Source organism: Lathyrus oleraceus, chromosome 1, assembly GCF_024323335.1.
Source record: "Lathyrus oleraceus cultivar Zhongwan6 chromosome 1, CAAS_Psat_ZW6_1.0, whole genome shotgun sequence".
Taxonomy (NCBI): Eukaryota; Viridiplantae; Streptophyta; class Magnoliopsida; order Fabales; family Fabaceae; genus Lathyrus; species Lathyrus oleraceus.
This window is the reverse complement of record NC_066579.1, coordinates 31547505-31619593: the sequence shown is the minus strand read 5'-3', so window position 1 is coordinate 31619593 and position 72089 is coordinate 31547505. Positions and strand designations below refer to the sequence as shown.

The 72089-nt window shown below is 37.8% G+C and overlaps 2 protein-coding genes across 4 annotated transcripts; both read left to right on the top strand.

Moving 5' to 3' along the window:
- Positions 1-4788: 4788 nt before the first annotated feature.
- On the top strand, positions 4789-6198 carry LOC127088869 (uncharacterized mitochondrial protein AtMg00810-like). The gene is made up of 2 exons (XM_051029335.1): positions 4789-5304; positions 5908-6198. Exons 1-2 carry the CDS (start codon positions 4789-4791, stop codon positions 6196-6198), a joined length of 807 nt encoding a protein of 268 aa, XP_050885292.1.
- Positions 6199-13135: 6937 nt separating this feature from the next.
- Positions 13136-69020, top strand: LOC127081423 (36.4 kDa proline-rich protein). Of its 3 annotated transcripts, none has more exons than XM_051021805.1 (2): positions 13136-13469; positions 68242-68815. In XM_051021805.1, the coding sequence occupies exons 1-2, from the start codon at positions 13137-13139 to the stop codon at positions 68308-68310; spliced, it is 402 nt and encodes a 133-aa protein (XP_050877762.1). In that variant the 5' UTR covers position 13136; the 3' UTR covers positions 68311-68815. The 3 variants fall into 3 exon arrangements, with proteins under 3 accessions (XP_050877762.1, XP_050877664.1, XP_050877713.1); XM_051021707.1 differs by lacking the exons at positions 13136-13469; positions 68242-68815 and adding exons at positions 50494-50836; positions 68829-69020; XM_051021756.1 differs by lacking the exon at positions 13136-13469 and adding an exon at positions 50496-50836 and having other exon boundaries at positions 68242-68813.
- Positions 69021-72089: the final 3069 nt, after the last annotated feature.

The window sequence follows — 72089 nt, the reverse complement described above, 5'->3', positions numbered from 1 at the left end:
ATGCTAAATAATTTTGGGGTAGAAAAAGGGGTGTTACATTAGTGGTATCAGAGCATGGTCGACCAGTTGGTCAATAGTAGTAGGTTTTCCGTGGTATTTGATTTGTGTATCTGACACGATCGATACTGTTTGTTTGACATTTCAGGTTGTTCATGCCGGTAACCAAAAGGGAGATGATGATGAGTTCCGTGCTTTGGGGAGATTCCAGCGGAACAATCCTCCTATCTTTGAGGTTGAGCATGTACCTGAGAAAGCTCAAGCTTGGCTGAAAGCAATTGAGAAGATCTTCAGAGTCATGAACTGTACTGATGCTCAGAAAGTGCAGTTTGGTACCCATATGCTTGAGAAGGAAGATGAAGATTGGTGGAATAACACTCTTCAGAGGTTCGAAGAAGACAACATTGAAGTTACTTGGACTCTTTTCCGTGATACCTTCTTGGAGAACTATTTCCCAGAAGATTGTCGTGGGAAGAAAGAGGTGGAGTTCCTTGAATTGAAGCAAGGAAATGGTACCGTTGCTGATTATGCTGCGAGATTTCAGGAGCTTATCAAGTATTGTCCTCATTACAATACTGCTAATGCTGAGAGATCTAAATGTTTGAAGTTTGTGAATGGCTTGAGACATAATATCAAGAAGGCCATTGGTTACCAACAGATTACTCGTTTTACAGAGTTGGTTAACAAGAGTCGGATTTATGACGAGGATAGTAGGGATAGTGCTTCTGTCTACAAGAGGTTGAAGGAGAAAGACCAGGATCATGGGAAACCGTATGATGACAAGAGGAAACAATCCGGTTTTGGCAAGAAGCCAAGTGGGGGAGAATCTTCTACTCCACTTACGTGTTTCAACTGTGGCGTTGAAGGTCATCGTGCTGTTGATTGTAGTAGAGATCCTGTGAAGTGTTTCAATTGTGGCAGGATTGGTCACAGAGCAAACCAGTGTAGAGTTGGTTCGAGCGTGACTTGTTTCAACTGTGGTGAGAAAGGTCACATTAGTTCGCAACGTGATAAGCTGAAGAAGGAGCAAGTGAAGGGAAAGGCGTTTGCATTGTCTGGTGCGGAGACCCCTACCGATGATGGACTAATCTAAGGTATGTGATTTATTAAGAGTACACCTTGATTGCCATTGGTGATACCGGTGCATGGAAATATTACTTGGGAACTCGAGAATAAGATGAGGGAATCGTATCAAAAGTTGTTCGTTTGAGGAATTTTCGAGGACGAAAATCTTTTAAGTGGGGGAGAGTTGTAACAACCCATTTTTTTAGTATTTAATTATTATACTATTATTATTATAAGTTTAATTTAATTATGTGGAGTGTTAATTAATTAATTGGTGTATTAATTCATTATCTAGTGGATATGAGAAATAATTAAATAATAGAATTAATTAATTAACTTGGTTGCATAGTGAGTGGTTAATTATTTGAATTTAAATAAAGGTATTTAAATATTAGGTATTATTGGGCCTAGTGATTAAATTAGATGATTTAAGCCCAACTAGAATACTATTATAAATAGTAAGAGTGAAGGAAGTGAGAATTAGAATGCACTTGAGCACTGAAGGCAATAGAGAAAGAGGAGAGGAAAAGCGAGAGGAGTCAAGGTTTCCATCAAATTGACAAGGTAAGGGGGGAATCCTTATTATTATGGGTTAGTATGATTGGATCAATGGGTAGGAACATGTTTTAGGTTGAAATCCTTAATTGGCATGGTTTTGGAATTATTAGGTCTTGATAAATACTCTGGATTATGATGATTAAATGATGTTAAAACTGTGAATTAATATATATTTGGATGAGTCATAATTTTATGAACGTGTAGCTTTTTACGGAATCGAAATCGGAGGTCCGGAAGTCCTCCAACGATGAAAAATGCGGAGAATTCTGCATTCTGTTTCGTTGTTAGCGCAGGAACATCATTCTGTTTTGCGTTAACCGGTTAACCCAGGGCGTTAACCGGTTAACACTGTTATAATATTGAGAAAATTGCATTCTGTCTTGCGTTAACCGGTTAACCCAGGGCGTTAACCCGGTTAACACTGTTAAAAATTGCCAAGAAGCGCATTCTGTTTTGCGTTAACCGATTAACCCAGGGCGTTAACCGGTTAACACTGTTTGAAAAGTGAAAAATTGATATTTAAATGTTATGTGCGTTTTGGAATGAAATCTATGTGTACATCTTTGATAATTGGCCTATATTGGTGAATAATATATTGTATGAATGTGTATGTATACCATTATTAAATTGTGAATGATTTATGATTATGGATGTGTATATGTAATCATAGATGATGTGTTGGTATGTGTGCATTCATTCGTGGCATGGTTGACTTCATTGTGGAAGTGGTGAAACTGTGGGTTCACATGAGCAGAAATCCTTAATTGGGATTAGGCGTAGTATTAAGCGGTGATCCTTCATTGGAAACAAACGCAGCAGACGTTAATCCTTAATTGGGATTAGGCGTAGTATTAAGCGGTGATCCTTCATTGGAAACAGACGTAGCAGACGTTAATCCTTAATTGGGATTAGGCGTAGTATTAAGCGGTGATCCTTCATTGGAAACAGACGTAGCAGACGTTAATCCTTAATTGGGATTAGGCGTAGTATTAAGCGGTGATCCTTTATTGGAAACAGACGTAGGGCTTTGGTCTTGTCCGGATCGGAAGCGTGGCTTGGATTCTAGATATTGAATCGGAAAGCGGTGAAACTTTGAGTTCACATTGAGGTACCACATGCATAGAGTCACATTGTCTTGCATTGAGTCGTCTATAGTTATGTGATCATTGAATGCATGTATTGATGTGGATGCGATGTACGCGTGAAATATGTGAGATGGTTGTTGGTTAATACTATTGACGTGATTATACCAAGTGTGAGGAATTCTTAAATTGTGTTTTAATTCATTGTGCCTTATTATGCTATTTCATAATGATTTGAATTCTCACCCTTTCTGTTTGAATGTTACCTTTACATGGGTATCGTGCAGATACTACAGAGTACTATTGCTGGAGTAGGTGGACGGTAGCTTGCTCAAAGTTAGCTGGAGAGTTTCTGTATTTAGTTTGAAATTAGGTGATGAGTCAATGCTCTGGTCATGTAACACTGGGTAGATTAGTGGTATTGAACTCGTGACTTATTTGGATATGTTTTATGTCATTACTTGTTTATCTGAATTTGAAGTGATTATTGAGAGATGATCATGGTATGGGACATGGATCATTTTATGAAATACATGAGTATTCTTTATTTTTCGCTGCGAACGCATATTGCTTGAATATTCATGATGAGTAAAATGTGTTATTTTGAATGACCAGGTGTATTGTTGGTTTTTGAAAGTTTTAAATTTTAAAAACGTCGATGTGACGCCCTTTTCTTTATCTGCGTGCTGATTTACTCTGATTATATGCTAAATAATTTTGGGGTAGAAAAAGGGGTGTTACAGTAAGGAATTTGAAAATAGAAAATTTGCTGAATTTTTGTCCTCTGAAGGTATTGGCCATGAGTTCTCCTCTCCCATCACCCCTAAGAAAAACGGCGTTGTTGAACGCAAGAACAGGACTATACAAGAATAAGTTAGAGTCATGTTTCATGCCAAGCAACTACCCTACCATGTTTGGGCTAAAGCAGTGAATACTGCTTGCTATATTCATAATAGAGTCACTCTAAGAACTGGTACCTCAGCTGCACTATGAACTATGGAAAGGAAGGAATCCCATTGTCAAATACTTTCATGTATTTGGAAGCAAATGCTACATTCTAGTTGACCGTGAACAAAGAAGAAAGATGGTTCCCAAGAGTCATAAAGGAATATTTCTGGGACACTCTACAAACAGTAGAGCCTATAGAGTTTTTAATTCTAGAACTAAAGTCATGATGGAATCCATCAACGTTGTAGTGGATGATAATATCGCAGAAAAATGGACTGATGTTAATGAAGATGTTGGCACATCATCTCAGCAGATTGACACATCTGAAAATGAGGAAGTTATTGAGTCAAATAATGAACTAGGAGGCATTGAACCAGGCAACCATCAAGTCAACAAAGTTTGCTCCATCAAAGTTCAGAAAGATCATCCAACATATCTCATTATTGGAAACCTTAATGAAGGGGTCACCACTAGAGCTAGATATGTGATTTCAAATGCTTGTTTTGTCTCTTAGTTTGAACCTAAAAATGTGAAGGAAGCCTTGATTGATGAATTTTGGATCAATGCTATGCAAGAAGAATTAGGCCAGTTTATAAGATATGAAGTATGTGACTTAGTTCCTAGGCCTAAAAGAATGAATGTTATTGGCACAAAATGGATCTACAAGAACAAATCTGATGAAAAAGGAATTGTTACCAGAAACAAGGCTTGACTTGTTGCTCAAGGATACACTCAAATTGAAGGGGTTTATTTTGATGAGACTTTTTCCCATGTTTCTCGACTTGAGTCAATAAGACTACTGTTAGGAGTGGCTTGCTTGCTTAAATTTAATCTATTTCAAATGGATGTGAAAAGTGCCTTATTAAACGGGTACTTGAACGAAGAAGTTTATGTTGAACAACCCAAGGGGTTCATAAATCGCACCTTTCCAGATCATGTTTACAAACTAAGGAAAACTCTCTATGAATTAAAGAAAATACCTAGGGCCTGGTACGAAAGGCTCACTGAGTACCTTGTTAATAATGGATACAAGAAATGAGGAACAAACAAGACACTATTTGTTAAAGAAGAGCATGGTAAACTCATGATAACTCAAATATATGTTGATGACATTGTGTTTGGAGGGATGTCGAACTAAATGGTGCAACATTTTTTCAGGCAAATGCAATCTAAATTTGAAATGAGTCTTGTTGGTGAATTGACGTACTTTCTTGGGCTCCAAGTCAAACAAATGGATGACACTATCTCCACCTCTCAAAGCAAGTATGCCAAGAGTATAGTAAAGAAGTTTGGAATGGAAATGGCTAGTCATAAAAGGACACCTATACCAACTCACTTAAACTTGACTAAAGATGAAAAAGGTGTAAATATGGATCAAAGTCTATACAAGAGTATGCTTGGTAGTTTGTTGTATCTTACAGCTAGCCGACCTGACATTACATTTGCTGTAGGAGTATGTGTTAGATATCAGTATGAATCCAAAATGAGTCATATTACTCAAGTGAAAAGGATCCTGAAGTATATCAATGGAACTAGTGACTATGGAATGTTGTATTCTCATAATGCAAACTCCTTGCTTACAAGATACTATGATACATATTGGCCAAGCAGTGATGATGACAGAAAGATCACTTCTGAAGGATGTTTCTTCTTGGTAAATAATCTTATATCTTGGTTCGGCAAGAAGCAAAAATAGTGTGTCCTTATCTACGCCTGAGGTTGAATATATTGCAGTAGGAAGTAGTTGCTCTCAACTAATTTGGATGAAACAAATGTTAGAAGAATACAATGTCCAACAGGATGTCATGACATTGTACTATAATAACCTAGGTGCTATTAACATTTCCAAGAACCCTATTCAACATAGTAGAACTAAGCATATAAATATCCAGAATCACTTTATTAGGGATCTTGTTGAAGACAAAATTGTTACTCTTAAGCATGTAACCACGGAGAAGCAACTCACAGATATTTTTACTAAAGCTTAGATGTAAATCAGTTTGAAAAATTAAGGGGCAAATTGGGCATTTGCATTCTCGAAGAATTATAGCAATTACTAAAATGGAGATATGGAAATCAAATTTTCTCTTCCCTCCACTTAATGGTGCACAAAACTCAAGGACTATCATTATAACTTTTCCTTATTTTTCCAACGTTGCACCCTAGCCATTCTACCAACATCATTCACGCTACCTCTTTTATTCTCTTTCTCAACCTTACTCTCAGTCACTCTCATCTCTTTATCTTCTCTTTGCAGTCCATACCTAAAACCTCCAAAATGTCTCAACCTTCTGTCTCTACTCCGAGCAAGCACTCCAAAGAGAACTCAAACCCTAAAAATATTGGTGCTGAGATAGATCTCTCTGATGTCATTACTGATGTCATTCCCCTCTCGATAGTTCTTGTCCATGCAACTCCTATGAGAAAGGCTAGAACTTCTGCTTATAGGAAAGGAAAGCCCTCTAAAGTAAGTACCTCTTCCTTTCCTTCCATGACTGCTAGAAATGTAAAAACTCTTAGACCCTCTACTGCAGTAAAGAAACCCTAGTCTATGACTAGTCTGTATCTTGATCCCATTAGTGTTGAACCTAATGTTGGTATTTCTAATGATTGCCATGTTATGACAAATGTTATGCAAGATGTTAAAGCCTCTAAAACCAGTAATAGACCTAGATCTGTAACTACTTTGAGTAAATTCAGCATGATCATTGTAGACAGAGACGATGTAGACAAGAATATCCGTGTGTTGATCTCTCAAGTGTTGGGTATTGACCCAAGACTAATGTCGTGCCGAATGTCTCCACATCCTTGACCCAACCTAATAACACTACTGAGACCTCCATGGATAACTCTGATATGAGTGTATCTACTTTGTCTCCTGAAAAATCGAAAGACAAAGAAAGGTCTGAGGGGATGACGGGTGATTTGGCTGACAAAGATGAAAAATCTGTTGAGAAAAAGGATCAACCCACAGACATAGTATATATTGAGGATCTGGACTCTGATGATGTTCCCATCAGTCAAAGACTGGATCCAGGTGTTGGTGTAAGCCCTAGAGGCCAATACTTTTGGTACTTGTATAGAATTATTTATTAATAATAAAAGGCATTTTCTTTATTATGGTTGATTAATAAAGTCCCTAGAATAGATAGTCCGTTTAATGTATTAAGTGTGACTTAATCATGAGAACACATTAAACATAAGGGCATTGTTCTTAAAGTATCCGTAGTCGAGCTTTAATGTGAAGTGGGATAACATTAAAGCATTAAGACTATTATGTTTGTAGACTGATGATCACATCTCATGGATCATGGATAAAGAGTTATCAAGTCTTAAACATAGGTATGAATATTAGGAGTAATATTTATACCGGATTGACCCGCTATGAGAATACTATATAGAAAGTTATGCAAAGTGTCATAAGTTATTCTCATGGTGATAATAGTGTATACCACTCTTCGACCTGAAACCACTGTGGATCCTAGATGTAGAGTCGAGTGCTTTGTTGTTGATCCAACGTTGTCCGTAACTGGATAATCATAAAGACAGTTGATGGGTACTCCACAAAGCATGCTGAGGGACATGAGTGTCCTAGATGGAATTTGCCCATCCTGCGTAACAGGATAAATGTCTATGGGCCCAATATTGAACTGGACAAGGATGACAGGTCTATACCTTGTGTTCAATATAGACATAAGGGCAAAGGGGTAATTATACACATAATTATTATCACAGGAGGTTTTGTCAGATCACATGACATTTTCGTGACTTGGGTAGCAGTGATGTGTTGCTAGATACCGCTCACTGTTTATTATGTTAAATGCGTGATTTAATATAATTGCCAACGCCGCAAAAACCTATAGGGTCACACACAAAGGACGGATTGATGAGAGATAGAGTAACTAAGGAACACCGTAAGGTACGGTGCACTTAAGTGGGAGACGAAATATGGTAAGATACCAAATACTTAAGTGATTTTGGGCATATTATAAGATATGGGCCAAAATACACTTAAGTGGGCTTTTTAGCTTGAAGCCCACACAAGTGGTTCTATAAATAGAACCCCTTGGGTAGAAGCATTGTCACTCCAATCCACTCAGACAGAAATTCAAGTAGAGACTTAGAATTTTGTTTCCCTCTTTCTCTCACTCAAGGCCTTCATTCATAACAGCTAGCACTGCGATTGAAGGAATCCGTTCGTGTGGACTGAGTAGAGACGTTGTCATCGTTCAACGTTCGTGATCGCCCCGTGGATCTGTATCAAAGGTTTTGATCATTATCAGAGATCTGCACCAAAGGTTTGAATCGCCACAAGAGGTAACGATTCTATCACTGATCATGCCCATTCGTAAGGATCACTAAATGGAGAAATTTTTAAATTCCACTGCTCCTTGGATGGCAATTCTCCTACACCAGGTATATCTAAAATATTGAAGAACAGAAAAGGTTAAGCTATTGAATCCTCCAGCACACCCTCCAAATCTATCAGGAAAAGAGCTAGTGTTTGCCCTACAAAAAGATAGAGCAAGGTTGTTACTCCTGTGTCTAAGAAGAAATCCCTGAAGAGGAAGGAATTTCCTTCTGAGTCTAGTGAGTTTGACCATGATGTCGAACACAATGTTCAGGACATCATTTCTACTGCCAGAAAGCAAGCATCTGAGAAGAAGATTCCAGCAAATATCCCTAAAGTTCCAATTGACAAGATTTCCTTTCACTCTATGGAGAATGTTGAAAAATGGAAATTTGTTTATCAAAGAAGATTAACTATGGAAAGGGAACTGGGTAAAGATGCTTTTGAATGCAAAAAGGTGATGAGTCTGACTTAAGAGGCTAGATTAATGAAAACTGTAACTGGTTTTGGCAAGTGCTATGAAATGCTTGTTAAAGAATTTATTATGAACATCTCTAAGGAATGTGACAACAAGAGGAGCAAGGAGTTTAGAAAAATGTATGTCAGAGGAGGATGTGTGGATTTTTCTCCTGAAATAATCAATAGGTTCTTGGGCAGAAATGAAGAAGAACAAGCTAAAATAGAAGTCTCTGACAATGTCATATGCAGAGAGATTACTGCTAAACAAGTGAACGAATGACCAAGGAAAGGGAAACTGTCTACATGTGCCTTAAATGTGAAGTATGTTATACTCCACAAAATTTGAGTTGCTGATTGGGTACCAACCAATCACACTTCCAACATTTCTACAGGACTAGGTAAGTTTATTTATATTGTTGGGACCAAGTCAAGTTTTGACTTTGGGTCCTATGTCTTTGATCAAGCTATGGAGCATAGCTTTTCCCTCATTGATCTGTGGTGTTATTCTGAGTCAACACCAAAGTATCTTAATCAGTTCTGACAGTACCTACAAAAGGGAACCTGCTCTCTTATTACATTATAGGATGTTCACTAGGAAACATGTTCCTGAAACTGTCATGATATCTAGACAAACACCTTCCAGACCTACTAGTAGAACATGCATCCTTGCTGAGCTAAAAGATACCTACAAAACTTTGGATGAAACTATCAAAAGTTGTACTGAGAGGAAAAGCAAGATTAAAAAGTTGATGAAGGCCTTGTCTGAAGAAGAAGGAAGTTTGAAAGGTGATGGAACATACGAAGAAGAAGAAAATGAAGAAGGTTATAATGCAAGTGATGATGAAGATGCTACTAGCAGTAATGAGGACTGAAGCACTCTCGTTCTTTTGTGTGTTGGTTACTCTTCTCTTTTTTTATGGGTTGTGCCCTGAATATTTTTGCACTTAAAAGTTATCTTGGTTGTGTTTGGATTTTAAACTCTCTTTTGTCTGTTATGTTAACTCTGTTGTTTAGGTTAGTTTTGTCAACTTTCTGTCTAAAAAGGGGGAGTAGATATGTGATGATGATGTTTGTTGTTTGTTCTGATTGTTAGTCTGATTAGTTACGTGTAGTCGTTAGCCCTCTTGTCCTCTGAGGGGGAGCATGTATAGAGGGGGAGTAAGGGCAGCTTTGCCCCCTGGATCTGCTACTCAGGGAGGAGTGTTTTTTCTTTCGCTGTTACGAAGGGGTTGCTAATGTTAATAATGTCAGGAACAATGTCCTGACATCCTGACTAAAGAGAATTTATTTTTTTTCTCTTAGGAAGGGTCTTCGTGTGAGATAATGTGAGGCAATTTTTTTCACTGCGCCGGCCTCTGGTGTTTTTTTTTGGGGGGGGGGGATTTTGGTTGTTTGCATGATGGTTTGTTACTATGATCCTTACCCTCATTCCTGTTGGTCTATGCAAAGATTGTTTTAGTCAAAATTTGCCAAAGGGGGAGATTGTTAGGTCTGATATGTAGTGATTGGCTGCATTTTGAGAAAACAAGTATTATTAACAGATGTTGAACAAGATCCTGACATGTTGGTTCAACATTGGAGTGTGGCCTATTTCTAGTATCTTGTGTGATTTATTTTCTTTAAATGATATATCTGAAGATTCTTTGAAGATTTAGTTCACGAATTATGTAGAGCATTTTCTAAAAAGTAAAAGACTATTTTGTCTTGATTTATTTACAAAGTAACAATGTCAAAATATTTTAGGAAACCTCTTATTTAATTGAGATCAAATCTACAGAAGATTGTGCAGAGATCTTGGATCTGCTATAAATCAAGCTCGGAGCCCATGTCTTTCCACTGCTATTCATATATCGTTTCCAAACCTAAGAAGGAACGAAGCAATATAGAATATTATCTAAATTAGGGTTTCGTGTCTGTGCAATGTGTGAGCCATTCGAGTATCTCCTTGATACTTGAATTGGACATGGTTTATTGAGTTGTAACTAACAATCCCTCAGAAGCTTTTAAGCAAAAGTGGATTGTGTTTTTCTGTTATAAGTTGTTGTATGGTTGAATGGGAGCGAGAGAGGTCTCATATATATGAGAGTCTTAGATAGAAACATTCATGGGTAGAGATTAGGTGAGAAGTCTATAAAACCTGAGGTTGTTCAAGACTTCAAACTAATTATGTGATAGTGGATTTCCTTCCTGGCTTGGTGGCCCCCAGATGTAGGTGACGTTGCACCCAACTAGGTTAATAACTGATTGTGTTATTACTTGTCATACTGTTATTTAAATCCTAATATTGTTTGTGGTGTGATAATATGCTGACCCTGGTTTTGTGACATCGTGTACGACATCCAGGATCTACTTACCAGAATTTCATAAACATTGAACCTTAATGTGTAATTGAATTAAGAATCCAGTTTTAACCACTTTGAATTATTCTTTCTCTTCTCTTCTATATTCTCTTTTACTTTTTGGTTTTCTTGTTAATCAAGAAACCGACCATACTTTATTTTCTGGGCATCATTTTCACAACAAAGTCGTGCGGGCTGCATGCAAAGCCTTCACGTGGCAAACACTAAAGATAAGAATGTTAGAAGTAGTTATTTTTGTACTAGTATATATAAGAATTCATTTGTAGAACTCATTTTTCATTTTACTACAGAAATCTCACTTAAAACTCGAAATACCAGCGTCTAGAGAAAATAGTCATGGCTAAGAGAATGTATGCACAATGAAACACCATCTTTTACATTCAATACAAAGTCTTTAAAATTAATTTTACGTTGTCTTACTAGTTTACTTTAGTTTCATTCAATTGCACTACTTTTATTCTTGTAATTCTTGTAACTTTCTTTACATTTTTTACACTGTCGAAGTCTTTATGTTTTACACTCTTTAAATCACTATTTCGACCAAGTCGAAAATAGGTTGTTTATCAAAAGAAAACTATAAAACAAGGTTTTTTAGCACTATGTGCTAGGATTCACAGGTCGATCCTGCAAGTAACCTTTAATTAAGAGACTATCGCTTGTTTACCAATTTTCCGCGTAAACAACCTACTGAGATATACTTAAAATCAGTAAGAATCCAGAGGCAAGGTGAAATTCCATCTGACTATTCATGGAACATGATGATGGACGAGTTGGTCGACTTAGATAAAGAAAGGTTAGTTGTCTTATACTTTTTCATTAGGAAAAAGGAGTGAATAGCTAAAGCCTACAACAAAAGGTTGAGTATGGTTTTCAGAAAAGAAAATGGTGAAAAAAAAGAGATGATGAAGAAGAAGCCTATAAATAGCCACCAAGAGAAAAAGAAACTTTTGAGTTTCCCTCCAAAAGAATGGGGACAAGTGGGATGTCCAAATCGATAGAAGGCATTTAAATTTGTTGGAAAAAATAAAAAATGAATTATTTTAATTTCATTTATTTTAGTGGCTATTTAATATCGTTGAAAATCAGAGCAATGATGATCAACTGCAAACACGTCTATGACATGACAATTTGGTGGAAAGAGGTCATGATGATCGTGACGTGTACAGGCTATTATAAACAATATCAAATAGTTATAAAGAAATATCATCTTTCTTCCATCTGACACATATGATCGAAATTGGTATTTTTGGTGGCATCTGTTAGCCTAGAAATTCTAGCTGGAGAATAGTCAATGAAGAATGCTAATAGCTATGCTAAAAATGTTAAGTGTCAAGAAGCCTCAAACTTCGACATATTAACCACATCGACTGAGTTGTTCGACTAGCAAGGTAAGCACAATTTGGAAGAATCTCAAAAACGAATCCATAAGATTAGGATGACTCTCTCTTCAAAATATATTCAAAATCTCGAAAAGGGTCTTCGACAAAAAGGGTTGGGTTTCGACAGGTTCACCAGTTATTTAAGACTTAGTATATTTATAAGTCTAAGAATCAGTTAAGCAAAGAGATGTTCGACAAACTCTATAAAGGAAAACTAGAGATTCTGAAAGGCAGTTGAGAAGTTCGAAGTAGTTTTCAAGACAACTATCAACATGATGTTTGGTTTTTCAGCAGTTTTATTTGTGAGGACGTGTCAGATTCATAGGATTTAACCGTTGTCAACAATTATCGTTGTAATCGTATATAATATGGACTTATACATTGTAGTCGAGGTTGCACGTTCTCACATATTTGCTATAGAATTGAAGTACCTAAATTACATAGCAAAACGATATATGAGAAATGTGAGTCTCATCCACCTTTTAAACTTTATGTAAATCTTTTGTATTGCAAAGCATTTACATTAAATCAAATGTCATTTACTTCATTAACTCTTTTTTTTATAGTTTATTGTCTTTATCCAAAGTTTTTTTATTGTATTCAATTTACATATGAGATTAAAACTTTAAATTTTTTAGAGTTTATCAATTAAATTATAAAATAATTTGCATTATTATATTTGTGAAAATATCTCAATTGAATTTGACAAGTGAAATGAGTATTTTTAACATAAAATAAAATATAATTAAATAAATTTTTAAGATGTGTGAGATAAATTGGATCAAAATAAATAAATAAACATTAGTTCAAAAAGTAAACAAATAAACATTAAAAGTCGTACAAAGTTTATGTTAGTCAAAAACGTTGAAGTGTCAAACACGGCAGTCGACATGCTTTACTACAACCTCAACTATAAACACAGCAGTCAAACTGCTGAATGATCAGAAATAAGAAGGGTGAGAAGATGTCTTATTTGTTCTTGCTAGTTTTGTTTCTTGCAGTTATCTCTCTCAATGATATTGCAGGAAATCCCAAGCATCAAATACATGCGCAACACAATGGACTCATCAATTACCATCCACCACAAACCATTGATCCACAAACACCTTCATCGCCTATCCAAGTTCCTATTCTTACCCCACCACCACCACATATACATCCTCCATCGCTTATTCTTATTCCTCTTCCACCACCACGTATACCGCAACTGCAACCGCCTCGGCAACAACCTATTCCTATCCCACCACTACATATACCGCGACCGCCTCAGGTAACACCTATTCCTATCCCACTACCACCACATATACATCATCGATCTCCAATTCGACCGCCTCTCTAAGATGCAAGTAGTAATGAAAAACGCACAGCAACAAAGAACCATATTATTAACTATGATTTTCTCAGTTGCAACCATTTCCTTTGTTGTATGCTTAATTAGTGTTATGTTTTTAATTTTTGGATGCCTTTTTCTTTTGAAGCATTCTATGTTTGCTTGCGGATGCTTATAGTAACCATGTTTTACTCTCTTTTTAATAAATTCATTGTGCTTATAAAATAAAGCTTTAATATCATTTTTTTTAAAAAAAAATTTGTGTGCTTATAAAATAAACTTCATAAGTCTCTTATAGGGAGAAAAAAAAGGAAAATATAAAAAAATTGATAAATACTAAGAAAGATGATCGGAAAAATAGCAAGTGTACTATTTTTACCAATGTAGTACTAAGGAGTTTTATTTCCAAGTATCGATCTCAGGGATTGCGTAGGAAATACTTATTTTACTTTGATTCTATCAGAACAAAAAAATAATGGTTTGGTTGTTTTGCAATTTTAACAATAAACACAACAGACAGTAAAATATAATTGGTTAATAAAAAATATGCTAGGGGAAGTGGTTGATTTAACCAATTATGAATTCAGTCAACATTTCCTTAATACATATGAAACATTCAATTACCTAACCTCAAAATGTTCTTCCTTAAGTCCTTAAGGAAGAAACTATTAAACTACCAATTCTTACTCAAATGTCCATTCAATTAATCATTGGTTTTAATCATAAACAATATCAAGGTTTACGGTGGTTTAAAAAAGTTACTAGTCCTAGATGATGCAATCATAAACCCAATTGTGTGAAAACCCTAACAATCACAATCCTGTTATTGATAGTCATAGATCAATTTGTATTTGTCCGATACAAAAGCATAATAACATCACACAATTGAATTGAAATAAGTAACATAGTAATAAGGAAATCATTTGTTCAAATTCATAACATACGATCAAATCAGGACCACCCCCCTAACATAGGGGGTTTAGCCTCTCATAGTATTAAACGAAATTATAGTATGAAAATTAAACATTACAAAGAACTAGGAGATTTTGATCTTCAATGGTTGAAACACTTGAATCTCGCCGTCTTCGAGTTCTCCGTAGTAGCTATCTTCTCAATGCAGTGTTTTCTTTCGTACGTCAAAAAGTGTCTTCTCCTTTCTCTCCCAAGCCTTCTAATAGTTTCAGATGGATTTTCCTAAAGCAAAAAGTCCAAAACCATTAATGAGCAGAATAGATTCACATGGAAAAAATTGAAGTTTCTAAGCCGCGCCCAACAACAAGGCCCGTGTGTGTACACACGGGTGCCCGTGTGTGCTTTCCAACATGATTATTTTCAGATTAAGTTACAGGGGCATCAACACGGGCCGTGTTCCCACACACGGGCGCCCGTGTTAATGCACTGTTTTAATCAACACGGCTGTGTGTCTACACACGGGTGCCCGTGTTACTCTCTGTTTTTCCTCTCCAAGCTTGCTTTGCCTGACCAACAACACGGGCAGTGTTGTGGCACACGGGTGCCCGTGTTGAACTGTTGTATTTTCATGTTTTTGCCTTTCTGAGTATCCCCAACTCCACTATTAGTGTTTTTAAACCTGTGCAACAGCCTGTAACAATAACACTACCAAAACGAAGCGTAAAAGATACCTTTTTGACATAAACATGTAATAAACTGAAATGTGATACCAAACTAACAAAACATGATAAATGACTATGAAACAACTATAAACAAACACAAATTTTACCAAAGTGATGAAAAACACGTCGGATTAATGGTGGGAATCAATGGAAATGGTGACCGATCACAACCAAACTTGTCTCATTGCTTGTCCTCAAGTGATGTATTGAGTCTAAACAAAGGTCACCCACGAATTCATTTCTCACAATGCAACCTTGTCCTTCACAATTTGTGTTCTTCCTTTCCAATCAAGTTTCCGGTATCTCCGACTCAGACAATTTGCCACATTTCCACATAAGAAGCCTTGTTACCTGTAAGCTTTTTCACACACTCACAACATCTCTCATGGTTAGGGTGTGTACACTCTCAGCACAGTATGCAATACCAAACTCTTAAATTTGATTACATTCTAATTTCACGACAACAGCAGATTTCACACACTCTACGAGGTCTTTTAGGTTGTAACGGGGCTTGGGTACAGTGGGATAAACACATAAATGGATAACAAATGGTTTTGAACTCGGCATTCATGTTGTGTGATTTTTCTTTCTCTTTTTTCGTGCATCACTTATACTCTGGGGGTTAATTTCACTCTTTTGACTCTTTTCCACTCAATTCTTTGTGAGCATTTTATAGTTGTTAGAGTCTTAAGTCTCGGCAAGTGCATTTTTTCTCTTTTGTTTTTTTTTCTTTTTGGACATACACAAATCTCTTCTTTTTGTATGATCTATTATTATGCACTTGCCCTATCTTTCAAGATTACCACCCCAAACTTAGCTTTATGCACATCTTATAACTCACAACAATCATGCCGAGTGATGGAAGAAATGAATGATTAGTGGTTAACATGGGGTTTATTATGAATAAAATGGCTAAGGCTCAACGGGGTTCACGAAGGGAAAACATACAGATGGGGATGGCTAGAAAGGCTCTGGCTAAACAAACAACTTGCCTCAGTGTGTGTTGTCATGTTGTGAAGTGTCAAAAGGACATACGCAAAATCAGAGTGGTAGAGTCATACCTGGCTGAACTCTCATACTGATGTTTAGTGTTTGGATTTTGTATTCTCACCATTTTGGTTAGCCTTACAAGCTCTGAAGCCTCCTCGTGTCATGTGGTTTCTTTTCTGATTCGGTTCTACCATACCGCTCTCTTGGTCCAGTGTCACCAAATTGTGTCCGACTTTTACTTTTCATGGTTGCATCAACTTCCGGGGTACCTTAACAGAACAAGTATTAGGGGTGTCTTTCATCCACTACAATCGATCCCGGATTCGTCCAACAATTTCTCATCACTCTGTACACATAGGTAAAAAAAACAAAATACTACGACAACAGAAGCAAAAACGAAAGTCAAAACCGATGAAGGAAAACATGAACAAAATGAAAACGAAATAAAACATGAAAGGAAAAAAACCCCCACACCTAAACTAAACATTGACCTCAATGTTTAAATCCAGATACAAAGGGGACTCACAACGACTACTATTGTTTTATTGCACTTGTGTGGTTTCCTTCCAGTTTGAGGTGTTTGTGACTTTTCCCTTCTAATTCTCCTCCTCCCCTACAACAAAATTTTAGCACACACAAAGAAAAAGAAAAATGACATAAATTAGAAATCAAACGCGTGGGTTGCCTCCCACGAAGCGCTTCGTTTAACATCGCATGGCTCGACGATTCATTTCCCTTATCATGGGGGGTGTTTCAGGTTCAAAACCTTGTTGCACCTCTTGTCTATAACTAGGACGTTGTCTCTTGTATTAGTGTGGACTCCTTTGTGCCACGATTCCTTTTTAACCTTCCTTTCGGTGTTAGGAATCTTTCCGTTTAGGGTGGCTACTGGCAGTGGTGAGACTTTGATAGTATTCAATGTCCTGATTAAGCCTACTTGATACTGAGATTCTGTATCTTCCTCCATCTCCTGGTCTTCAATAACATTCAATGTTATTTCCTTGTTGTGAACTTTCAAGGTTAACGTGCACTCATCCATGTCGAGCTTGCATCGACTCGTCTTCATGAAAGGTCGACCCAGAATGATGGGTGCCTCCTTGTCTTCAGGTATGTCTAGGATTACAAAATCGACTGGGAAAGTCAAGTCCGCTATCGTTACCAGCACATCTTCAGCCATACCATAAACATCTTTTCTTGAGTGATCCGCAAACTTCAGATTGGTCTTTATATCACTGATATTTTTAATACCCAACCTATGATAGATCGATAATGGCATCAGATTCACACTAGCTTCCGAATCTATTAGTACCTTTTTTAAGGTTCTTTCTTTGATTGTGCATGGTACTGTGACGGTTCCTGGATCCTTTTGTTTGTTAGGAATGTTCTACTCCAGGGAGTTTGCATTATATTGTTCCTTACCGGATACCTGTTCTTCAGTGGTTGGTTTCTTTTCAGCCATTACCTTTTCCACGAATTTCTTGTACATGGGCATCCTTTCAAGTGCTTCAAACAAAGCCATATGACCCTCAATCCTTTTAAACATTGTCATGAATTTCTCCAAGTCTGACTCACTAGGTTCCTTCTTTGTCATTCTCTGAGGGTAGGGCAACTTAATCACCGGTTTAGTTCCTTTGATAGTTTCTTCTTTAGTCGGCTCGCTCGGCGATGTAATTTTTTTCTTTTTAGCCTCCTTTTTCTCTGTCGTCGTGACAATATTAACATTCTCCTGACCTCTCGGATTTTGAACTATTTCACTTGGTAGGGAGCCTGGTGTTCGAGAACTTGCCAGTTGCTGGGTTATGTGCCCCATCTGAACTTCGAGATTCTTTAGGGATACGGCGGTGTGTTTCTGATTGTTTCTAGTCTCTTCTTCAAATTGCCCATTTTGAGCTGCCATCTTTTCAATTGCGATCTCCCAATCTACCTTCTTAGGGACCTGTTGTTGCTGCTGCTGATATTGATTTTGATATTGACCCTGTGCCTGTTGTTGCACGTTCCCTTTTTGATCTTTCAATGCAAAGTTGGGATGATTCTTCCACCCCAGATTGTATGTGTTGGAGTAGGGATTGTTTTGTTTTAAAAACTTTATATCTTCTATCTGTTGCGGTGTGGTAAAGTAATGAACAGTATTGTGTGGTCCATTACAAATGCCACACACATCATTCGGTGTCTGTTGCACTTGAGCCACTTTCTGAGCACCTATGTTCAGTGCTTTCAACCTTTTCTCTACCTCCGCAGCAACAACTTCTTCAATATTCACCTGTTTGTTTGTTTCAAGCTTCAAGTCAATAACCATAGATTTGCTGGACACCCTATCATATAACTCCAAATGCTCATTCGAGGCAATTGCTTCAGTTATCTTCTTCATACCGGTGGCTGTTGCAAAATTAGCTGAGCCACCAGCTGCTGAATCAAGGATTTGTCTCGTTTGAATTCGAAGACCATGAACAAACATTTGCATCTGCTCAGTTTCACCCATGTTGTGAGTAGGACAAGCGACTAGGATTCTCTTGAAGCTTTTATAGGCATCTCATAGTGACTCACCCTCCTTCTGCTTGAAGTTTAGGATCTCATATCTTTTTCGCAATGACACCGATGCGGGAAAATATTCCTGCAAGAATGTTGTTTCCATTTGCTCCCATGTAGTGATACTACCAGCAGGTAAGGAATAGAACCACTCTTCGGCTTCATCTGCTAAAGTGAATGGGAACATACGAAGTCTGATTGCTTCTTCGTTATGTCCAGGCATTTTCAGCGTTGTGCTCATAGTTAAAAACCTTTGCAGATGCTTGTTGGCATCTTCATTCACTCTTCCAAAAAAGGACCGCCTTTTGAGTTGATTAATGGTGCTGGGATGCAACTGAAATTGTTCAACATTAACCGGTTGATTCACAATTATCATACGACCACCCGGAGTGTTGGTTCCGCCATAGTCACCGAGAAGTCTCTCTGGTGGTGGTGGATTTGCAGCCATGAAATCAGGAAATTTTCTGCGTCTGAATCTGAATTCTCTGAGTGTACTGAAAAAACTTCCTCCTCTGCTTTCTCTGCTAATTCCAGTTTTTCTCGCTTAGCTTGTCTCAGTCTAGCGCGAAGAGTTCTTTCTGGATCTGCGTCAAAAGAAAAATCTACTGAGGCCTTACCTCGCATAAACAAGTTAGACAAATATTAGAGTTGAATAACAAGATTGTCACAGATAAAATTTTGGTTGACGAGCAACAAAATTTCTATAGAATAAAAATTAAAATAGGTATTTTGGAAATCCCCGGCAACAGCGCCAAAAACATGATCGGAATGTTGGTGTAAGCCCTAGAGGCCAATACATTTTGGTACTTGTATCGAATAATAAAAGGCATTCTCTTTATTATGGTTGATTAATAAAGTCCCTGAAATAGATAGTCCGTTTAATGTATTAAGTGTGACATAATCATGAGAACACATTAAACATAAGGACACTATTCCTAAAGTATCCGTTGTCGAGCTTTAATGTGAAGTGGGATAACATTAAAGCATTAAGACTATTATGTTTGTAGACTGATGATCACATCTCATGGATCATGGATAAAGAGTTATCAAGTCTTAAACATAGGTATGAATATTAGGAGTAATATTTATACCGGATTGACCCGCTATGAGAATACTATATAGAAAGTTATGCAAAGTGTCATAAGTTATTCTCATGGTGATAATAGTATATTCCATTCTTCGACCTGAAACCACTATGGATCCTAGATGTAGAGTCGAGTGCTTTATTGCTGATCCAACGTTGTCCGTAACTGGATAACCATAAAGACAGTTGATGGGTACTCCACGAAGCATGCTGAGGGACATGAGTGACCTAGATGGAATTTGCCCATCCTGCATAACAGGATAAATGTCTATGGGCCCAATATTGAACTGGACAAGGATGACACGGTCTATGCCTTGTGTTCAATATAGACATAAGGGCAAAAGGGTAATTATACACATAAGTATTATCACAGAAGGTTTTGTCAGATCACATGACATTTTCGTGTCTTGGGTAGCAGTGATGTGATGCTAGATACCGCTCACTGTTTATTATGTTAAATACATGATTTAATATAATTGCCAATGCCGCGAAAACCTACAGGGTCACACACAAAGGACGGATTGATGAGAGATAGAGTAACTAAGGAATACCGTAAGGTACGGTGCCCTTAAGTGAATTATAGAACATCGTAAGGTACGGTGTACTTGAGTAGAATACGAAATATGGTAAGGTACCATGGGCTTAAGTGATTTTGGGCATATTATAAGATATGGGCCAAAATACACTTAAGTGGGCTTTTAGCTTGAAGCCCACACAAGTGGTTCTATAAATAGAACCCTTGTGCAGAAGCATTGGTTGCGGTTGCATTCTTTTCGTTTTCACTCTCTCTCTCTCTCTCACTCAAAGCCTTCATTCGTACCAGCTAGCACTGAGATTGAAGGAACCCGTTCGTGTGGACTGAGTAGAGACATTGTCATCGTTCAACGTTTGTGATCGTTTCGTGGATCTGCATCAAAGGTTTTGATCGCCACAAGAGATCTGCACCAAAGGTTTCGATCATCACAAGAGGTAAATATTCTATCACTGATCATGACCATTCGTAAGGATCTCTAAAGGAGAAATTTTAATTTCCGCTGCGTTTTGGACCGCAATTCTCCTTCAGTGGTATCAGAGCCACTTACGAAACCATGACTCGGATAGCTGTTTATTTTCTGTATTAATATGATTAAAAGACAGAATGAATCAACTAATTAAACGAGTAATTAAATTTGGCATCATGAGTGTACGAGTTGGATGATTGATGTTGACTATGCTTCGGAATCCGACATTAGTATGGTGAAGCAGCGATACATCGATCGTCCATAGGTTACGCAATTGAGACCGATCAACTTATATATGATATAAGTAATTGATCGGTCACCATTTCCATTGAATTCCCGCCGTTAATCCGACGTATTTTCATCACTCTGGTAAGATTTATGTTTGTTTTTAGTTGCATTTGAGTCAAGTATCAAGTTTTGTTGGTTTGGTATTACATTACATTCGATTACGAGTTTAAGTCAAAAAGACCTCGTTTATGCTTCGTTTGGGTAGTGTCATTGTTCCAGGTTCAAAAGCAAGAATGGTGAAGTTCGGGACACTCTGAAGGACGAAAATATGACAGAACAGCAGGTCAACACGGCCACCCGTGTGCCACCACACGGCCGTGTTGTTGGTCAAGCAGAGAAAAAGACGAAGCAGAAAACAGGGATCAACACGGGCACCCGTGTGTACACACACGGCCGTGTTGATTAAAACAGTGCATCTACACGGGCACCCGTGTGTAGGGACACGGCCCGTGTTGTTGCTACTGTAACAAATGCTGAAATTAATTAATGCAGGAGAAAAAACACGGGCGCCCGTGTGTACACACACGGCCGTGTTGATTGCACGCAGCCTGGAAAACCTAATTTTGCATTGTGAACCGATTCTTCTCATTAAGGGCAGTATGGACCTTTTGCTTGGAGAGGAGGCATCTGAAACTATAAGAAGGCTTGGAAGAGAAAGAAAAAAGGACTTTTGGATAGACGAACGAAAGCATTACAGTGGAGAAGATAGCGAATACAACGGATTCGAAGACGGCGAGATTCAACGGTAGCCACCATTGAAGATCAAATTCTCCTAATTCTTTGTAATATCTAATCTTTACTTTATGAATTCTTTAAGTACTATGAGAGGCTAAACCCCCTGATGCTAGGGGGTGGTCCTGATGTTATCGTATGTGATGAATGTGAACCAATGATTCCTTGATTACTATGTTATGTCTTTCAATTTAATTGTGTGATGTTATTATGCTTTTGTATCGGACAAATACAAATTAATCTATGACTTCCAATAACAGGACTGTGATTGGTAGGGTTTTCACACAATTGGGTTTATGAATGCATCATCTAGGACTAGTAACTTTCATAAATTACCGTAAACCTTGATATATTGTATGATTAAAACCAATGATTAATTGAATGGACATTTGAGTAAGAATTGGTAGTTTAATAGTTTCTCACTTAAGGACTTAAGTAAGAACATTCTGAGGTTAGGTGATTGAATGTATCATAGGCATTAAGGAAATCGGGATAAATTCATAACGGGCTAACTCAACCACTTACCCTAGCATCTTTTATCTTAATCAGTTATTTTTACTATCTTCGTGTCACTATTCGCAATTCCAAAACAAACCAACCATTATCTTTTTGTTTGAATAGAATCGAATTGAAATAAGTAATTCCTACGCAATCCTCGAGATCGATACTGGGAAATAAACTCCCTATTACTACATCGGTGAAAATAGTACACTTGCTATTTTTCCGATCAAGTTTTTGGCGCCGTTGCCGGGGATTGCCAAACTACATATTTTAATTTTCATTCTATCGAAATTTTGTTGCTCGCCAACCAAAATTTTATCTGTGACAATTTTGTTATTCAATTTTAATCTTTGTCTAACTTGTTTATGCGAGGTAAGTCCTCAGCTGATTTTCATTTTGACGCAGAACCAGAGAGAACATTGCGGGCAAAGCTCAGAGAAGCTAGAAGAAAGAAACTGGCAAACTCTGACAGCGAAGAACCGGACACACCGAGAACACCAGCTTCTGTTCACTCCGAAAAATCTGAGTCAAACACAGATTCCCATCCAGACACTGTTAATATGGCTGCAGACCCACCTCCACCAGAAAGACTTTTAGGTGACTATGGCAGACAGAATAATCCAGCAGTGCGGTTGACCATTGTGAATCAACCTGTTAATGTTGCTCACTTCCAGTTGCACCCGTCTACTATCCGCCAGTTAGAAAGCAAACCTTTTGCAGGAAAGATCAATGAGGATGCAAACAAGCATCTGCAGAGGTTTCTGACTATGACTACATCATTGAAAATTGATGGGCATTCTGAGGAAGCAAAGAGATTGGTCATGTTTCCATTCACGTTATCTGAGGACGCTGAGGAATGGTTTTATTCCCTACCTGCAGGAAGCATTACTACATGGCAACAAATGGAAACAGCATTCTTGAATGAGTATTTTCCTGCTTCTGTGTATATCCGTAAGAGGTATGACATTGTGAATTTTAAACAGAAAGAAGGAGAGACACTTGGAGATGCCTACAAAAGATTCAAAAGATGTTTAGTTGCATGTCCTACACATAATCTGGATGAAACTGAACAAATGCAGAATTTTGTGAATGGGCTGAAGATGAGAACTAAGCAACTCATTGATACAGCTGTTGGTGGCTCGTCTAATTTTTCTACAGCAACCGGTATCAAAAAAATCATCGAAGCTATTGCAGCAAATGAGCATTTGGAATTGTATGACCGTACTGTAAATCAGCCGGAGGGAAAAATTGACTTGAAATTAGCAAATCAGGTAGTGAAAATGGAAGACCAGATTGCTGCTGAGGTTGAAAGGAGATTGAAAGCTATGAATTTAGGTACCCAGACTGTTGCTCAAGTTCAGCCGGTTCCGACCATGATTTGTGAAATTTGTAGTGGACCACACTTTGCCATGCATTGTGTTGCAACCGCAGAACAAGTGCAAGCTATAAATTACCTGAGGCAGAATAATCCCTATTCAAATACATATAATCCGGGGTGGAAAAATCATCCTAATTTCTCTTGGAAAGATCAGCAACAGGTACCTCAGAAGGCAGATTGGGAGATTGCAATTGAAAAGATGGCAGCTCAAAATATGCAATTTGAAGAAGAGACTAGAAACAATCAGAAAAACACCACAGCCTCCCTAAGGAATCTCGAAGTTCAGCTGGGGCAGATAGCACAACAACTGTCAAGTTCTAGAACACCAGGTTCCCTACCAAGTGAAACAGTGCAAAATCCGAGAGGTCAGGAGAATGTTAACATTGTCACGACGACAGAGAAAGAGGTTGCTAAGAAGAAAAAAATTATATCACCGAGCGAGCCGACTAAAGAAGAAACTACAAAAGGAACTAAACCGGTGATTAAGTTGCCCTACCCTTAGAGAGTGACAAAGAAGGAACCTAGTGAGTCAGACTTCGAGAAATTCATAAAAATGTTTAAAAGGATTGAGGGTCATATGACTTTGTTTGAAGCACTTGAAAGGATGCCCATGTACAAGAAATTCGTGGAAGAGGTAATGGCTGAAAAGAAACCAACCACTGAAGAACAGGTATCTGGTAAGGAACAATATAATGCAAACTCCCTGGAGCATAACATTCCTAACAAACAAAAGGATCCAGGAACCGTCACAGTACCGTGCACAATCAAAGAAAGAACCTTCAAAAAGGTACTAATAGATTCGGGAGCCAGTGTGAACCTGATGCCATTATCGGTCTATCACAGGTTGGGTATTAAAAATATTAGTGATATAAAGACCAATCTGAAGTTTGCGGATCACTCAAGGAAAGATGCATATGGTATAGCTGCAGATGTGCTGGTAACAATAGCGGACTTGACTTTCCCAGTTGATTTTGTAATCCTAGACATACCTGAAGACAATGAGGCAACCATTATTCTGGGTCGACCTTTCATGAAGACGAGTCGATGCAAGCTCGACATGGATGAGTGCACGCTAACCTTGAAAGTTCACAACAAGGAAATAACATTGAATGCTATTGAAAATCAGGAGATGGAAGAAAATACAAAATCTCAGTATCAAGTAGGCTTAATCAAGACATTGAATACTATCAAAGGCTCACCACTGCCAGTAGCCACCCGAAATGGAAAGATTCCTAACACTGAAAGGATAGTTAAAAAGGAATCGTGGTACAAAGGAGTCCACACTGATAAAAGAGACAATTTCCGTGTTGTAGACAAGAGGTGCAACAAGGTTTTGAACCTGAAATACCCCCCATGATCAGGGAAATGAACCGTCGAGCCATGCGACGTTAAACGAAGCGCTTCGTGGGAGGCAACCCACGCGTTTGATTTCTAATTTATTTCGTTTTTATTTTTTTGGTGTGTGCTAAAATTTTGTGTAGGGGAGGAGGAGAATTAAAAGGGCAAAGTCACAAACACCTCCAAGTGGAAGGAAATTACACAAGTGCATTAAACCAACAGTAGTCGCTGTGAGTCCCCTTAGTATCTGGATTTAAACATTGAGGTCAATGTTTAGTTCAGGTGTGGGGGGGTTTTCCTTTCATGTTTTATTTCCATCGCTTTTGTTTTTGTTTGTTTTCGTTGTTTACTTGTGTGTACAGAGTGATGAGAAATGGTTGGACGAATCCGGGATCAATGGTAGTGGATGAATGACACCCCTCATACTTATTCTGATATGGCACCCCGGAAGTTGATGCAACCATGAGAAGGTAAAGTCGGACACAATTTGGTGACACTAGACCAAGAGAGCGGTATGGAAAGACCAAGTCAGGAAAGAACCACATAATACGAAGAGACTTCAGAGCTTGCAAGCTAACCAACATGGTGAGATCACAAAAAGCCAAACACGAAATATCAACATGAGAGTTCAGCCAGGTATGACTTTATCACTCTGATTTTGCGTATGTTCTGTTGACACGTCACAGCATGACAACACACACTGAGGCAAGTTGTTTGTTTAGCCAGGGCCTTTCTAGCCATCCCTATATGTATGTTTCCCTTCGTAAACCCCGTTGAGCCTTAGCCATTTGATTCGTTGTAAACCCCATGTTAACGTTTAACCATTATTCATCGTAAACCCCCTGTTAACTTTTAATTATCCATTCCCTTTTGTGTCATAACTCGGTATGATTGTGTGAATTGCAAGATGTGCAATGAAAATAAGTTTGGGGTGAAAATTTTGAAAGGGAAGGCAAGTGCATAAGATGAGATCATACAAAAAGAAAAACAGTATGTATGTCCTTTATAAGAAAAAAAAAGAAAATAAGAAAAGAAAAAAAAATGCACTTGCCGAGACCTTAGAGATATGAAAGGCTCGGAAAGAAAAAAAAAAAGAAAATAAGAAAAGAAAAAAAATTGCACTTGCTGAGACCTTAGAGTCCAACAGATATGAAATGCTCGGAAAGTTGAGTAGAAAAAGAGTCAAAAGAGTTTTTACCCCAAAAATATATGTGATGCACAGGAAAAGAAGAAAAAGTGCACAATATGATTACCGAGTTCAAAACCCTTTGTTACCCAATTTTTTTGTTTATCCCACCGTACCCAAGCCCCGTTACAACCTAAAAAGACCTCAAAAAGTGTGTGAAATCTGCTGTGGTAATGACATTAGAATGTGTTCAAAGTTAAGAGTCTGATACTGTATACTGTGCTGTGAGTGTACACACCTAACCCCGAGAGATATTGTGAGTGAGTGAAAAGCTTGCAGGTGAAGAGGTTTCTGATGTGGAAATATGGTAAACTGCCTGAATTGGAGAGACCTGAAACTCGATTGGAAAGGAAGAACACAAATGGTGAAAGACTAGGTTGCATTGTGGAAAACGAATTCGGAGGTGACCTTTGTTTGGACTCAATACATCACTTGAGGACAAGCAATGAGACAAGTTTGGGGTTGTGATCGGTCACCATTTCCATTGAATTCCCGCCGTTAATCCGACGTATTTTCATCACTCTGGTAAGATTTATGTTTGTTTTTAGTTGCATTTGAGTCAAGTATCAAGTTTTGTTGGTTTGGTATTACATTACATTCGATTACGAGTTTAAGTCAAAAAGACCTCGTTTATGCTTCGTTTGGGTAGTGTCATTGTTCCAGGTTCAAAAGCAAGAATGGTGAAGTTCGGGACACTCTGAAGGACGAAAATATGACAGAACAGCAGGTCAACACGGCCACCCGTGTGCCACCACACGGCCGTGTTGTTGGTCAAGCAGAGAAAAAGACGAAGCAGAAAACAGGGATCAACACGGGCACCCGTGTGTACACACACGGCCGTGTTGATTAAAACAGTGCATCTACACGGGCACCCGTGTGTAGGGACACGGCCCGTGTTGTTGCTACTGTAACAAATGCTGAAATTAATTAATGCAGGAGAAAAAACACGGGCGCCCGTGTGTACACACACGGCCGTGTTGATTGCACGCAGCCTGGAAAACCTAATTTTGCATTGTGAACCGATTCTTCTCATTAAGGGCAGTATGGACCTTTTGCTTGGAGAGGAGGCATCTGAAACTATAAGAAGGCTTGGAAGAGAAAGAAAAAAGGACTTTTGGATAGACGAACGAAAGCATTACAGTGGAGAAGATAGCGAATACAACGGATTCGAAGACGGCGAGATTCAACGGTAGCCACCATTGAAGATCAAATTCTCCTAATTCTTTGTAATGTCTAATCTTTACTTTATGAATTCTTTAAGTACTATGAGAGGCTAAACCCCCTGATGCTAGGGGGTGGTCCTGATGTTATCGTATGTGATGAATGTGAACCAATGATTCCTTGATTACTATGTTATGTCTTTCAATTTAATTGTGTGATGTTATTATGCTTTTGTATCGGACAAATACAAATTAATCTATGACTTCCAATAACAGGACTGTGATTGGTAGGGTTTTCACACAATTGGGTTTATGAATGCATCATCTAGGACTAGTAACTTTCATAAATTACCGTAAACCTTGATATATTGTATGATTAAAACCAATGATTAATTGAATGGACATTTGAGTAAGAATTGGTAGTTTAATAGTTTCTCACTTAAGGACTTAAGTAAGAACATTCTGAGGTTAGGTGATTGAATGTATCATAGGCATTAAGGAAATCGGGATAAATTCATAACGGGCTAACTCAACCACTTACCCTAGCATCTTTTATCTTAATCAGTTATTTTTACTATCTTCGTGTCACTATTCGCAATTCCAAAACAAACCAACCATTATCTTTTTGTTTGAATAGAATCGAATTGAAATAAGTAATTCCTACGCAATCCTCGAGATCGATACTGGGAAATAAACTCCCTATTACTACATCGGTGAAAATAGTACACTTGCTATTTTTCCGATCAAGTTTTTGGCGCCGTTGCCGGGGATTGCCAAACTACATATTTTAATTTTCATTCTATCGAAATTTTGTTGCTCGCCAACCAAAATTTTATCTGTGACAATTTTGTTATTCAATTTTAATCTTTGTCTAACTTGTTTATGCGAGGTAAGTCCTCAGCTGATTTTCATTTTGACGCAGAACCAGAGAGAACATTGCGGGCAAAGCTCAGAGAAGCTAGAAGAAAGAAACTGGCAAACTCTGACAGCGAAGAACCGGACACACCGAGAACACCAGCTTCTGTTCACTCCGAAAAATCTGAGTCAAACACAGATTCCCATCCAGACACTGTTAATATGGCTGCAGACCCACCTCCACCAGAAAGACTTTTAGGTGACTATGGCAGACAGAATAATCCAGCAGTGCGGTTGACCATTGTGAATCAACCTGTTAATGTTGCTCACTTCCAGTTGCACCCGTCTACTATCCGCCAGTTAGAAAGCAAACCTTTTGCAGGAAAGATCAATGAGGATGCAAACAAGCATCTGCAGAGGTTTCTGACTATGACTACATCATTGAAAATTGATGGGCATTCTGAGGAAGCAAAGAGATTGGTCATGTTTCCATTCACGTTATCTGAGGACGCTGAGGAATGGTTTTATTCCCTACCTGCAGGAAGCATTACTACATGGCAACAAATGGAAACAGCATTCTTGAATGAGTATTTTCCTGCTTCTGTGTATATCCGTAAGAGGTATGACATTGTGAATTTTAAACAGAAAGAAGGAGAGACACTTGGAGATGCCTACAAAAGATTCAAAAGATGTTTAGTTGCATGTCCTACACATAATCTGGATGAAACTGAACAAATGCAGAATTTTGTGAATGGGCTGAAGATGAGAACTAAGCAACTCATTGATACAGCTGTTGGTGGCTCGTCTAATTTTTCTACAGCAACCGGTATCAAAAAAATCATCGAAGCTATTGCAGCAAATGAGCATTTGGAATTGTATGACCGTACTGTAAATCAGCCGGAGGGAAAAATTGACTTGAAATTAGCAAATCAGGTAGTGAAAATGGAAGACCAGATTGCTGCTGAGGTTGAAAGGAGATTGAAAGCTATGAATTTAGGTACCCAGACTGTTGCTCAAGTTCAGCCGGTTCCGACCATGATTTGTGAAATTTGTAGTGGACCACACTTTGCCATGCATTGTGTTGCAACCGCAGAACAAGTGCAAGCTATAAATTACCTGAGGCAGAATAATCCCTATTCAAATACATATAATCCGGGGTGGAAAAATCATCCTAATTTCTCTTGGAAAGATCAGCAACAGGTACCTCAGAAGGCAGATTGGGAGATTGCAATTGAAAAGATGGCAGCTCAAAATATGCAATTTGAAGAAGAGACTAGAAACAATCAGAAAAACACCACAGCCTCCCTAAGGAATCTCGAAGTTCAGCTGGGGCAGATAGCACAACAACTGTCAAGTTCTAGAACACCAGGTTCCCTACCAAGTGAAACAGTGCAAAATCCGAGAGGTCAGGAGAATGTTAACATTGTCACGACGACAGAGAAAGAGGTTGCTAAGAAGAAAAAAATTATATCACCGAGCGAGCCGACTAAAGAAGAAACTACAAAAGGAACTAAACCGGTGATTAAGTTGCCCTACCCTTAGAGAGTGACAAAGAAGGAACCTAGTGAGTCAGACTTCGAGAAATTCATAAAAATGTTTAAAAGGATTGAGGGTCATATGACTTTGTTTGAAGCACTTGAAAGGATGCCCATGTACAAGAAATTCGTGGAAGAGGTAATGGCTGAAAAGAAACCAACCACTGAAGAACAGGTATCTGGTAAGGAACAATATAATGCAAACTCCCTGGAGCATAACATTCCTAACAAACAAAAGGATCCAGGAACCGTCACAGTACCGTGCACAATCAAAGAAAGAACCTTCAAAAAGGTACTAATAGATTCGGGAGCCAGTGTGAACCTGATGCCATTATCGGTCTATCACAGGTTGGGTATTAAAATATTAGTGATATAAAGACCAATCTGAAGTTTGCGGATCACTCAAGGAAAGATGCATATGGTATAGCTGCAGATGTGCTGGTAACAATAGCGGACTTGACTTTCCCAGTTGATTTTGTAATCCTAGACATACCTGAAGACAATGAGGCAACCATTATTCTGGGTCGACCTTTCATGAAGACGAGTCGATGCAAGCTCGACATGGATGAGTGCACGCTAACCTTGAAAGTTCACAACAAGGAAATAACATTGAATGCTATTGAAAATCAGGAGATGGAAGAAAATACAAAATCTCAGTATCAAGTAGGCTTAATCAAGACATTGAATACTATCAAAGGCTCACCACTGCCAGTAGCCACCCGAAATGGAAAGATTCCTAACACTGAAAGGATAGTTAAAAAGGAATCGTGGTACAAAGGAGTCCACACTGATAAAAGAGACAATTTCCGTGTTGTAGACAAGAGGTGCAACAAGGTTTTGAACCTGAAATACCCCCCATGATCAGGGAAATGAACCGTCGAGCCATGCGACGTTAAACGAAGCGCTTCGTGGGAGGCAACCCACGCGTTTGATTTCTAATTTATTTCGTTTTTATTTTTTTGGTGTGTGCTAAAATTTTGTGTAGGGGAGGAGGAGAATTAAAAGGGCAAAGTCACAAACACCTCCAAGTGGAAGGAAATTACACAAGTGCATTAAACCAACAGTAGTCGCTGTGAGTCCCCTTAGTATCTGGATTTAAACATTGAGGTCAATGTTTAGTTCAGGTGTGGGGGGGTTTTCCTTTCATGTTTTATTTCCATCGCTTTTGTTTTTGTTTGTTTTCGTTGTTTACTTGTGTGTACAGAGTGATGAGAAATGGTTGGACGAATCCGGGATCAATGGTAGTGGATGAATGACACCCCTCATACTTATTCTGATATGGCACCCCGGAAGTTGATGCAACCATGAGAAGGTAAAGTCGGACACAATTTGGTGACACTAGACCAAGAGAGCGGTATGGAAAGACCAAGTCAGGAAAGAACCACATAATACGAAGAGACTTCAGAGCTTGCAAGCTAACCAACATGGTGAGATCACAAAAAGCCAAACACGAAATATCAACATGAGAGTTCAGCCAGGTATGACTTTATCACTCTGATTTTGCGTATGTTCTGTTGACACGTCACAGCATGACAACACACACTGAGGCAAGTTGTTTGTTTAGCCAGGGCCTTTCTAGCCATCCCTATATGTATGTTTCCCTTCGTAAACCCCGTTGAGCCTTAGCCATTTGATTCGTTGTAAACCCCATGTTAACGTTTAACCATTATTCATCGTAAACCCCCTGTTAACTTTTAATTATCCATTCCCTTTTGTGTCATAACTCGGTATGATTGTGTGAATTGCAAGATGTGCAATGAAAATAAGTTTGGGGTGAAAATTTTGAAAGGGAAGGCAAGTGCATAAGATGAGATCATACAAAAAGAAAAACAGTATGTATGTCCTTTATAAGAAAAAAAAAAAAAAATAAGAAAAGAAAAAAAAAATGCACTTGCCGAGACCTTAGAGATATGAAAGGCTCGGAAAGAAAAAAAAAAAGAAAATAAGAAAAGAAAAAAAATTGCACTTGCTGAGACCTTAGAGTCCAACAGATATGAAATGCTCGGAAAGTTGAGTAGAAAAAGAGTCAAAAGAGTTTTTACCCCAAAAATATATGTGATGCACAGGAAAAGAAGAAAAAGTGCACAATATGATTACCGAGTTCAAAACCCTTTGTTACCCAATTTTTTTGTTTATCCCACCGTACCCAAGCCCCGTTACAACCTAAAAAGACCTCAAAAAGTGTGTGAAATCTGCTGTGGTAATGACATTAGAATGTGTTCAAAGTTAAGAGTCTGATACTGTATACTGTGCTGTGAGTGTACACACCTAACCCCGAGAGATATTGTGAGTGAGTGAAAAGCTTGCAGGTGAAGAGGTTTCTGATGTGGAAATATGGTAAACTGCCTGAATTGGAGAGACCTGAAACTCGATTGGAAAGGAAGAACACAAATGGTGAAAGACTAGGTTGCATTGTGGAAAACGAATTCGGAGGTGACCTTTGTTTGGACTCAATACATCACTTGAGGACAAGCAATGAGACAAGTTTGGGGTTGTGATCGGTCACCATTTCCATTGAATTCCCGCCGTTAATCCGACGTATTTTCATCACTCTGGTAAGATTTATGTTTGTTTTTAGTTGCATTTGAGTCAAGTATCAAGTTTTGTTGGTTTGGTATTACATTACATTCGATTACGAGTTTAAGTCAAAAAGACCTCGTTTATGCTTCGTTTGGGTAGTGTCATTGTTCCAGGTTCAAAAGCAAGAATGGTGAAGTTCGGGACACTCTGAAGGACGAAAATATGACAGAACAGCAGGTCAACACGGCCACCCGTGTGCCACCACACGGCCGTGTTGTTGGTCAAGCAGAGAAAAAGACGAAGCAGAAAACAGGGATCAACACGGGCACCCGTGTGTACACACACGGCCGTGTTGATTAAAACAGTGCATCTACACGGGCACCCGTGTGTAGGGACACGGCCCGTGTTGTTGCTACTGTAACAAATGCTGAAATTAATTAATGCAGGAGAAAAAACACGGGCGCCCGTGTGTACACACACGGCCGTGTTGATTGCACGCAGCCTGGAAAACCTAATTTTGCATTGTGAACCGATTCTTCTCATTAAGGGCAGTATGGACCTTTTGCTTGGAGAGGAGGCATCTGAAACTATAAGAAGGCTTGGAAGAGAAAGAAAAAAGGACTTTTGGATAGACGAACGAAAGCATTACAGTGGAGAAGATAGCGAATACAACGGATTCGAAGACGGCGAGATTCAACGGTAGCCACCATTGAAGATCAAATTCTCCTAATTCTTTGTAATGTCTAATCTTTACTTTATGAATTCTTTAAGTACTATGAGAGGCTAAACCCCCTGATGCTAGGGGGTGGTCCTGATGTTATCGTATGTGATGAATGTGAACCAATGATTCCTTGATTACTATGTTATGTCTTTCAATTTAATTGTGTGATGTTATTATGCTTTTGTATCGGACAAATACAAATTAATCTATGACTTCCAATAACAGGACTGTGATTGGTAGGGTTTTCACACAATTGGGTTTATGAATGCATCATCTAGGACTAGTAACTTTCATAAATTACCGTAAACCTTGATATATTGTATGATTAAAACCAATGATTAATTGAATGGACATTTGAGTAAGAATTGGTAGTTTAATAGTTTCTCACTTAAGGACTTAAGTAAGAACATTCTGAGGTTAGGTGATTGAATGTATCATAGGCATTAAGGAAATCGGGATAAATTCATAACGGGCTAACTCAACCACTTACCCTAGCATCTTTTATCTTAATCAGTTATTTTTACTATCTTCGTGTCACTATTCGCAATTCCAAAACAAACCAACCATTATCTTTTTGTTTGAATAGAATCGAATTGAAATAAGTAATTCCTACGCAATCCTCGAGATCGATACTGGGAAATAAACTCCCTATTACTACATCGGTGAAAATAGTACACTTGCTATTTTTCCGATCAGTAATCCTAATGCAAAATACGGTATATGTGATATACTGTTTCTGTTTCGTTCATTCGAACACTAAATGATTGTTTTCCTTTGAGCGATAAATGGTCATTTGCTTCGGAATCCGACATTAGTATGGTGAAGCAATGACCTGTTGATCAATCATACTGAATCAACAATCGAGGTGTGTTTGACGGTCTGAAATTGGCGCATTAGGGTTGGTGACGGCGCAAGGGTTGTGCCGTCAAGGAGTTGTGAATTTAGGGCTTTTTGGAAGAGGTCCGTAGACTGTTTCAAAGTTCTATTAGTTTGGCCGCGTGAAGCTCGTGTGACGAGCGTAACAGGCGTAACAAACTGGATGCGTGACGGTCGTAACACACCCATGACGGTCGTCACACTCACATTGCCTGTGACGGTCGTCACACGCCTGTGACGGTCGTCACACTCCCAGAGTCAAAATTTTGGGGTTCCTGTTTTGTGACTACGCAAGGGTTGTGTTCATGCAAAACAATGTCCATTTCAAATGAATTGTTCATTAAAATTTTGGTAGTGTGATCGGTCGCCGAAATTTAATTTGGTTTTAATTAATTAAAGGAATTAAAATTTAATAATAACAATGTGTTTATTATTATTGCCTTGTGGTGATCAGTTATGGCCTTAGTTGTCCTTTATTTTGTTTTGGGTTTTTTAATACGACCTGCGTGTCGTGCCTCTCCTTTTTGATCTCTTAATGTAAATTCTTTTCTCATCTCAAACCCTCGTATGTAAAACGAGTTTCTTCTGGAATGTAATGTTATGAATAAAGAGAAGAAGACAATGTTATGAAGAAAGAGAAGATTTAAATATCAAAAGAGGACAATCTTGAAGATCTTGCTTGGAGAAGCTTAGAGAAGAATTCAATATTAAAGGAGGACAACCTTGAAGATCTTGCTTGGAGAAGCTTAGATCGTTGTAGGTTAGCTTAGGTTCTCTCATTGGCTTGGGAGAACAATTGCGCTAGGGGCCATAACTGTTTCATTTCATTGTGTATGTATGTTGATGCATGTGTATGTATGTTGATGCATGTGAGAGACGATTTATATGATAAATAAGACGGTGAGATCATAAAATTGCAATTCCCTCAAATTAAATATTAAGTTTATGCTTTCCAAGTTTTAACACTCATCAAGACTAGTAATGGATAATGTAGGTTTCGCCTACACGAGGTGCATGATCTATATATTAGTAAGGTGCGATGGGATAATTGTAATATCCAACTGTTAAAACAATGGGTCAAACTTAACTAAACAAATTATAATAAGATTATATATATGTTTAGAAGCAAGAGTTGGGAATGATCCATATGATGGATTGGAATAAGGAGTTATTCACCCAACTGAAATTTTCGAGAGTTGTATGAGATACAATTGGAAGGAGTTCCTACCTAAATAACCTAGTTTTGTGTAATCCGCCTACGCGGACTTAGAACGAAGTGAAATATGGATCTCGACCCACTAGAAAATCTTCCAACGGGATTTTTCGAATCAAATGATGAGGGTCATTTGTTTTGAGTAAAATAGTGGGAGCATATTTAATTAAAGGCCTGATTAAATATGTCAATGATACTTATATTTTCATTAATCCTTATGTAGATTACCATGACAGCAAACACCTCTAACAACATCTTGAGATCAATCCTTGATAAGGAAAAATTGTCTGGGACAAATTTTCTGGATTGGCACCGAAACCTGAGGATTGTCCTCAAACATGATAAAAAGCTGTATGTCTTGGAGACACCTGTTCCTGAAGAGGAACCTCCTAGTTCTGCACCTAAGGCAGAAAGAGATGCTTATAAGAAGCATGTCGATGATGCCAATGAAACTGCTTGTCTCATGCTGGCTACCATGAACTCAGAATTGCAAAAGCAACATGAGAACATGTCAGCGTTCGATATGATCGAACACCTGAAGCTGCTCTATCAAGAGCAAGCAAGGCATGAGAGGTTTGAAGTTTCAAAAGCCCTTTTCCAAAGCAAGTTAGCTGAGGGAGCCCCCGTAGGTCCCCATGTACTCAAGATGATTGGGTATGTGGAAAACCTTGAGAGATTGGGTTTTCCCCTCGAAAAGGAACTTGCGACTGATTTGATCTTGCAATCGTTGCCAGATAGTTTCAGTCAATTTGTCCTAAATTTCAATATGATTGATATGGACAAATCTCTTCCTGAACTGCTCGCCATGTTAAGAACTGCCGAGCAGAATATGAAGTCAAAAGGGAAGTCCGTTCTGATGATCGGAAATGGAAAAAGACAGAACAAAAGGCCCACCAAGCAGGGTGATAAAGGGAAAGGCAAGGAAGTTGCCAAACCCAAACCCACCGTTGTTGCTTTAAAGCCTAGTGGAGGCATAGCAAAAGAAGGCACCTGCTTCCATTGCGGTAAGACCGGACACTGGAAGAGGAACTGCCCAAAGCACCTGGAAGATAAGAAGAATGGAGTAGAGACTTCAACTTCAGGTATTTTTGTTATTAACTTATCTACTTCTGCATCATGGGTATTAGATACTTGATGCGGTTCTCACATTTGTACAAATGTGCAGGGGCTGAAAAGGAGTAGAGATTTGGCAAAAGGTGAAGTTGACCTACGAGTTGGCAGTGGAGCAAAGGTTGCTACTTTAGCCGTAGGATCTTATGTATTGACTTTACCTAGTGGTTTTATAATTCAGTTAGAGAACTGTTATTATGCACCTGCAATTAGCAGGAATATTATTTCCATTTCTTGTCTGGACAAGTTTGGTTTTTCATTTATAATAAAGAACAATTGTTGCTCAATTTATTTGAATGATATATTCTATGCTACTGCACAAATGAGCAATGGGCTATATGTCCTTGATCTCAAAATGCCTATTAATAACATTAATACTAAAAGGGTGAAACCTAACGAGTTAAAACCAACTAGGTAAGAATATTAAAACTCTTCGATCAGATCGAGGTGGTGAGTATTTAAGCCTAGAGTTTGATCCATCTGAAAGAGTGTGGGATCCTATCCCAACTTACTCCTCCTGGAACACCCCAATGGAATGGTGCATCTGAGAGAAGAAATCGAACCCTGTTAGACATGGTCCGATCCATGATGAGTCACGCCGATCTTCCAAACTCCTTTTGGGGACATTGACAGCAGCTTACACACTTTAACCGTGTTCCATCCAAAAAGGTTGAGAAGACACCATATGAGATATGGAGTGGTAAGAAACCACATATGTCTTACATAAAGATTTGGGGTTGCGAGGTTTATGTGAAACGATAAATTTCAACTAAGCTTGAGCCCAAATCTGACAAATGCTTATTTGTGGGGTATCCTAAAGAAACAAGAGGGTATTACTTCTACAATCCTTCTGAGGGCAAAGTGTTTGTCGCTCGAACTGGAGTTTTCCTAGAAAATAATTTTATTTCCAAAGGAACCAGTGGGAGGAAAGTAGAGCTTGAAGAAATTCAAGAATCACAAAGCATCGACACACCTATGGAGGAATTGGAGCAGGAAACACAAGTAGTTGTGTAAGAGCAACCTGCTCAAGTAGAACAAGACCAGCGTAGGTCAGGCAGGATACGTCACCTACCTGAGATATATGGATATCTGATCAAGGTGATGTATTACTCATGGATCAAGATGAGCTTGTGACCTACTCATGGAATCTTCGTTTTGATGAAACAGTAAAACAATATGGATTCATCAAGAACGAAGATGAGCCTTGTGTCTACAAGAAGGTTAGTGGGAGCATGATCGTATTCCTGGTATTATATGTAGATGACATATTACTTATTGGAAACGATATCCCTACCCTGCAACAAGCAAAGTCTTGGGGTGGGGAAATGCTTATCTATGAAGGGCCTAGGTGAAGCAGCCTATATATTAGGAATCAGAATCTATAGAGATAGATCATAAAATGCTTGGCCTAAGTCAGAGTACATAGACAAGGTGCTGAGACGCTTTAATATGAATGATTCCAATGGTTATGTGTTTTGCTGAAATGGTGGCGCTGTGAGCTTGAAAAGTTCAAAGCAAGATACAGTTGCTGATTCTACAACCGAGGCCGAGTATATTGCTGCCTCAAATGCAGAAAAGGGAGTTGTTTGGATCAAAAAGTTCATTAGTGAACTTGGCATAGTCCCTAGCATTGTGGATCCCATTGGTCTCTATTATGATAACAATGGTGCTATCGCACAAGCCAAGGAGCCTAGATCTCACCAACGATCCAAACACATACTTAGGCGTTATCATCTCATTCGAGAGATAATAGATAGAGGAGATGTGAAAATATGTAAAGTACCTACACTTGACAATATAGTTGACCCACTGACAAAGCCTCTTGCGCAGCAGAAGCATGATGGCCATACTAGATCAATGGGCATACGGGGTATGCCTGATTGGCTCTAGTGCTAGTGGGAGATTGTTGGTGTAAGCCCTAGAGGCCAATACATTTTGGTACTTGTATCGAATAATAAAAGGCATTCTCTTTATTATGGTTGATTAATAAAGTCCCTGGAATAGATAGTCCGTTTAATGTATTAAGTATGACTTAATCATGAGAACACATTAAACATAAGGACAATATTCCTAAAGTATCCGTAGTCGAGCTTTAGTGTGAAGTGGGATAACATTAAAGCATTAAGACTATTATGTTTGTAGACTGATGATCACATCTCATGGATCATGGATAAAGAGTTATCAAGTCTTAAACATAGGTATGAATATTAGGAGTAATATTTATACCGGATTGACCCGCTATGAGAATACTATATAGAAAGTTATGCAAAGTGTCATAAGTTATTCTCATGGTGATAATAGTGTATTCCACTCTTCGACCTGAAACCACTATGGATCCTAGATGTAGAGTCGAGTGCTTTATTGCTGATCCAACGTTGTCCGTAACTGGATAACCATAAAGACAGTTGATGGGTACTCCACGAAGCATACTGAGGGACATGAGTGACCTAGATGGAATTTGCCCATCCTGCATAACAGGATAAATGTCTATGGGCCCAATATTGAACTGGACAAGGATGACACGGTCTATGCCTTGTGTTCAATATAGACATAAGGGCAAAAGGGTAATTATACACATAAGTATTATCACAGAAGGTTTTGTCAGATCACATGATATTTTCGTGTCTTGGGTAGCAGTGATGTGTTGCTAGATACCGCTCACTGTTTATTATGTTAAATACATGATTTAATATAATTGCCAATGCCGCGAAAACCTACAGGGTCACACACAAAGGACGGATTGATGAGAGATAGAGTAACTAAGGAATACCGTAAGGTACGGTGCCCTTAAGTGAATTATAGAACATCGTAAGGTACGGTGTACTTGAGTAGAATACGAAATATGGTAAGGTACCATGGGCTTAAGTGATTTTGGGCATATTATAAGATATGGGCCAAAATACACTTAAGTGGGCTTTTAGCTTGAAGCCCACACAAGTGGTTCTATAAATAGAACCCCTGTGCAGAAGCATTGGTTGCGGTTGCATTCTTTTCGTTTTCACTCTCTCTCTCTCTCTCACTCAAAGCCTTCATTCGTACCAGCTAGCACTGAGATTGAAGGAACCCGTTCGTGTGGACTGAGTAGAGACGTTGTCATCGTTCAACGTTCGTGATCGTTTCGTGGATCTGCATCAAAGGTTTTGATCGTCACAAGAGATCTGCACCAAAGGTTTCGATCATCACAAGAGGTAAATATTCTATCACTGATCATGACCATTCGTAAGGATCTCTAAAGGAGAAATTTTAATTTCCGCTGCGTTTTGGACCGCAATTCTCCTTCACGGAAAAATAGCAAGTGTACTATTTTTACCGATGTAGTACTAAGGAGTTTTATTTCCAAGTATCGATCTCAGGGATTGCGTAGGAAATACTTATTTTACTTTGATTCTATCAGAACAAAAAGATCATGGTTTGGTTATTTTGCAATTTTAACAATAAACACAACAGACAGTAAAATATAATTGGTTAATAAAAAATATGCTAGGGGAAGTGGTTGATTTAACCAGTTATGAATTCAGTCAAGATTTTCTTAATACATATCAAACATTCAATTACCTAACCTCAAAATGTTCTTCCTTAAGTCCTTAAGGAAGAAACTATTAAACTACCAATTCTTACTCAAATGTCCATTCAATTAATCATTGGTTTTAATCATAAACAATATCAAGGTTTACGGTGGTTTACAAAAGTTACTAGTCCTAGATGATATAATCATAAACCCAATTGTCTGAAAACCCTAACAATCACAATCCTGTTATTGATAGTCATAGATCAATTTGTATTTGTCCGATACAAAAGCATAATAACATTACACAATTGAATTGAAATAAGTAACATAGTAATAAGGAAATCATTTGTTCAAATTCATAACATACCATCAAATCAGGACCACCCCCCTAACATAGGGGGTTTAGCCTCTCATAGTATTAAACGAAATCATAAAATGAAAATTAAACATTACAAAGAACTAGGAGATTTTGATCTTCAATGGTTGAAACCCTTGAATCTCGCTGTTTTCGAATTCTCCGTAGTAGCTATCTTCTCAATGCAGTGTTTTCTTTCGTACGTCAAAAAGTGTCTTCTCCTTTCTCTCCCAAGCCTTCTAATAGTTTCAGATGGATTTTCCCAAAGCAAAAAGTCCAAAACCCTTAATGAGCAGAATAGATTCACATGGCAAAAATTGAAGTTTCTAAGCCGCGCCCAACAACAAGGCCCGTGTGTGTACACACGGGTGACCGTGTGTGCTTTCCAACATGATTATTTTCAGATTAAGTTACAGGGGCATCAACACGGATCGTGTTCCCACACACGGGCGCCCGTGTTAATGCACTGTTTTAATCAACACGGCCGTGTGTCTACACACGGGTGCCCGTGTTACTCTTTGTTTTTCCTCTCCAAGCTTGCTTTGCCTGACCAACAACACGGGCAGTGTTGTGGCACACGGGTGCCCGTGTTGAACTGCTGTATTTTCATGTTTTTGCCTTTCTGAGTATCCCCAACTCCACTATTAGTGTTTTTAAACCTGTGCAACAGCCTGTAACAATAACACTACCAAAACGAAGCGTAAAAGAGACCTTTTTGACATAAACATGTAATAAACTGAAATGTGATACCAAACTAACAAAACATGATAAATGACTATGAAACAACTATAAACAAACACAAATATTACCAAAGTGATGAAAAATACGTCGGATTATTGGTGGGAATTCAATGGAAATGGTGACCGATCACAACCAAACTTGTCTCATTGCTTGTCCTCAAGTGATGTATTGAGTCCAAACAAAGGTCACCCACGAATTCATTTCTCACAATGCAACCTTGTCCTTTATAATTTTTGTTCTTCCTTTCCAATCAAGTTTCCGGTATCTCCGACTCAGACAATTCGCCACATTTCCACGTCAGAAGCCTCGTTACCTGCAAGCTTTTTCACACACTCACAACATCTCTCATGGTTAGGGTGTGTACACTCTCAGCACAGTATGCAATACCAAACTCTTAAATTTGATTACATTCTAATTTCACGACAACAGCAGATTTCACACACTCTACGAGGTCTTTTAGGTTGTAACGGGGCTTGGGTACGGTGGGATAAACACAGAAATGGATAACAAATGGTTTTGAACTCGGCATTCATGTTGTGTGATTTTTCTTTCTCTTTTTTTTCGTGCATCACTTATACTCTGGGGGTTAATTTCACTCTTTTGACTCTTTTCCACTCAATTCTTTGTGAGCATTTTATAGTTGTTAGAGTCTTAAGTCTCGGCAAGTGCATTTTTTCTCTTTTCTTTTTTTTTTCTTTTTGGACATACACAAATCTCTTCTTTTTGTATGATCTCTTATTATGCACTTGCCCTATCTTTCAAGATTACCACCCCAAACTTAGCTTTATGCACATCTTGTAACTCACAACAATCATGCCGAGTGATGGAAGAAATGAATGATTAGTCGTTAACATATGGTTTATTATGAATAAAATGGCTAAGGCTCAACGGGGTTCACGAAGGGAAAACATACAGATGGGGATGGTTAGAAAGGCCCTGGCTAAACAAACAACTTGCCTCAGTGTGTGTTGTCATGCTGTGAAGTGTCAAAAGGACATACGCAAAATCAGAGTGGTAGAGTCATACCTGGCTGAACTCTCATGCTGATGTTTAGTGTTTGGCTTTTGTATTCTCACCATGTTGGTTAGCCTTACAAGCTCTGAAGCCTCCTCGTGTCATGTGGTTTCTTTTCTGATTCGGTTCTACCATACCGCTCTCTTGGTCCAGTGTCACCAAATTGTGTCTGACTTTTACTTTTCATGGTTGCATCAACTTCCGGGGTACCTTAACAGAACAAGTATGAGGGGTGTCTTTCATCCACTACAATCGATCCCGGATTCGTCCAACAATTTCTCATCACTCTGTACACATAGGTAAAAAAAACAAAATACTACGACAACAGAAGTAAAAACGAAAGCCAAAAACGATAAAGGAAAACATGAACAAAATGAAAACGAAATAAAACATGAAAGGAAAAAGCCCCCCACACCTGAACTAAACATTGACCTCAATGTTTAAATCCAGATACAAAGGGGACTCACAACGGCTACTATTGTTTTATTGCACTTGTGTGGTTTCCTTCCAGTTTAAGGTGTTTGTGACTTTGCCCTTCTAATTCTCCTCCTCCCCTACAACAAAATTTTAGCACACACAAAGAAAAAGAAAAATGACATAAATTAGAAATCAAACGCATGGGTTGCCTCCCACGAAGCGCTTCGTTTAACGTCGCATTGCTCGACGATTCATTTCCCTTATCATGGGGGGTATTTCAGGTTCAAAACCTTGTTGCACCTCTTGTCTATAACTCGGACGTTGTCTCTTGTATTAGTGTGGACTCCTTTGTGCCACGATTCCTTTTTAACCTTCCTTTCGATCTTAGGAATCTTTCCGTTTAGGGTAGCTACTGGCAGTGGTGAGACTTTGATAGTATTCAATGTCCTGATTAAGACTACTTGATACTGAGATTCTGTATCTTCCTCCATCTCCTGGTCTTCAATAGCATTCAATGTTATTTCCTTGTTATGAACTTTCAAGGTTAACGTGCACTCATCCATGTCGAGCTTGCATCGACTCGTCTTCATGAAAGGTCGACCCAGAATGATGGGTGCCTCATTGTCTTCAGGTATGTCTAGGATTACAAAATCGATTGGGAAAGTCAAGTCCGCTATCGTTACCAGCACATCTTCAGCCATACCATAAGCATCGTTTCTTGAGTGATCCGCAAACTTCAGATTGGTCTTTATATCACTGATATTTTTAATACCCAGCCTGTGATAGATCGATAATGGCATCAGATTCACACTAGCTCCCGAATCTATTAGTACCTTTTTGAAGGTTCTTTCTTTGATTGTGCATGGTACTATGACGGTTTTTGGATCCTTTTGTTTGTTAGGAATGTTCTGTTCCAGGGAGTTTGCATTATATTATTCCTTACCGGATACCTGTTCTTCAGTGGTTGGTTTCTTTTCAGCCATTACCTCTTCCACGAATTTCTTGTACATGGGCATCCTTTCAAGTGCTTCAAACAAAGCCATATGACCCTCAATCCTTTTAAACATTGTCATGAATTTCTCCAAGTCTGACTCACTAGGTTCCTTCTTTGTCATTCTCTGAGGGTAGGGCAACTTAATCACCGGTTTAGTTCCTTTGATAGTTTCTTCTTTAGTCGGCTCGCTCGGCGATGTAATATTTTTCTTTTTAGCCTCCTTTTTCTCTATCGTCGTGACAGTATTAACATTCTCCTGACCTCTCGGATTTTGAACTATTTCACTTGGTAGGGAGCCTGGTGTTCGAGAACTTTCCAGTTGCTGGGCTATCTGCCCCATCTGAACTTCGAGATTCTTTAGGGATACGGCGGTGTGTTTCTGATTGTTTCTAGTCTCTTCTTCAAATTGCCCATTTTGAGCTGCCATCTTTTCAATTGCGATCTCCCAATCTGCCTTCTTAGGGACCTGTTATTGCTGCTGCTGATATTGATTTTGATATTGACCCTGTGCCTGTTGTTGCACGTTCCCTTTCTGATCTTTCCATGCAAAGTTGGGATGATTGTTCCACCCCGGATTGTATGTGTTGGAGTAGGGATTGTTTTGCTTTAAAAACTTCATATCTTTTATCTGTTGCGGTGTGGCAAAGCAATGAACAATATTGTGTGGTCCATTACAAATGCCACACACATCATCCGGTGTCTGTTGCACTTGAGCCACTTTCTGAGCACCTATGTTCAGTGCTTTCAACCTTTTCTCTACCTCCGCAGCAACAACTTCTTCAATATTCACCTGTTTGTTTGTTTCAAGCTTCAAGTCAATAACCGTAGATTTACTGGACACCCTATCATATAACTCCAAATGCTCATTCGAGGCAATTGCTTCAATTATCTTCTTCATACCGGTGGCTGTTGCAAAATTAACTGACCAACCAGCTGCTGAATCAAGGATTTGTCTCGTTTGAATTCGAAGACCATTAACAAACATTTGCATCTTCTCAGTTTCATCCATGTTGTGAGTAGGACAAGCCACTAGGATTCTCTTGAATCTTTTATAGGCATCTCATAGTGACTCACCCTCCTTCTGCTTGAAGTTTAGGATCTCATATCTTTTTCGCAATGACACCGATGCGGGAAAATATTCCTGCAAGAATGCTGTTTCCATTTGCTCCCATGTAGTGATACTACCAGCAGGTAAGGAATAGAACCACTCTTCGGCTTCATCTGCTAAAGTGAATGGGAACATACAAAGTCTGATTGCTTCTTCGTTATGTCCAGGCATTTTCAGTGTTGTGCTCATAGTTAAAAACCTTTGCAGATGCTTGTTGGCATCTTCATTCACTCTTCCAGAAAAGGACCGCCTTTCGAGTTGATTAATGGTGCTGGGATGCAGCTGAAATTATTCAACATTAACCGGTTGATTCACAATTGTCATACGACCACCCGGAGTGTTGGTTCCGCCATAGTCACCGAGAAGTCTCTCTGGTGGTGGTGGATTTGCAGCCATGAAATCAGGAACTGTTTCTGCGTCTGAATCTGAATTCTCTGAGTGCACTGAAACAATTTCCTCCTCTACTTTCTCTGCTAATTCCAGTTTTTCTCGCTTAGCTTGTCTCAGTATAGCGTGAAGAGTTCTTTCTGGATCTGCGTCAAAAGAAAAATCTGCTGAGGCCTTACCTCGCATAAACAAGTTAGACAAATATTAGAATTGAATAACAAGATTGTCACAGATAAAATTTTGGTTGACGAGCAACAAAATTTCTATAGAATAAAAATTAAAATAGGTATTTTGGCAATCCCCGACAACGGCGCCAAAAACTTGATCGGAAAAATAGCAAGTGTACTATTTTTACCGATGTAGTACTAAGGAGTTTTATTTCCAAGTATCGATCTCAGGGATTGCGTAGGAAATACTTATTTTACTTTGATTCTATCAGAACAAAAAAATAATGGTTTGGTTGTTTTGCAATTTTAACAATAAACACAACAGACAGTAAACTATAATTGGTTAATAAAAAATATGCTAGGGGAAGTGGTTGATTTAACCAGTAATGAATTCAGTCAAGATTTCCTTAATACATATGAAACATTCAATTACCTAACCTCAGAATGTTCTTCCTTAAGTCCTTAAGGAAGAAACTATTAAACTACCAATTCTTACTCAAATGTCCATTCAATTAATCATTGGTTTTAATCATAAACAATATCAAGGATTGCGGTGGTTTACAAAAGTTACTAGTCCTAGATGATGCAATCATAAACCCAATTGTGTGAAAACCCTAACAATCACAATCCTGTTATTGATAGTCATAGATCAATTTGTATTTGTCCTATACAAAAGCATAATAACATCACACAATTGAATTGAAATAAGTAACATAGTAATAAGGAAATCATTTGTTCAAATTCATAACATACGATCAAATCAGGACCACCCCCCTAACATAGGGGGTTTAGCCTCTCATAGTATTAAACGAAATCATAGTATGAAAATTAAACATTACAAAGAACTAGGAGATTTTGATCTTCAATGGTTGAAACCCTTGAATCTCGCTGTCTTCGAATTCTCCGTAGTAGCTATCTTCTCAATGCAGTGTTTTCTTTCGTACGTCAAAAAGTGTCTTCTCCTTTCTCTCTCAAGCCTTCTAATAGTTTCAGATGGATTTTCCCAAAGCAAAAAGTCCAAAACCCTTAATGAGCAGAATAGATGCACATGGCAAAAATTGAAGTTTCTAGGTCGCGCCCAACAACACGGGCCGTGTGTGTACACACGGGTGCCCGTGTGTGCTTTCCAACATGATTATTTTCAGATTAAGTTACAGGGGCATCAACATGGGCCGTGTTCCCACACACGGGCGCCCGTGTTAATGCACTATTTTAATCAACACGGCCGTGTGTCTACACACGGGTGCCCGTGTTACTCTTTGTTTTTCCTCTCCAAGCTTGCTTTGCCTGACCAACAACACGGGCAGTGTTGTGGCACACGGGTGCCCGTGTTGAACTGCTGTATTTTCATGTTTTTGCCTTTCTGAGTATCCCCAACTCCATTATTAGTGTTTTTAAACCTGTGCAACAGCCTGTAACAATAACACTACCAAAACGAAGCGTAAAAGAGACCTTTTTGACATAAACATGTAATAAATTGAAATGTGATACCAAACTAACAAAACATAATAAATGACTCTGAAACAACTATAAACAAACACAAATCTTACCAAAGTGATGAAAAATACGTCGGATTAATGGTGGGAATTCAATGGAAATGGTGACCGATCAAAAGACAAACAAGAAAAATTTCGGAAATTCTATTTGTAGTATTTGCTTCATAAGTCTCTTAATATCTCTTACTTTCCAATGGATCTACCTACTTAGTTCTCATTATAATGTTGTTGAATATGTTGGTTGTAAGTATATGCTACATTATAACCATAATTTTTTTTCTAAAAAATACATGCAACCTGCTGTGCAGAGTTTATTATTCCTTTTTGGAGGTGAAAAAATATATATATTAGTAAAAATATAATAAGGTAGAGTTAAACTTCAAATTGATACCTGATGAATCTGTAACAGTGTGTCAGCTTATATTCCAGAGATTTCAAGTTAATCTCCTAAAGTTGATTTTATATAAAAAAAGATAGACATAACTCTTTCAATAAAATAAAAAATTATAGTAGTAAGTAACATAGTAAATTTGGCATGAGATTTAAAAAATAAATTAAATATAATATAATCTCTTTAATCATCTTGAAATCAGGATAATTGGAAAGATACTTACTTAAATAACTCAAACACGCTATAATAACCAAATTTCTATCGTATATATCTTTAGATATTGGTAACTAAGAAATTAATTGCTTATCACATGTGAAAATTTTAATTATTAATTAAGTAAAATTATGTCAAAAAAGAATCTAGTATGTAATTGAAGCTAGCGAAAATATACCCGAACGCATCGCACGTTCGAATATATAACAGAGTCGCTATCGAACTTTATTTATTTATGAAGGAAATGAAAACCATCGATAAAATTTGGGAGAAGAGATAACTGAGTAAGGAAGTCAGTTATGCAATGGGAAGATATTAACACCCCTAACATTTGTTGTAATCAAAGGGAATCATGTTGATTGTTCTAGCTCAAATGTGTGTTATATCTAAAGTTTACTCACGAAAGAATAAAGGGAAAAATAATGGAATAGGTAAAGTGCTCGGAGAGAATTAGGACCCTCAAGCTTACATATCCTTATAGTGAAATAAAGAATTCGGAGCTCCGTAGTTCATAGAACTAATGGTGGGAGGTGAAAAGAGAGTGATAAAGGTATGGTCTGAACCAAAGGATTATATGGTTTGAACCCATGAAGGGATGAAATCTGAACCCAAGAATAAAAATGGCATTAACCGATATGTGGCATTGTCGGAGCATTAACAACTATACAGTACGATTGAAAACAAAGAGAATTAAGTGTTTGGTATCAGGGAAAACATCTCTTGATTCACAAGTAGACACAAGACGAAGCTCAAAGATATAGTTAGTGTATTTGGCTCAAAGAGAGAGGTATATCACATGAAGTGAATAAAGAGTAGCTGATATTGAATGAATGTAGTGAATAATGGTCCATGGAGTGAATGGAGGAATAGAGAAAGTAACCAAAGTCAAAGAATTTAAGGATTTGGTAAAAGTGACAGAAGATATAGTCTAGAACTAAAAGTAAAGGTGTATTGGAATCCATAAAGGGAATGAAATTTATAACATAGAGTAAAGGTAGCATTAACCAATATGTGGTATAACCGAAACATTGAATACTATACGGTATAAATAAAAACAAGGAGAATTAAGTGTTTGACATCAATGCAAACATTTCTTGGTACAAAGGCGGCCTCCAACTAAATCGTCCTAAAAGGTTATGTGTAGAATTCCAAAGAAAAACTGTATTCGGTTTCAAAGAAACGCAGTATGTCATTGGGATGAATGATTATGATTAAAGGTAAATGATGGTTCACAAAAGATATGAGTGGTGCCCTAAGGCAGAAGAAAGAAAAATTATACTCGCCAAGGATTCACATCCTCGTGCCTACGTATTCTCATCGTGCATTGAGAAAGTCAGAGCTCCGTAGTTCGTGGAACTACGAAAATAAAGAAAAAGAGATATTTGAGTGATGAAGAATATAACTTGCACCAACAGACAATAGTAGCATGGGAATCCATGAAGGTAAATGAACTTTGAAATAAAGAGTAAAGGTAGCATTAATTAATATATGGTACAACCGAAGCATCAATGACTATATGGTACGATTGAAATCAAGGGGAATTTGGTGTTTGACATTAAGACAAACATCTCTTGGTTCACAAGGTGGACTTTTATTAAATCGTCCTAAAAGGATATGTATGGGGCCCAAAGGAATATGATGTTTGGTACAAGGAACAATATATCACTGCAGGGAACAAACCATTTGAAACAAAAAAGAATGGTATATTAAATCCATGAAGAAATAAACTCTGAATCAAAGAGTAAAGTTAGCATTAACCGATATGTGGTACGACCGTAGCATTAACAACTATATGGTATAGCTGAAAACAAAGGAATTAAGTGTTTGACATTAAGGCAAACATCTCTTGGTTCACAAGATGGACTCCGATTAAATCATCCTAAAAGGATATCCAAGGAATCTATGTCCTAGGATTCACTAGTCGACCCTGCAAGTAACCTTTAATTAAGAGACTAGTGCTTGTTTATCAATTTTCCGCGTAAATAACCTGCTGAGATATACTTACAATCAGTAAGAATTCAGAGGCAAGGTGAAATTCCATCCGACCATTTCTGAAACATGATGATGGACGAGTTGGTCGACTTGGATAGGGAAAGGTTAGCTGCCTTATACGTTCTCATTAAGCAAATGGATCAGATAGCTAAAACCTACAATGAAAGGTTCTTTATGGTTTTCGGAAAAGAAAATGGTGAAAAAAAGAGAAGATGATGAAGAGAAGTGTCATTTTTTTGTAGTTACAATAATTGTCTTTTTACCTATAATACTCCTATCTATTTATTTATACATTTAACTTTTTCTCTCCCTTTAATAAATAATTATGGGCAATTTTGACAAAATGACAATTGATGTTATCCTGAATTTTGAAAATGACACTTAAAATGAAATAAAAATTTTATACAAAAGAGACACTTAAAAAGGAACGGAGGGAGTATCATCTTTCTTCCATCTGACACATATGATCGAAAGTGATATTTTTGGTGGCATCTGTTAGCCTAGAAATTTTAGCTGGAGAATAGTCAACGAAGAATGCTAATAGCTATGCTAAAAATGTTAAGTGTTAAGAAGCCTTAAACTTCGAGATATTAACCACGTCAACTGAGTTGTTCGACTAGCATGGTAAGCACAATTTGGAAGAATCTCAAAAACGAATCCATAAGATTAGGATCACTCTCTCTTCCAAATATGTCCAAAATCTCGAAATGGGTCTTCGACAAAATGGGTTGGGTTTCGACAAGTTCATCGGTTATTTAAGACTTAGTATATTTTCTAAGTCTAAGAATCAATTAAGAAAAGGGATGTTCGACAAATGCTATAAAGGAAAACTAGAGATTCTGAAAGGCAGTTGAGAAGTTCGAAGTAGTTTTCAAGACAATTATCAACATGATGTTTGATTTTTCAGCATTTTTATGTGTAAGGACGTGTCAGATCCATAGGATTTAACTGTTGTCAATTATTATCTTTGTAATACTATATAATGCGGGCTTATGCATTGTAGTCGAGGTCGCACATTCTCACTAATTTTCTATAGAACCAAAGTACCTAAGTCACAGAGCAAAACAATTGGTGAGAAATGTCAGTTTACGTCCACCTTGTAAACTTTATGTAAATCTTTTTTATTGCAAAATATTTACATTAAATGTCATTTCCTTCATTAATTTTTTTGTCGTTTATCGTCTTTACCCAAAAAAAAATATTGCATTCAATTTACATGTGAGATTACAACTTTAAAACTTTAAAGTTTATCAATTAAATTGTAAAACAATTTGCATTATTATGTTTGTGGAAATATTTCAATTGAATTTGACAAGTGAAATGAGTATTTTTAATATAAAATAAAATATAATTAAATAAATTTTTAAGATGTGTGAGATAAATTGGATCAAAATAAATAAATAAACATTAGTTCAAAAAGTAAACAAATAAACATTAAAAGTCGTACAAAGTTTATGTTAGTCAAAAACGTTGAAGTGTCAAACACGGCAGTCGACATGCTTTACTACAACCTCAACTATAAACACAGCAGTCAAACTGCTGAATGATCAGAAATAAGAAGGGTGAGAAGATGTCTTATTTGTTCTTGCTAGTTTTGTTTCTTGCAGTTATCTCTCTCAATGATATTGCAGGAAATCCCAAGCATCAAATACATGCGCCACACAGTGGATTCATCAGTTACCACCCACCACAAACCATTGATCCAGTAACACCTTCATCGCCTATCCAAGTTCCTATTCTTACCCCACCACCACCACATATACATCCTTCATCGCCTATTCTTATTCCTCTTCCACCACCACGTATACCGCAACTGCAACCGCCTCGGCAACAACCTATTCCTATCCCACCACTACATATACCGCGACCGCCTCAGGTAACACCTATTCCTATCCCACTACCACCACATATACATCATCGATCTCCAATTCGACCGCCTCTCTAAGATGCAAGTAGTAATGAAAAACGCACAGCAGCAAAGAACCATATTATTAACTATGATTTTCTCAGTTGCAACCATTTCCTTTTGTTGTATGCTTAATTAGTGTTTTGCAACCATTTCCTTTGTTGTATGCTTAATTAGTGTTATGTTTTTAATTTTTGGATGCCTTTTTCTTTTCAAGCATTCTATGTTTGCTTGCGGATGCTTATAGTAACCATGTTTTACTCTCTTTTTAATAAATTCATTCTGCTTATAAAATAAAGCTTTAATATCATTTTTTTTTAAAAAAAAAAATTGTGTGCTTATAAAATAAACTTCATAAGTCTCTTAATATCTCTTATAGGGAGAAAAAAAAGGAAAATATAAAAAAAATTGATAAATACTAAGAAACATGATCGGAAAAATAGCAAGTGTACTATTTTTACCAATGTAGTACTAAGGAGTTTTATTTCCAAGTATCAATCTCAGGGATTGCGTAGGAAATACTTATTTTACTTTGATTCTATCAGAACAAAAAAATAATGGTTTGGTTGTTTTGCAATTTTAACAATAAACACAACAGACAGTAAAATATAATTGGTTAATAAAAAATATGCTAGGGGAAGTGGTTGATTTAACCAGTTATGAATTCTGTCAACATTTCCTTAATACATATGAAACATTCAATTACCTAACCTCAAAATGTTCTTCCTTAAGTCCTTAAGGAAGAAACTATTAAACTACCAATTCTTACTCAAATGTCCATTCAATTAATCATTGGTTTTAATCATAAACAATATCAAGGTTTGCGGTGGTTTAAAAAAGTTACTAGTCCTAGATGATGCAATCATAAACCCAATTGTGTGAAAACCCTAACAATCACAATCCTGTTATTGATAGTCATAGATCAATTTGTATTTGTCCGATACAAAAGCATAATAACATCACACAATTGAATTGAAATAAGTAACATAGTAATAAGGAAATCATTTTTCAAATTCATAACATACGATCAAATCAGGACCACCCCCCTAACATAGGGGGTTTAGCCTCTCATAGTATTAAACGAAATTATAGTATGAAAATTAAACATTACAAAGAACTAGGAGATTTTGATCTTCAATGGTTGAAACACTTGAATCTCGCCGTCTTCGAATTCTCCGTAGTAGCTATCTTCTCAATGCAGTGTTTTCTTTCGTACGTCAAAAAGTGTCTTCTCCTTTCTCTCCCAAGCCTTCTAATAGTTTCAGATGGATTTTCCCAAAGCAAAAAGTCCAAAACCCTTAATGAGCAGAATAGATTCACATGGAAAAAATTGAAGTTTCTAAGTCGCGCCCAACAACACGGCCCGTGTGTGTACACACGGGTGCCCGTGTGTGCTTTCCAACATGATTATTTTCAGATTAAGTTACAGGGGCATCAACACGGGCCGTGTTCCCACACACGGGCGCCCGTGTTAATGCACTGTTTTAATCAACACGGTCGTGTGTCTACACACGGGTCCCCGTGTTACTCTCTGTTTTTCCTCTCCAAGCTTGCTTTGCCTGACCAACAACACGGGCAGTGTTGTGGCACACGGGTGCCCGTGTTGAACTGTTGTATTTTCATGTTTTTGTCTTTCTGAGTATCCCCAACTCCACTATTAGTGTTTTTAAACCTGTGCAACAGCCTGTAACAATAACACTACCAAAACGAAGCGTAAAAGATACCTTTTTGACATAAACATGTAATAAACTGAAATGTGATACCAAACTAACAAAACATGATAAATGACTATGAAACAACTATAAACAAACACAAATTTTACCAAAGTGATGAAAAATACGTCGGATTAATGGTGGGAATTCAATGGAAATGGTGACCGATCACAACCAAACTTGTCTCATTGCTTGTCCTCAAGTGATGTATTGAATCCAAACAAAGGTCACCCACGAATTCATTTCTCACAATGCAACCTTGTCCTTCACAATTTGTGTTCTTCCTTTCCAATCAAGTTTCCGATATCTCCGACTCAGACAATTCGCCACATTTCCACATCAGAAGCCTTGTTACCTGCAAGCTTTTTCACACACTCACAACATCTCTCATGGTTAGGGTGTGTACACTCTCAGCACAGTATGCAATACCAAACTCTTAAATTTGATTACATTTTAATTTCACGACAACAACAGATTTCACACACTCTACGAGGTCTTTTAGGTTGTAGCGGGGCTTGGGTACGGTGGGATAAACACACAAATGGATAACAAATGGTTTTGAACTCGGCATTCATGTTGTGTGATTTTTCTTTCTCTTTTTTTTCGTGCATCACTTATACTCTGGGGGTTAATTTCACTCTTTTGACTCTTTTCCACTCAATTCTTTGTGAGCATTTTATAGTTGTTAGAGTCTTAAGTCTCGACAAGTGCATTTTTTCTCTTTTGTTTTTTTTTTCTTTTTGAACATACACAAATCTCTTCTTTTTGTATGATCTCTTATTATGCACTTGCCCTATCTTTCAAGATTACCACCCCAAACTTAGCTTTATGCACATCTTGTAACTCACAACAATCATGCCGAGTGATGGAAGAAATGAATGATTAGTGGTTAACATGGGGTTTATTATGAATAAAATGGCTAAGGCTCAACGGGGTTCACGAAGGGAAAACATACAGATGGGGATGGCTAGAAAGGCCCTGGCTAAACAAACAACTTGCCTCAGTGTGTGTTGTCATGTTGTGAAGTGTCAAAAGGACATACGCAAAATCAGAGTGGTAGAGTCATACCTGGCTGAACTCTCATACTGATGTTTAGTGTTTGGCTTTTGTATTCTCACCATGTTGGTTAGCCTTACAAGCTCTGAAGCCTCCTCGTGTCATGTGGTTTCTTTTCTGATTCGGTTCTACCATACCGCTCTCTTGGTCCAGTGTCACCAAATTGTGTCCGACTTTTACTTTTCATGGTTGCATCAACTTCCGGGGTACCTTAACAGAACAAGTATGAGGGGTGTCTTTCATCCACTACAATCGATCCCGGATTCGTCCAACAATTTCTCATCACTCTGTACACACAGGTAAAAAAAACAAAATACTACGACAACAGAAGCAAAAACGAAAGTCAAAACCGATGAAGGAAAACATGAACAAAATGAAAACGAAATAAAACATGAAAGGAAAAAACCCCCACACCTAAACTAAACATTGACCTCAATGTTTAAATCCAGATACAAAGGGGACTCACAGCGACTACTATTGTTTTATTGCACTTGTGTGGTTTCCTTCCAGTTTGAGGTGTTTGTGACTTTTCCCTTCTAATTCTCCTCCTCCCCTACAACAAAATTTTAGCACACACAAAGAAAAAGAAAAATGACATAAATTAGAAATCAAACGCGTGGGTTGCCTCCCACGAAGCGCTTCGTTTAACATCGCATGGCTCGACGATTCATTTCCCTTATAATGGGGGGTATTTCAGGTTCAAAACCTTGTTGCACCTCTTGTCTATAACTAGGACGTTGTCTCTTGTATTAGTGTGGACTCCTTTGTGCCACGATTCCTTTTTAACCTTTCTTTCGGTGTTAGGAATCTTTCCGTTTAGGGTGGCTACTGGCAGTGGTGAGACTTTGATAGTATTCAATGTCCTGATTAAGCCTACTTGATACTGAGATTCTGTATCTTCCTCCATCTCCTGGTCTTCAATAACATTTAATGTTATTTCCTTGTTGTGAACTTTCAAGGTTAACGTGCACTCATCCATGTCGAGCTTGCATCGACTCGTCTTCATGAAAGGCCGACCCAGAATGTGGGTGCCTCCTTGTCTTCAGGTATGTCTAGGATTACAAAATCGACTGGGAAAGTCAAGTCCGCTATCGTTACCAGCACATCTTCAGCCATACCATAAACATCTTTTCTTGAGTGATCCGCAAACTTCAGATTGGTCTTTATGTCACTGATATTTTTAATACCCAACCTGTGATAGATCGATAATGGCATCAGATTCACACTAGCTTCCGAATCTATTAGTACCTTTTTGAAGGTTCTTTCTTTGATTGTGCATGGTACTGTGACGGTTCCTGGATCCTTTTGTTTGTTAGGAATGTTCTGCTCCACAGAGTTTGCATTATATTGTTCCTTACCGGATACCTGTTCTTCAGTGGTTGGTTTCTTTTCAGCCATTACCTCTTCCACGAATTTCTTGTACATGGACATCCTTTCAAGTGCTTCAAACAAAGCCATATGACCCTCAATCCTTTTAAACATTGTCATGAATTTCTCCAAGTCTGACTCACTAGGTTCCTTCTTTGTCATTCTCTGAGGGTAGGGCAACTTAATCACCAGTTTAGTTCCTTTGATAGTTTCTTCTTTAGTCGGCTCGCTCGGCGATGTAATTTTTTTCTTTTTAGCCTCCTTTTTCTCTGTCGTCGTGAAAATATTAACATTCTCCTGACCTCTCGGATTTTGAACTATTTCACTTGGTAGGGAGCCTGGTGTTCGAGAACTTGCCAGTTGCTGGGTTATGTGCCCCATCTGAACTTCGAGATTCTTTAGGGATGCGGCGGTGTGTTTCTGATTGTTTCTAGTCTCTTCTTCAAATTGCCCATTTTGAGCTGCCATCTTTTCAATTGCGATCTCCCAATCTACCTTCTTAGGGACCTGTTGTTGCTGCTGCTGATATTGATTTTGATATTGACCCTGTGCCTGTTGTTGCACGTTCCCTTTTTGATCTATCAATGCAAAGTTGGGATGATTCTTCCACCCCGGATTGTATGTGTTGGAGTAGGGATTGTTTTGCTTTAAAGAATTTATATCTTCTATCTGTTGCGGGGTGGCAAAGCAATGAACAGTATTGTGTGGTCCATTACAAATGCCACACACATCATTCGGTGTCTGTTGCACTTGAGCCACTTTCTGAGCACCTATGTTCAGTGCTTTCAACCTTTTCTCTACCTCCGCAGCAACAACTTCTTCAATATTCACCTGTTTGTTTGTTTCAAGCTTCAAGTCAATAACCGTAGATTTGCTGGACACCCTATCATATAATTCCAAATGCTCATTCGAGGCAATTGCTTCAATTATCTTCTTCATACCGGTGGCTGTTGCAAAATTAGCTGAGCCACCAGCTGCTGAATCAAGGATTTGTCTCGTTTGAATTCGAAGACCATGAACAAACATTTGCATCTGCTCAGTTTCACCCATGTTGTGAGTAGGACAAGCCACTAGGATTCTCTTAAAGCTTTTATAGGTATCTCCTAGTGACTCACTCTCCTTCTGCTTGAAGTTTAGGATCTCATATCTTTTTCGCAATGACACCGATGCGGGAAAATATTCCTGCAAGAATGTTGTTTCCATTTGCTCCCATGTAGTGATACTACCAGCAGGTAAGGAATAAAACCACTCTTCGGCTTCATCTGCTAAAGTGAATGGGAACATACGAAGTCTGATTGCTTCTTCGTTATGTCCAGGCATTTTCAGCGTTGTGCTCATAGTTAAAAACCTTTGCAGATGCTTGGTGGCATCTTCATTCACTCTTCCAGAAAAGGACCGCCTTTTGAGTTGATTAATGGTGCTGGGATGCAACTGAAATTGTTCAACATTAACCGGTTGATTCACAATTGTCATACGACCACCCAGAGTGTTGGTTCCGCCATAGTCACCGAGAAGTCTCTCTGGTGGTGGTGGATTTGCAGCCATGAAATCAGGAAATTTTCTGGGTCTAAATCTGAATTCTCTGAATGCACTGAAAAAACTTCCTCCTCTGCTTTCTCTGCTAATTCCAGTTTTTCTCGCTTAGCTTGTGTCAGTCTAGCGCGAAGAGTTCTTTCTGGATCTGCGTCAAAAGAAAAATCTACTGAGGCCTTACCTCGCATAAACAAGTTAGACAAATATTAGAGTTGAATAACAAGATTGTCACAGATAAAATTTTGGTTGACGAGCAACAAAATTTCTATAGAATAAAAATTAAAATAGGTATTTTGGAAATCCCCGGCAACGGCGCCAAAAACTTGATCGGAAAAATAGCAAGTGTACTATTTTTACCGATGTAGTACTAAGGAGTTTTATTTCCAAGTATCGATCTCAGGGATTGCGTAGGAAATACTTATTTTACTTTGATTCTATCAGAACAAAAAGATCATGGTTTGGTTGTTTTGCAATTTTAACAATAAACACAACAGATAGTAAAATATAATTGGTTAATAAAAAATATGCTAGGGGAAGTGGTTGATTTAATCAGTTATGAATTCAGTCAAGATTTTCTTAATACATATGAAACATTCAATAACCTAACCTCAAAATGTTCTTCCTTAAGTCCTTAAGGAAGAAACTATTAAACTACCAATTCTTACTCAAATGTCCATTCAATTAATCATTGGTTTTAATCATAAACAATATCAAGGTTTGCGGTGGTTTACAAAAGTTACTAGTCCTAGATGATATAATCATAAACCCAATTGTCTGAAAACCCTAACAATCACAATCCTGTTATTGATAGTCATAGATCAATTTGTATTTGTCCGATACAAAAGCATAATAACATCACACAATTGAATTGAAATAAGTAACATAGTAATAAGGAAATCATTTGTTCAAATTCATAACATACCATCAAACAAGGACCACCCCCCTAACATAGGGGGTTTAGCCTCTCATAGTATTAAACGAAATCAGAGTATGAAAATTAAACATTACAAAGAACTAGGAGATTTTGATCTTCAATGGTTGAAACCCTTGAATCTCGCTGTCTTCGAATTCTCCGTAGTAGCTATCTTCTCAATGCAGTGTTTTCTTTCGTACGTCAAAAAGTGTCTTCTCCTTTCTCTCCCAAGCCTTCTAATAGTTTCATATGGATTTTCCCAAAGCAAAAAGTCCAAAACCCTTAATGAGCAGAATAGATTCACATGGCAAAAATTGAAGTTTCTAAGCCGCGCCCAACAACACGGCCCGTGTGTGTACACACGGGTGACCGTGTGTGCTTTCCAACATGATTATTTTCAGATTAAGTTACAGGGGCATCAACACGGGCCGTGTTCCCACACACGGGCGCCCGTGTTAATGCACTGTTTTAATCAACACGGCCGTGTGTCTACACACGGGTGCCCGTGTTACTCTCTGTTTTTCCTCTCCAAGCTTGCTTTGCCTGACCAACAACACGGGCAGTGTTGTGGCACACGGGTGCCCGTGTTGAACTGCTGTATTTTCATGTTTTTGCCTTTCTGAGTATCCCCAACTCCACTATTAGTGTTTTTAAACCTGTGCAACAGCCTATAACAATAACACTACCAAAACGAAGCGTAAAAGAGACCTTTTTGACATAAACATGTAATAAACTGAAATGTGATACCAAACTAACAAAACATGATAAATGACTATGAAACAACTATAAACAAACACAAATATTACCAAAGTGATGAAAAATACGTCGGATTAATGGTGGGAATTCAATGGAAATGGTGACCGATCACAACCAAACTTGTCTCATTGCTTGTCCTCAAGTGATGTATTGAGTCCAAACAAAGGTCACCCACGAATTCATTTCTCACAATGCAACCTTGTCCTTCATAATTTGTGTTCTTCCTTTCCAATCAAGTTTCCGGTATCTCCGACTCAGACAATTCGCCACATTTCCACATCAGAAGCCTCGTTACCTGCAAGCTTTTTCACACACTCACAACATCTCTCATGGTTAGGGTGTGTACACTCTCAGCACAGTATGCAATACCAAACTCTTAAATTTGATTACATTCTAATTTCACGACAACAGCATATTTCACACACTCTACGAGGTCTTTTAGGTTGTAACGGGGCTTGGGTACGGTGGGATAAACACACAAATGGATAACAAATGGTTTTGAACTCGGCATTCATGTTGTGTGATTTTTCTTTCTCTTTTTTTTTCGTGCATCACTTATACTCTGGGGGTTAATTTCACTCTTTTGACTCTTTTCCACTCAATTCTTTGTGAGCATTTTATAGTTGTTAGAGTCTTAAGTCTCGGCAAGTGCATTTTTTCTCTTTTCTTTTTTTTTCTTTTTGGACATACACAAATCTCTTCTTTTTGTATGATCTCTTATTATGCACTTGCCCTATCTTTCAAGATTACCACCCCGAACTTAGCTTTATGCACATCTTGTAACTCACAACAATCATGCCGAGTGATGGAAGAAATGAATGATTAGTCGTTAACATATGGTTTATTATGAATAAAATGGCTAAGGCTCAACGGGGTTCACGAATGGAAAACATACAGATGGGGATGGTTAGAAAGGCCCTGGCTAAACAAACAACTTGCCTCAGTGTGTGTTGTCATGCTGTGAAGTGTCAAAAGGACATACGCAAAATCAGAGTGGTAGAGTCATACCTGGCTGAACTCTCATGCTGATGTTTAGTGTTTGGCTTTTGTATTCTCACCATGTTGGTTAGCCTTACAAGCTCTGAAGCCTCATCGTGTCATGTGGTTTCTTTTCTGATTCGGTTCTACCATACCGCTCTCTTGGTCCAGTGTCACCAAATTGTGTCCGACTTTTACTTTTCATGGTTGCATCAACTTCCGGGGTACCTTAACAGAACAAGTATGAGGGGTGTCTTTCATCCACTACAATCGATCCCGGATTCGTCCAACAATTTCTCATCACTCTGTACACACAGGTAAAAAAAACAAAATACTACGACAACAGAAGCAAAAACGAAAGTCAAAACCGATGAAGGAAAACATGAACAAAATGAAAACGAAATAAAACATGAAAGGAAAAAACCCCCCACACCTAAACTAAACATTGACCTCAATGTTTAAATCCAGATACAAAGGGGACTCACAGCGACTACTATTGTTTTATTGCACTTGTGTGGTTTCCTTCCAGTTTGAGGTGTTTGTGACTTTTCCCTTCTAATTCTCCTCCTCCCCTACAACAAAATTTTAGCACACACAAAGAAAAAGAAAAATGACATAAATTAGAAATCAAACGCGTGGGTTGCCTCCCACGAAGCGCTTCGTTTAACATCGCATGGCTCGACGATTCATTTCCCTTATAATGGGGGGTATTTCAGGTTCAAAACCTTGTTGCACCTCTTGTCTATAACTAGGACGTTGTCTCTTGTATTAGTGTGGACTCCTTTGTGCCACGATTCCTTTTTAACCTTCCTTTCGATGTTAGGAATCTTTCCGTTTAGGGTGGCTACTGACAGTGGTGAGACTTTGATAGTATTCAATGTCCTGATTAAGACTACTTGATACTGAGATTCTGTATCTTTCTCCATCTCCTGGTCTTCAACAGCATTCAATGTTATTTCCTTGTTGTGAACTTTCAAGGTTAACGTGCACTCATCCATGTCGAGCTTGCATCGACTCGTCTTCATGAAAGGTCGACCCAGAATGATGGGTGCCTCATTGTCTTCAGGTATGTCTAGGATTACAAAATCGACTGGGAAAGTCAAGTCCGCTATCGTTACCAGCACATCTTCAGCCATACCATAAGCATCGTTTCTTGAGTGATCCGCAAACTTCAGATTGGTCTTTATATCACTGATATTTTTAATACCCAGCCTGTGATAGATCGATAATGGCATCAGATTCACACTAGCTCCCGAATCTATTAGTACCTTTTTGAAGGTTCTTTCTTTGATTGTGCATGGTACTGTGACGGTTCCTGGATCCTTTTGTTTGTTAGGAATGTTCTGCTCCAGGGAGTTTGCATTATATTATTCCTTACCGGATACCTGTTCTTCAGTGGTTGGTTTCTTTTCAGCCATTACCTTTTCCACGAATTTCTTGTACATGGGCATCCTTTCAAGTGCTTCAAACAAAGCCATATGACCCTCAATCCTTTTAAACATTGTCATGAATTTCTCCAAGTCTGACTCACTAGGTTCCTTCTTTGTCATTCTCTGAGGGTAGGGCAAGTTAATCACCTGTTTAGTTCCTTTGATAGTTTCTTCTTTAGTCGGCTCGCTCGGCGATGTAATTTTTTTCTTTTTAGCCTCCTTTTTCTCTGTCGTCGTGACAGTATTAACATTCTCCCGACCTCTCGGATTTTGAACTATTTCACTTGGTAGGGAGCCTGGTGTTCGAGAACTTTCCAGTTGCTGGGCTATCTGCCCCATCTGAACTTCGAGATTCTTTAGGGATACGGCGGTGTGTTTCTGATTGTTTCTAGTCTCTTCTTCAAAAAGCCCATTTTTAGCTGCCATCTTTTCAATTGCGATCTCCCAATCTGCCTTCTTAGGGACCTGTTGTTGCTGCTGCTGATATTGATTTTGATATTGACCCTGTGTCTGTTGTTGCGCGTTCCCTTTCTAATCTTTCCATGCAAAGTTGGGATGATTGTTCCACCCCGGATTGTATGTGTTGGAGTAGGGATTGTTTTGCTTTAAAAACTTCATATCTTTTATATGTTGCGGTGTGGCAAAGCAATGAACAGTATTGTGTGGTCCATTACAAATGCCACACACATCATTCGGTGTCTGTTGCACTTGAGCCACTTTCTGAGCACCTATGTTCAGTGCTTTCAACCTTTTCTCTACCTCCGCAGCAACAACTTCTTCAATATTCACCTGTTTGTTTGTTTCAAGCTTCAAGTCAATAACCGTAGATTTGTTGGACACCCTATCATATAACTCCAAATGCTCATTCGAGGCAATTGCTTCAATTATCTTCTTCATACCGATGGCTGTTGCAAAATTAACTGACCAACCAGCTGCTGAATCAAGGATTTGTCTCGTTTGAATTCGAAGACCATTAACAAACATTTGCATCTGCTCAGTTTCATCCATGTTGTGAGTAGGAAAAGCCACTAGGATTCTCTTGAATCTTTTATAGGCATCTCCTAGTGACTCACCCTCCTTCTGCTTGAAGTTTAGGATCTCATATCTTTTTCGCAATGACACCGATGCGGGAAAATATTCCTGCAAGAATGCTGTTTCCATTTGCTCCCATGTAGTGATACTACCAGCAGGTAAGGAATAGAACCACTCTTCGGCTTCATCTGCTAAAGTGAATGGGAACATACGAAGTCTGATTGCTTCTTCGTTATGTCCAGGCATTTTCAGCGTTGTGCTCATAGTTAAAAACCTTTGCAGATGCTTGTTGGCATCTTCATTCACTCTTCCAGAGAAGGACCGCCTTTCGAGTTGATTAATGGTGCTGGGATGCAGCTGAAACTGTTCAACATTAACCGGTTGATTCACAATTGTCATACGACCACCCGGAGTGTTGGTTCCGCCATAGTCACCGAGAAGTCTCTCTGGTGGTGGTGGATTTGCAGCCATGAAATCAGGAACTGTTTCTGCGTCTGGATCTGAATTCTCTGAGTGCACTGAAACAATTTCCTCCTCTACTTTCTCTGCTAATTCCAGTTTTTCTCGCTTAGCTTGTCTCAGTATAGCGCGAAGAGTTCTTTCTGGATCTGCGTCAAAAGAAAAATCTGCTGAGGCCTTACCTCGCATAAACAAGTTAGACAAATATTAGAATTGAATAACAAGATTGTCACAGATAAAATTTTGGTTGACGAGCAACAAAATTTCTATAGAATAAAAATTAAAATAGGTATTTTGGCAATCCCCGGCAACGACGCCAAAAACTTGATCGGAATAATAGCAAGTGTACTATTTTTACCGATGTAGTACTAAGGAGTTTTATTTCCAAGTATCGATCTCAGGGATTGCGTAGGAAATACTTATTTTACTTTGATTCTATCAGAAAAAAAATAATGGTTTGGTTGTTTTGCAATTTTAACAATAAACACAACAGACGGTAAACTATAATTGGTTAATAAAAAATATGCTAGGGGAAGTGGTTGATTTAACCAGTAATGAATTCAGTCAAGATTTCCTTAATACATATGAAACATTCAATTACCTAACCTCAGAATGTTCTTCCTTAAGTCCTTAAGGAAGAAACTATTAAACTACCAATTCTTACTCAAATGTCCATTCAATTAATCATTGGTTTTAATCATAAACAATATCAAGGTTTGCGGTGGTTTACAAAAGTTACTAGTCCTAGATGATGCAATCATAAACCCAATTGTGTGAAAACCTTAACAATCACAATCCTGTTATTGATAGTCATAGATCAATTTGTATTTGTCCGATACAAAAGCATAATAACATCACACAATTGAATTGAAATAAGTAACATAGTAATAAGGAAATCATTTGTTTAAATTCATAACATACGATCAAATCAGGACCACCCCCCTAACATAGGGGGTTTAGCCTCTCATAGTATTAAACGAAATCATAGTATGAAAATTAAACATTACAAAGAACTAGGAGATTTTGATCTTCAATGGTTGAAACCCTTGAATCTCGCTGTCTTCGAATTCTCCGTAGTAGCTATCTTCTCAATGCAGTGTTTTCTTTCGTACGTCAAAAAGTGTCTTCTCCTTTCTCTCTCAAGCCTTCTAATAGTTTCAGATGGATTTTCCCAAAGCAAAAAGTCCAAAACCCTTAATGAGCATAATAGATTCACATGGCAAAAATTGAAGTTTCTAGGTCGCGCCTAACAACACGGGCCGTGTGTGTACACACGGGTGCCCGTGTGTGCTTTCCAACATGATTATTTTCAGATTAAGTTACAGGGGCATCAACACGGGCCGTGTTCCCACACACGGGCGCCCGTGTTAATGCACTGTTTTAATCAACACGGCCGTGTGTCTACACACGGGTGCCCGTGTTACTCTTTGTTTTTCCTCTCCAAGCTTGCTTTGCCTGACCAACAACACGGGCAGTGTTGTGGCACACGGGTGCCCGTGTTGAACTGCTGTATTTTCATGTTTTTGCCTTTCTGAGTATCCCCAACTCCATTATTAGTGTTTTTAAACCTGTGCAACAGCCTGTAACAATAACACTACCAAAACGAAGCGTAAAAGAGACCTTTTTGACATAAACATGTAATAAATTGAAATGTGATACCAAACTAACAAAACATGATAAATGACTCTGAAACAACTATAGACAAACACAAATCTTACCGAAGTGATGAAAAATACGTCGGATTAATGGTGGGAATTCAATGGAAATGGTGACCGATCAAAAGACAAACAAGAAAAATTTCGGAGATTCTATTTGTAGTATTTGCTTCATAAGTCTCTTAATATCTCTTACTTTCCAATGGATCTACCTACTTAGTTCTCATTATAATGTTGTTGAATATGTTGGTTGTAAGTATATGCTACATTATAACCATAATTTTTTTTCTAAAAAATACATGCAACCTGCTGTGCAGAGTTTATTATTCCTTTTTGGAGGTGAAAAAATATATATATTAGTAAAAATATAATAAGGTAGAGTTAAACTTCAAATTGATACCTGATGAATCTGTAACAGTGTGTCAGCTTATATTCCAGAGATTTCAAGTTAATCTCCTAAAGTTGATTTTATATAAAAAAAGATAGACATAACTCTTTCAATAAAATAAAAAATTATAGTAGTAAGTAACATACTAAATTTGGCATGAGATTTAAAAAATAAATTAAATATAATATAATCTCTTTAATCATCTTGAAATCAGGATAATTGGAAAGATACTTACTTAAATAACTCAAACACACTATAATAACCAAATTTCTATCGTATATATCTTTAGATATTGGTAACTAAGAAATTAATTGCTTATCACATGTGAAAATTCTAATTATTAATTAAGTAAAACTATGTCAAAAAAGAATCTAGTATGTAATTGAAGCTAGCGAAAATATACCCGAACGCATCGCATGTTCGAATATATAACAGAGTCGCTATCGAACTTTATTTATTTATGAAGGAAATGAAAACCATCGATAAAATTTGGGAGAAGAGATAACTGAGTAAGGAAGTCAGTTATGCAATGGGAAGATATTAACACCCCTAACATTTGTTGTAATCAACGGGAATCATGTTGATTGTTCTAGCTCAAATGTGTGTTATATCTAAAGTTTACTCACGAAAGAATAAAGGGAAAAATAATGGAATAGGTAAAGTGCTCGGAGAGAATTAGGACCCTCAAGCTTACATATCCTTATAGTGAAATAAAGAATTCGGAGCTCCGTAGTTCATAGAACTAATGGTGGGAGGTGAAAAGAGAGTGATAAAGGTATGGTCTGAACCAAAAGGATTATATGGTTTGAACCCATGAAGGGATGAAATCTGAACCCAAGAATAAAAATGGCATTAACCGATATGTGGCATTGTCGGAGCATTAACAACTATACAGTACGATTGAAAACAAAGAGAATTAAGTGTTTGGTATCAGGGAAAACATCTCTTGATTCACAAGTAGACACAAGACGAAGCTCAAAGATATAGTGTATTTGGCTCAAAGAGAGAGGTATATCACATGAAGTGAATAAAGAGTAGCTGATATTGAATGAATGTAGTGAATAATGGTCCATGGAGTGAATGGAGGAATAGAGAAAGTAACCAAAGTCAAAGAATTTAAGGATTTGGTAAAAGTGACAGAAGATATAGTCTAGAACTAAAAGTAAAGGTGTATTGGAATCCATAAAGGGAATGAAATTTATAACATAGAGTAAAGGTAGCATTAACCAATATGTGGTATAACCGAAACATTGAATACTATACGGTATAAATAAAAACAAGGAGAATTAAGTGTTTGACATCAATGCAAACATTTCTTGGTACAAAGGCGGCCTCCGACTAAATCGTCCTAAAAGGTCATGTGTAGAATTCCAAAGAAAAACTGTATTCGGTTTCAAAGAAACGCAGTATGTCATTGGGATGAATGATTATGATTAAAGGTAAATGATGGTTCACAAAAGATATGAGTGGTGCCCTAAGGCAGAAGAAAGAAAAATTATACTCGCCAAGGATTCACATCCTCGTGCCTACGTATTCTCATCGTGCATTGAGAAAGTCAGAGCTCCGTAGTTCGTGGAACTACGAAAATAAAGAAAAAGAGATATTTGAGTGATGAAGAATATAACTTGCACCAACAGACAATAGTAGCATGGGAATCCATGAAGGTAAATGAACTTTGAAATAAAGAGTAAAGGTAGCATTAATTAATATATGGTACAACCGAAGCATCAATGACTATATGGTACGATTGAAATCAAGGGGAATTTGGTGTTTGACATTAAGACAAACATCTCTTGGTTCACAAGGTGGACTTTTATTAAATCGTCCTAAAAGGATATGTATGGGGCCCAAAGGAATATGATGTTTGGTACAAGGAACAATATATCACTGTAGGGAACAAACCATTTGAAACAAAAAAGAATGGTATATTAAATCCATGAAGAAATAAACTCTGAATCAAAGAGTAAAGTTAGCATTAACCGATATGTGGTACGACCGTAGCATTAACAACTATATGGTATAGCTGAAAACAAAGGAATTAAGTGTTTGACATTAAGGCAAACATCTCTTGGTTCACAAGATGGACTCCGATTAAATCATCCTAAAAGGATATCCAAGGAATCTATGTCCTAGGATTCACTGGTCGACCCTGCAAGTAACCTTTAATTAAGAGACTAGTGCTTGTTTATCAATTTTCCGCGTAAATAACCTGCTGAGATATACTTACAATCAGTAAGAATTCAGAGGCAAGGTGAAATTCCATCCGACCATTTCTGAAACATGATGATGGACGAGTTGGTCGACTTGGATGGGGAAAGGTTAGCTGCCTTATACGTTCTCATTAGGCAAATGGATCAGATAGCTAAAACCTACAATGAAAGGTTCTTTATGGTTTTCGGAAAAGAAAATGGTGAAAAAAAGAGAAGATGATGAAGAGAAGTGTCATTTTTTTGTAGTTACAATAATTGTCTTTTTACCTATAATACTCCTATCTATTTATTTATACATTTAACTTTTTCTCTCTCTTTAATAAATAATTATGGGCAATTTTGACAAAATGACAATTGATGTTATCCTGAATTTTGAAAATGACACTTAAAATGAAACAAAAAATTTATACAAAAGAGACACTTAAAAAGGAACGGAGGGAGTATCATCTTTCTTCCATCTGACACATATGATCGAAAGTGATATTTTTGGTGGCATCTGTTAGCCTAGAAATTTTAGCTGGAGAATAGTCAACGAAGAATGCTAATAGTTATGCTAAAAATGTTAAGTGTTAAGAAGCCTTAAACTTCGAGATATTAACCACGTCAACTGAGTTGTTCGACTAGCATGGTAAGCACAATTTGGAAGAATCTCAAAAATGAATCCATAAGATTAGGATCACTCTCTCTTCCAAATATGTCCAAAATCTCGAAAAGGGTCTTCGACAAAATGGGTTGGGTTTCGACAAGTTCATCGGTTATTTAAGACTTAGTATATTTTCTAAGTCTAAGAATCAATTAAGAAAAGGGATGTTCGACAAATGCTATAAAGGAAAACTAGAGATTCTGAAAGGCAGTTGAGAAGTTCGAAGTAGTTTTCAAGACAATTATCAACATGATGTTTGATTTTTCAGCATTTTTATGTGTAAGGACGTGTCAGATCCATAGGATTTAACTGTTGTCAATTATTATCTTTGTAATACTATATAATGCGGGTTTATGCATTGTAGTCGAGGTCGCACATTCTCACTAATTTTCTATAGAACCAAAGTACCTAAGTCACAGAGCAAAACAATTGGTGAGAAATGTGAGTTTACGTCCACCTTGTAAACTTTATGTAAATCTTTTTTATTGCAAAATATTTACATTAAATGTCATTTCCTTCATTAATTTTTTTGTCGTTTATCGTCTTTACCCAAAAAAAATATTGCATTCAATTTACATGTGAGATTACAACTTTAAAACTTTAAAGTTGATCAATTAAATTGTAAAACAATTTGCATTATTATGTTTGTGGAAATATTTCAATTGAATTTGACAAGTGAAATGAGTATTTTTAATATAAAATAAAAGATAATTAAATAAATTTTAAAAATGTGTGGTATAAATTGGATCGAAATAAATAAATAAACATAAAAGTCTAGTTCAAAAAATAAATAAATAAACATAAAAGTCATACAAAGTTTATGTTAGTCAAAAACATTGAAGTGTCAAACACGGCAGTCGACATGCTTTACTACAACCTCAACTATAAACACGGCAGTCAAACTGCTGAATGATCAGAAATCAGAAGGGTGAGAAGATGTCTTATTGGTTCTTGCTAGTTTTGTTTCTTGCAGTTATCTCTCTCAATGATATTGCCGGAAATCCCAAGCATCAAATACATGCGCCACACAGTCGACTCATTAGTTACCACCCACCACAAACCATTGATCCACAAACACCTCCATCGCCTATCCAAGTTCCTATTCTTACCCCACCACCGCCACATATACATCCTCCATCACCTATTCTTATTCCTATTCCACCACCACTTATACCGCAACCGCAACCGTCTCGGCAACAACCTATTCCTATCCCACCACTACATATACCGCGACCGCCTCAGGTGAAACCTATTCCTATCCCACTACCACCACATATACATCATCGATCTCCAATTCGACCGCCTCTCTAAGATGCAAGTAGTAATGAAAAACGCACAGCATCAAAGAACCATATTATTAACTATGATTTTCTCAGTTGCAACCATTTCCTTTGTTGTATGCTTAATTAGTGTTATGTTTTTAATTTTTGGATGCCTTTTTCTTTTCAAGCATTCTATGTTTGCTTACGGATGCTTATAGTAACCATGTTTTACTCTCTTTTTAATAAATTCATTGTGCTTATAAAATAAAGCTTTAATATCATTTTTTTATAAAAAACTTTTGTGCTTATAAAATAAACTTCATAAGTCTCTTAATATCTCTTATAGGGAGAAAAAAAGGAAAATATAAAAAAATTGATAAGTACTAAGAAAAACAAACAAGAAAAATCTCGGAGGTTCTACTTGTAGTAAGTGCTTCATAAGTCTCTTAATATCTCTTACTTACCAATGGATCTACCTACTTAGTTATCATTATAATGTTGTTGAATATGTTGGTTGTAGCGTATATGCTACATTATAACCACAATTTTTTTTTCTGAAAAATATAGGGTGGTACCTACTTGATGGTGGAGGTGGACCAAGATCGTACGTTCGAGTTCCTCTACGTTCACATGCAACCTGCATAAGAGAGTTTATTGTCCCTTTTTGGAGGTGAAAATCTATATATTAGTAAAAAATATAATAAGGTAGAGTTAATCTTCAAATTGATACCTGATGAACTTGTAATAGTGTGTCAGCTTATATTATAGAGATTTCAAATTAATCTCCCAAAGTTGATTTTCTATAAAAAAAATATAGACATAACTTCATATTATAGTAGTAAGTAACATAGTAAATTTGGCATGAGATTTAAAAAATAAATTATATATAATATAATTTCTTTAATCATCTTGAAATCAGGATAATTGGAAAGATAATTACTTAAATAACTAAGACATGCTATAATCCTTGATCCGTTGTGATTGTTTCTGGAATTCCAAACCTATAAATAATATACTTTTGAATGAATTCGATCATATCCTCTTAGCTCACATTTGGCAAGGGTATGGCTTCAATCCATTTTGTGAAATAATCAACTCCTACCAATATGTATCTTTGACTTTTTGAAGAGGGAGGTCGAATTTCTCCGATCAAGTCCAAAGCCCAACCTCTAAATGGCCATGGTTTGATGATAGAATGTAACTCACTTGCAGGGACATGTTGTATGCTTGCATGCACCTGGCACTCTTGACATCCTTTCGTGAATTCAATGCAGTCTTTCAACATAGTAGGCCAATACACTCCTTGTCGAAATAAAAGCCATTTCATCTTATGACCGACTTGGTGTGCCCCCACATGTTCCACTATGCACAGTTGAAAGGGCAAAGTATGCCTCTGACTCACTAAGGCATTTCAGCAAAATTCCTTCGGGAGATTTCTTAAACAACTCTGAACCCAAAAGAACGTAACTCAATGCTCGATACCTGGTTCTTCGATCAGTAGAGGCTGTGGGATTCCGTAGGTATACTACTATTGGTTTTCTCCAGTCTTCATCTGCCAAACTGTCTATCGCCAATATTTCAAAATTTCCCTCATCAGCACATCCTAATCTTGTCTTTTCTAAATCCAAGGGAGTTAATCTGGTTGCCAACACCTTTCCCCTAACTTCTATGACTTTGTGCAACTTTTCTTTCGAAATTTTATACCCAGATGCAATTTGGGTCAGGTCATTAGCTATCATGTTCTTTATTCGTGGTATATGTCGAATATAAACCATTTCGAACTTTTTTAACAATTGACTGGCGATTATAAAATACATGATCAGATTCTCCTTAGATACCTATATTCTTTATTCGTGGTATACTTTATATTGGAATGTCGTTGGAATATTATTTGGAGAAATAATTACAATTCCAACACCTGTGCCATTTTTATGGCTAGATCCGTCGAAGTATAGCTTCCACGGTCCTAATTCAACATAGTTTAAAGCGTCGGCGTCAATGGAGTGATCGACTATGAAGTCTGCTACTACTTGGCCTTTCACAGCTTTTAATGGCATATATGTTAAGGAAAATTCAGTCAATGCCAATGCCCATTTCCCAATTCGACTATGCAAAATTGGTTTAGATAACATATGTTTAATAATATCATAATAAGATGAAACATACACGTCAACAGGTTTGATATAATGCTTCAATTTTGTACAGGAGAAATATAAGCATAAACACAACCTTTCGATCATGCTATATCTAGTTTCTGCATCGTTTAAAACCCTACCGAAGTAATAAATAGCTCTTTCGACACCATTATCATCCTCTTATGCTAACATGCTCCCTAAGGTTTTATCAGATGCAGATATGTACAATCTCATACTTTTATTTCTACAAGGTGGCGCCAAAATTGGTGGGTGGCTCAAGTACGCTTTGATCTTATCGAACGCCACTTGCTGAGCTTGCCCCCATTCGAACACTTCCTTGTCGAGTCGAAGCAAAGGCGAAAATGCTTGCGTTTTCCCACTAAGGTTTGAGATAAATCTCCTTAGGAAATTGATCTTGCCCAGCAGTGACTGCAAACCTTTCTTTGTTGATGGAGCTTTCGCTTCCATGATGACTTTGGTTTTATTCTGGTTTATTTCGATCCCTTTTTTATGGACCACAAAACCTAGAAAATCCCCAGCCTGTACACAAAAAGCACATTTTAGAAGGTTCATTTTTAAACCATATTTTCTCATTCGCTCAAAAGATATTCGAAGGTGTTTTATATGACTATTTCCCGAAATAGACTTAACAACAATATCGTCTATATAGATTTACATAAAAGTTTCTATGAAATCATGGAAGATCGAGTTCATCGCCCTTTGGTAAGTTGCCCCTGCATTTTTCAAACCAAAAGGCATCACTACCCATTCATAGGTATCTAAGGCTCCAGGGCAACGAAATGCCGTTTTTGGGACATCTTCTTCGGAAATGAATATTTGATTGTACCCATAATACCCGTCGAGCATGCTCAGATATGCATAACTCGCGGCAGAATCGACCAAAATTTCTGCCATCGGCATTGAATATTCATCTTTTGGGGTTGCAGTATTCAAATCTCTAAAATCTATGCAAACCCTTAACGTACCATTCTTTTTTACAACTGGTACAATGTTAGCTAACCATTCGACATACCTGGCAGTACGAATGAAGTTACAATGGAGAAGTCTTTCAACTTCCTCCTTGATTTTCGACAATATTGCTGGGGCAAATCATCTTGGATTTTGCTTCACTGGCTTCTTCCCAGGTTTGATCGGCAGTTTTAATTCGACCAACTCCCTGCTTAAACCAGGCATTTCGTCATAGTCCCATGCGAAACAGTCTTTAAACTCTCTCAGCAACTGGACCACTTCGATCTTAAGTTGAGGATGGATGTTGGCACTGATGTAAGTTGGCCTTTTTATTACCCCCTCTCCCAAGTCTACTTCTTCGAGGGGATCTTGAGCCAGCATCTTAACATTGGTCGCTAATGGGTCCTTCTTGAAACCCAAAGGCTCATCATCGTAGATCGCGTCAAGCCTCTGGTTTCGCTCTTCGTCTTGACCTTCATCAGGTGGTCTTGGGTCAAAATATTTTCTAGGACCTACTGGTGGAGAAACTTCACTGGCTTCGACAGCCATGTTTTTTATTTCGGCCTTTAAGGCTAATTGCTGCTTGTTTTCGGCTCTGTAGGCCGAAATCCTCTTTAACACTGCGAACTCAGTCATCGTCACTGAATTCACTTCCCCACCCTGTGGGGTCAATTCCGGCTACTCCTAAATATCCGAAGTTGTCTTCGCCCACTACCTCTCTGTC

Coding starts and splice junctions, on each gene's coding strand:
- LOC127081423 (XM_051021707.1), top strand. CDS start 50,504: ATGATCAGAAATAAGAAGGGTGAGAAGATGTCTTATTTGTTCTTGCTA. Junction 50,837..68,828: donor ATATACCGCGACCGCCTCAG/GTAACACCTATT, acceptor TGAAAAATATAG/GGTGGTACCTACTTGATGGT.
- LOC127088869 (XM_051029335.1), top strand. CDS start 4,789: ATGGTGCAACATTTTTTCAGGCAAATGCAATCTAAATTTGAAATGAGT. Junction 5,305..5,907: donor CTGAAGGATGTTTCTTCTTG/GTAAATAATCTT, acceptor TTCTCTTTGCAG/TCCATACCTAAAACCTCCAA.